Consider the following 72,089-nt stretch of genomic DNA (forward strand, 5'->3'; position numbering starts at 1 on the left):
TTTATGTAGCAGATGGGAATAAAGGATGTCGAATTTTTCCTTTTCCACTTTGTTATTCTGCCTGCACTCTGCTGAAATACAAAGCCAGAAGCATTACATTTTAGTTTAGTTTAGTCCGTCCTATTTTTATTAACATGATATCTCTGGAACACCTTCAGGGAATTTCTTCAAACTCAGCTCAAATGTCGACTGGATCTCAAGGATGAACTGAAAAGATTTATGGTGGTCAAATGTCAGTGTCACCGCACTTGAGCATCTCTGGTCAACAAACTGAGGGACTGTCTTCAAATATAATACAAACATCCACAGGGACTCAAGGATGACCTGAAAATTTTGTTGGTCAAAGGTCAAGGTCACAATGAAGTAAGCAATGAAGTATTTGTACTTCAAATTTGTTAGCAGAGTAGCTCCAAAACTTTTGATTACATTTGGTGGGACGAAAGATAATTTACAGGAAACAAGTGATGATCTTTTAGGTGTGTGATGTCTTAGGTGATCAGAAGACTGTTGAAGGCCTCTGGCGGGATGTTATTAGCTACATTTTTATCCGTGGTGAAGGTGCTGTCTGAATACTTTTTAGTTCTTATGATTATCACATCTATTTCGGCACATAATTGTGAGAGATCGAAGGAACAATTTGGCTTATAAAAATCAATTTATATAGATTGCAATCTTACAGGCATCAAACGGCTCGATCAAGTAAATGATCAGTACATCTACACACAGCTGACAGGTGACCCACAAACTAAAATCCTGCTTTCTAAAATGCATGTCCGCATTTAAACGTCCAGCTTATCGTGTCAGAGCAAAGATGGCAGCGATGCCTTCAAATGACGGGGATTGAAATGTCTAATAAGGCAACACTGATGTTCCTGTGAATGTGGGAGCCATAAAAGCTTTCATTTCCCTATCATCATGGGGATCTCATACCAATCTGTATTCTTTATTCGGGCTGTCTGTGTTGCTGCCAGACAAAGCCTTTGAAAAGCCAATTCCTGGGAATTAAAGAAAAGAGATTAAAATATCATTAGGTGCTACATAATTGAATGTCAATTTTGAATTAACTTGAATTCAATTCTTAGTCATTAAACTGAATGTGGCCTGCCTTTTTTTTCTCTCCAATCATAGTTCAGAGCCTGCAGATGAGAGAGAGGCACAAACTTTAAAATCATTCAATTGAGGAGAGTTTGTTTGGCCTTGGTGTGCCAGACTGCTTTGATTCTGGCATGGAGCAGACAGATGAGCAGCTGGAGGAGAGATCAAATTGAAACAAAGCTTTGGGAAAATTAAAGGAAACATGAGCATAACAATATTTAATAATCAAATTCTCACAAACAATGGCAACTGAGCGAAGTAATCTGCAAAAGTGTGCAACATCATTTGCATAATTGACACAGCCCCCCCCCCCCACCCCACCCTCACCCCTCCTCTGCTCTCCCTCCTGTAAATGAATGATGAAGACAATAAAAGATGTTGCTAAAATTGGGAACAATAACAGCAAAATCTCATCAAGGCCCCCATGCTCTGATTAATCTGCACTTGCGAATCAGTGCAGGGGAGGTGGAGGGGAAGAATGAGGGTGAGATTTGGGGGAAGGCAGGTGATTTACTACAGCAGGGATCGCTGCCATGGACAACCAACCCTATTTTGCTCAGCATGAGGGGCACCATGTGAGCCCCCTGTGTGTAGCTGCTGCTGCTGCTGCTGCTGCTGCTGCTTCAGGCCCTGGCTAGCTGGATCACCCCTCAAGCCTGAATTGGTGCAATAATTCGTATCGTCATTAACCCCTCCTGCACCGCCTCCATGTCTCAGCATAATTATTAAGCCCCTCAACTCCCAGCAAAAGTAATATATTGAGTGTGATAACAGCTTATTGCTAAATGTTTCTAATTTTTCTCAGCTAATTACTCGCTATCTGCCATTTTCGATGACTCACTATGAATGAAGCAAATTAAAGGAAAATATAATGCAATGAGAAACCTATTTGTTATTCAGGATTTCTAATTAACGGCTTCCCATCTCTCTGATCATTTAGATAACTTTCATCAGCAGCTTTTGATGTTTACAAAATACAAAAATATATCTAGATTTATGCCACATATTCTGCTCCTAATAGCATTTGCATTTACAAGACTATTAACACGATTAAATGCAAGTCGGATTGAACTTTCCAAATCAGTTATTGCTTGAATTAAATAATAGCGAAATGACGGAATAGAGAGAGGGAAGGGGGAACAGCACAGGACATGAGAGTGCGCGTCTCATGCAAGGTTTTGTTTCTAATGATGATTCACGTTCCTCTGTGATCATCTCTGCAATTAGCACAAACCCTGCATTAAACATATGATACAACAACAACCTCCCAAATATCTGCCCGGGCTCTGTATTCCCACGAGCAACTGCTATCTTGTAAATTCTATGCAATTAGTGGCTTTAACATACCCAAAGACATTCATTTGATTTTAACCTCCTCTGTCCAATTAACAAAATGTAGGTTGGAAAATAAATGGCAGACGCCTAAGCAAATTAATTATGTGTCCACCAAGCTGTTAGCCCATGTGCACAGAGCAGGGCCTGGCAGTAAGAGCCGGGCGTGCGGTGCCATATGGCCCGTGTGAGAGCGGACATCACTCGGAGGAGGTGGGGGGGTGGGGGTGGGGGTACAGTGATACGACCCTAAAATTCTCACAGATATTTATGTCCGGGGCCTATTCACAAGAGATGCGTGACATATGTCGCCGCACAAACCGTACACGTTTGTGTTGTTTACTGGAAGGAGCTTATCCATCTGATATGATCTCACATTAAATTTAATTCAAGATTATTGTTTGAGCTGATACTGACTTGAGAAGGTGATGCAAGGGGATCACGCTGTGTGTGGACATCAAAGTTTAGAGCAGAAGCAGGAAGAAGGGCTGGGAGAATGTGATCAACATGGCCACCTAGAGGAAATACAACAAAACGTACGCATCTGCTCTCCCTTTTAGAGGCAACAATAACCTAATTCCTCCTTCATATCAGGGTCGTGACATTAGATTATTGGCACAATAATCATAATTAACATAAATTATGGTGCCATTATGCAGACAGACAAGTAATCCACAGGGATCTAGTGACTGCACACTAAATATGTCTGATAACAGCAGCTTTCATTGTAATCCTAATCATATTTTTAATAGTCGCCGCGTTCCCAGCACCAGTTCTCACACTATATTACATCTATGTAGCATTATACAGAGTAATTTAGTAAATGCCAAAAAAGGAGCTAAAAACCTTAATAAACTGTGAAATGAAACATGCTCAGAGTACAGATGTATCTGACATCATTGGTCACATGGCACAATGTCCCAAAGTCAGCGTCCCTCTGAATACATTTTAATAAACATGATTTGTGCCATCTGTTGCAAAGATTTAAGCCGTTTAATGTTTTAGTTAATAAAGCAAAGTGACAATAAAGCACTTTAACAAGTGAAGTAACCTCCTAATTTCCAGATGGTTAATGTCGTTCAGAATAAGGGATCCAATTACTGTCACAACAAGGCTGTGGACATCGCAGAGGGAAAAAGACTCAACTGCAGTGAGAAATGTATATTCAAAAGGGATGAAACCTTCTGTTCAAGCAGACGGGTGTCATTTCTGTCTGTTATGCATAAGTCTTGTTTTCATGACATCATCAGCCTGCACAAAGCCAAAAGTTCACTGAGTGTGGAGATGTTTATCTAAGAGTAGAGGTGGAGAATTATAGTAAGACCTTCCTCCTATGTTTCCCAGCGGAACACAGCACCTTCATTTCTACCAACAGCACAATTTCATGCCAAGCAGCTCGGAACGTTAACTATTAACTCCGCGGCTACAATTAAAAGCATTTCATCAGATAATGCTTCTGTCACCAGATTAAGTGCTGGCGTACCACTGTTGACGATGGCGGCTGAAAATAGCTTTAATTTGAATCTCTGTTGCTCCAAATTTGCAGCGCACACTAAACAAAGCTGCAGACGTGCAATGCTACCATCCTGAGCTCTGAATGAGACGTATCAGGAGAAGTTAGAAAACCAAAAATCACCGAACATTTACAAAAAACAGAGGAATGGTTTTTCGGGGATAAGGATGCTACATACATTAAAAGATTTTCATGATCATTTTACCACATGTCATGTATGGAAACATTATTGCAGTTATGAGCCACTTTTAATTAACATCTGTGACAAATTAACAGTATTTGCCCTGACAAGGCAGCATTTTAATTTACTTTACACTTATGTTGTTCAGTGTGTATCTATCATGTTTATGTAAATTTCCTATATTCAGTGAGTAGAAAATAGCAGAATAAATGGTGAATGTTTCAGTAAAGTTTCACAGAATTTTCTAACATCTCATCAGCACCACTCAAAACATTTGCTTGATGCAAGTATTTTGGTTTAAGATGTACTTAATGAAGACAACTCATATGTGTTTGCCTTAATAAATCATTTGTTCTCATTCTTATACGGTAGTTATATTTCCTCTCTGGCAAAGCACCCATGACCTGAACAAGCCTGATGGATCCATCCTCCCCACCTTACTCAGGCAGTGGCGATTAATCAGTAAAAAGGACCAATTAGTGTTATGTATACAATTTCCACATGTACTCAAAGCAGTATAAACTAAGTCATGAACTGTCATGGTTTCTCTTTTAAAAGCAGAGAAGACATAAACACTGCAGCCAGTGTGCATTGAGACATTATGATGTACTTTGTCTCCCTCAAGTGGTCAGAAGGATCATGATGTAGATGATGGATAAACACCAGTACCCACAGTGCACGGTAGTATTTAACTAATATCAAACTTGTGAACAGAACAGAGGTTTTCACAAGTTGGAACAAGCAAAGTATAGATGTATCTCACATATCTAGGGATGGCTGCATTCCACTTTGTTATTGTCACTCACTCTGGCAATTAAATTACAGAGTTCACATGGTATTTTGCATTAAATATGATAGAGATCATCACGTGACAATAAAAGATGCTTCGGCAGGACATCCTCAGCGCCCTTCTGCATGTCTCAACCCTTCAAATATAAAATATAGACATAAACGTATGAAAGGAAAAATTCAAGTAGCACTTAAAGAGGTACTTCACCCAAAACTGTGTCATTGTTTAAGTACTCACAAATATGTCACTTGGGCTCACAAAGACAAGGTCAAGAAGCTGGTGGCGACTGGCAGCTAGTGAATTTAAATCAATCTACACACACACATACTGTATATATATATATATATATATATATATATATATATATATATATTTTTTTTTTTTAATATAGTCAAAAGTTGGGACACGCCTCCTCATTTAATGATTTGAGTTTCATGAGGTTGTCGCCTGCATTGGTTTTCCAACAGTCTTGGAGTTCCTGGAGATGGTGAGCACTTGTCGGCCCATCACCTTGCAGTCCACCTCATCACAAACATCTGGACTGGGTTTAGGTCAGGTGACTGTGGAGGCCAGGTCATTTGGTGCAGCCCTCCATCACTCTCCTTCTTGGTCAAATAGTCCTCACACAGCCTGGAGGTTTGTTTGAGGTCGTTGTCCTGAAAAATAAATGATAGTCCAACTAAACGCAAACAGGATGGGATGGCCTGTCGCTGCAGGACGCTGTGGTAGCCATGCTGGTTCAGTGTGCCTTCAATTTTGAATAAGACCCCCAACAGTGTCACCAGCAACCACCAGGTGTCTTGTCTTATTGTAAAAGACATTTTACAGCCTGTTGGTCTACTACCACCATGTGAAACACCTAATCAGAGGTTATAGCTTTTTCATCCATCCATCCATTTTCTACCACTTATCCTGTTAGGGGTCGCAGGGGGGCTGGAGCCTAACCCAGTAGCTTTAGGGCGAGAGGTGGGGTTCACCCTGGACAGGTCACCAGTCCATCACAGGGCCAACATATAGAGACAGACAACCATTCACACTCACAGTCACACCTACGGACAATCTAGAGGATCCAATTTGTCTAGTCCCCATTTGCATGTCTTTGGACGGTGGGAAGAAGCCGGAGTGCTACAGCTTTTTTTTTAATTTAAAATTTATTTCCATCAAAACACAGCACAGTATTTAAAACTTTTGAAGGAATTCACTGTCACTTGTCAGTTCATGATGCATTCCCACTTAAAGCTGTTGCAGGAAACATTACAACAAATAAATCCTTCAACATCATCTTATTGCTGGGCCATTAATTATTTCACAACATAAAAAGATGAGTTTTGCTCCTATTTTATTTAGTACAAACTGACTGGATGTATATTTTACATACATAATGTGTGCTATCTTTGACTATTGAAAAGGTGAGCAATCAAGTCTTTATAAGGCACTAGTCATAAGTGTGTGAGTCAAAAATTCATGTTTTGAGTCCATGACGAGTCCTCAGATTATGAAAATGAGTGATATGACAACAGGAATGAAGAAGAGGTTGTTCACATCCACTGTGGGATAACTCATCAAATAAAAGTACATCTCGCTTTATCAATCATTCAAAGGGAAAACAATTCAGTGCAGTCACTAACTCAGAGACCCTGTCCTTTTATACCCGTAAAGCCTGGGCACTCAGCTTCACTAGTGACTGTCCCGTTTGAATCCCCGTCTCACTCATGGTCGGGCGACATGCTGAAGCCTACTCCTGCTCCTTCAGTATGATGAGTTGTTCCTCTTCAGCGGTGAATCCCTTTACATTTTTTTCCAGTTTTTCAAGATGCGCTCTGCTGCGTCAATAGTACTATCTTTCTGTTAATCGACAGACAACACGGTTATAAAACAGTGCAAGAAAAACATTACGAAAAACTACATCTTTATTTGAGGCTTTTGGATCTGGCAATTCTGTAATTACCTTAATAAAGCAAAGACGGATATATCTCTCAAACTGCGTCTTGGACTCATCTCCGACAAATGCTGTGACTGGAATGGCCGCCAGTTTCTACGTTGAATATAAAATGAACAGGAATATTTACCAAAACTAAAAAATGACTGATTTCAAAGTGAGCACAATTACTATAGAATCAGGAAGAAGAGACATATTTGTTATGAGCTCAATCATGTACCTTTTCTTTAATCATCCACTTGACAAACTTGTAGTCGTACGCGTCATCATCAGCCATATGTGACAGGTCCTGATCTATGTGGAACAAAGATGTGAGCACTCATTCAGTACAACTGCTGATGTGGTCACACTACTTCTTTGGGTTCACAACTCAATCACAAAACTGTAAACACACACAGGCCTGATGTCCTCTCATAAGTCGTGAATGGACTCAATTCATTTTTTCACCGCGCAAGTTCTTAGACATCCAAAGAAGAGGCTCCAGTTCACGCAATGTGAAAATCGAGGCGCTCATCAGAGGAGTGGAAAAAGGAAATGTTTGCTGTGTTTGTCTTTTAAAGGGTCAAGGAATCATGAGCAGAATAAATATAACAGAATGGAGACAGTAACTACAGCTCAAATCTGTAAATTCAGAAACAAGTAAATGAGCAACACTTGGGATTACAAACAAGAGGAAAAATGCACAGAGTTGTCAGAACATGACAAGCAAGATGTGCATGGTTGATCCGGGTGTGCTGCTCCTAAATCAGAACCAGTTCTTAACCTAGCTCAGGGAAGCTGAAATCCACACGGGTCAGGATTCAGGATATAAATAAATACTAGTTCTCATCTTAAAGTCACATTGAAGGTCATCCATCTTCCTCCAAGCAGATATCATCATTTGCATCATTATATAGCATTATTTGCTGCAGCTATTTATGGCATCTTCAATGAACAAATAATAAGTAAGAAGCTGGGGGAAATGTTGGACACGTTTGGTTATCAACCCATCCAAGCAGGCACTAATTCAAATTTAGCGAGTGGACAATTCATATCAACTGCTTTACTATGATCAAGGGGAGATGAATACATGATGACCACCTCCACAAATACAAGTGGCTGTGAATTATCAAAGCATCAGAGTGATGTTGAATATTAATAATTAGAGATGTTAGGATTTGATAATCCATTTGTGTGGATTCCCTCTTTTTAAGTCTACAGAAACACTGACTTTGGAGATAATTTAGAAACAAATCTTCTTCAGGACTTTGTCTCATTAATCTTTTTTTCATGTGATGTGCAATGTTTTCTCAATTTTCCAAAGCAGCCAATTCTGTAGCCATGCTGGCAACATAGTTCAAGAAATGACAATATTTCATATCCTGTGAACTACTGGATTGGATGCAGTTACATTCTGGACATAAATACAACTGAGACATCAGCAGGTTCAAATTTGATGTTTTCACTGAAATAACTCAACTGGATGTTCTTGCGAGACATTTGGTGAAGCTGATACTACATCGACTGTACTGAAAAACAAAACCTTACAGAATTGCTAGCATGGCAAGGATGAAGTTAAGTGAGTGAGTAAGTTAAGAATGGAAGCAAGTGACTTTATGTTGCATTCAGGAACACCTCGTAAACTCTGAACTCTACATCCCTTTACACTGCAAAGTGTGTGAGAATTCATGCTGGCATTTAACCGCATCTCGTTAACTCAGGTATCTTTTCTAAAGGACAGGAAGGAAGTTTAAAATTGAAGTGTTTTTTCTTAAAGTCAATTTCAGAGCCTGATTTTTCCACATGCCTTCTGGAGCCAGTAGCTACATAAATTTCCCAGAGGCTGAAATAGCTCAACTCCAAACCAAGCCCGATGTCTGTGTCCACACTGCGAACCCTGAGAGTTTAAAAGTGCAGGAACTTACTGAGCTCCGTGACATCCACCAGCATGAAGTAGCCTCCCTCCGGGATGACTGGTGTCATACCAGCCTCTCGAACAATGGCAGCCATGCGGTCCCTCTTGGCCTCCAGCTCCTCTGCCAGAGAGGTGAAGTAGCACTCAGGCTGACCCATAAGCTCATAGTCTCGCAGCAGACCTTGTGCCACAGCCTCCTGGAGAGACGGAGCAGCTTCAACAGTGAAATCATTCATTTCTCTCTTATTTCAAGTGTGTAGAAGCTTGATAGACTTGCCTGTAGTGGTGTTGGGCAGGTGTACAGAGTGTTCTGCATGACCGTCTGAAGATGTTTTATCAGGTGCTCCGGTCCAACTGACCAACCAAGCTAGCAAATATCATTGGTATTACATGATGTTTAAGAACTGCCTGGTAAAAATGGCGTTGACAGGTTTGTTACCTTCCATCCAGTGACACTGAATGTTTTTCCTGCACTGCCTATTGTTATCGTTCGATCCCACATTCCTGGCAGGGTGGCTGCGGAGCGGAACACACACACAAACTCAAGAGTAACTAAAAACCAGATCCAAGTTGGAAAGAAATTTATATCCTTTTCACTAATCCTGGAGAGGCAATTATTTGAAAGCGTTCCATCAATACACACTTGAATTCTAGCTGAAACATCCATACAAAAAAAAAGAGCTTTGAACCCTATTCAGGACTCTTTTTGTTAAGAGAAAGGCCTTTATTATACATTACAAGCTGGCATCTCGTTGAGAAATAAGTTGAAAACGTACCAATTTTAATGTGCTGGTGGCCCCTGTAGATCAGCCACTCGTAAACCTCATCACTAAAGCACAGCGTGTCATGTTTGATACAGAGGTCGGCGATCATCTGCAGCTCATCTCTGGTAAAGACCTGCAGGAGGACAGGCAAAGCCCTTCATACAGCTTTTAACAACTGTTGTTTTCAGAGAAACGGGACTGTGTGGAGTGGTATTTACTATACATACCTTGCCAATAGGATTATTGGGGGTGTTGATGATGATGGCTTTTGTTTTAGCGTTGAACTTACTGGAGAGCTCATCTGGGTCAAGATACCAGTCGGCACTAGTGATGTTTTTCTTTCCAGATTTCTGCAACATTGAAAAATAAATAAATAAATAAAGCATCTTCAAGCCAGTGCAGGAGCATAATACTGCATGTTATAAGCAACACATGTCAGTGATTTTAGTTGCTTACAAGGCGCAGTGGTATCATCACAGGCTTGGCTCCTGCCATCCGTACCATTGGTACGTAGCAATCGAAGAAAGGTTCGACAATGATGACCTAAAGAGAGGAAGATTACACAGTAAGTACAGAGTAAAGGAACACACCAACCCATGCTTATTGTCTTAGCCACACAAGAATAAATGAAGTTCCTTTCATGATGTTAAAAGTATGCGAGAGAAACAAACACCCTTACCTCATCTCCCTCTTCCACCAGTCCCTGCATGGTGCTGAATAAGGAACCATAACCGCCAACTGTGACCAGGATGTCTCTGAAGGGGTCAATTGGATGTTCGTAGACTTTCCCGTAAACCTGAGCTAGGGCCTTGACCAAAGATGGATGACCCTGTTATGCCAACAGAAGACGCAGGGTTAAAATGTTTATCATGGTACAAATACAGCAAAAGCTAAATGAAGTAAACATCAAAAGTGCATCATGGAACTCCTGAACTTGTCCTGCTAAGTTGTTCTTAGTTTCTCCCTTCATGGATATTTATGGATTTAACAGTGCACTACTATAACATTTTTTTCCAGTCCAATTGCCAGACAGGAAAATACATACAGAGGTACGCTAACACTTCCCACCTGACACCGTTCACTGCAGTAAGCTAACTACCAGTCATGAGCTCATTTGCCCAAAAGTTGGCAAGTTCATTTGTTTTAAAATTTGAAAAATGCACAGAGCACCTCAACAGTGATAAACGTAACTATTAGCTGCTGTGTCATTCATCCCAACCCTGAGTGAGTGATGGAATTATTCTCACAAAGCCTCTTGTGTACTGGTTCATCTTGTCCACAGATGCAGCTTTTGCTAACGCCTCCTTGACGTAAGGAGGAGGAGGGATGTCTGGATAGCCTTGGCCCAGGTTAACGATGGAAGGGTCTGCTGCCACTGATGTGAACGCAACCCTGCATTTATAATCAAAAAGAAGAATTAACTTACTATATAGCTGACAGTTGTTCTTGTAAGCAATTGTTATTTTTAACTTAAGTATTCCTGCTTTTACACCCATATTTAGATGCCAATGTGATATTTAAACATCAGTCCACACCTTTCATGACCATCCTGTCCAACTGAATGGTGTTTTTGTTCTGTGTCTGTTGTTGACTTTGCTGAGTTGCAGCTTTCACTATGCAGATCACTAGCCAGTGTTTCCTAGCTTTAAAAGAGTCACATAACCAAACCGTACCTCTTGAACAACCACCGCAGTGCTTCAATACGTTAAGTGTGTAAAATGGGATACTGATCAGAGCTTTGTGATCATCTCCTGCCGTCACTGACAGAGATTCTTTTATTCTTACCACACGTTCTTCTCCAGACCCTCGATTCGTTTGGCGTTTGTGTGCCGCGACGACATTATGTGCTGCAACACAAAACCAATGACACTTACTTGAGCCTCTGATCACTTTTTGGAATACCAGCTGCATGGATGGCACTCGTGAAACGATCACATACCCCTACACATAAACACACCTGGACTTTGATCAGTTGTCTGTTAACTGGTTCTGGAGTCGCTTAAGTCACACATAGAACCAAAAATGTCTCAAAGACAACACTCACAAAATGATGCATCAATATTTTTTACCAGTTTATTTTCCACGACTTTTCCAACCTCTGAGAACATTTTCAGCACCATACATACATTCTCTGACATATTTACACACGAAAAAGAAAACTAGGTCAAAATGTATTTGTATTTACTAACATCTAACGTATATATTGACTGAAGAGCTAAATTTGAATGTAGACTTACCTGCGAGGTGCTTAAACGTCTGCTGTTTAACTTCGCTGAGTGACATGCAAGCCTGGAGCAACAGAGGACGTGTCTTACTATGCTCATGCTGCACAAAAAAGACAAAAAAATAAGTAATTCTTTACTGTGCTTTCCCATCTTACTGCAGCCATGTTTACTTGTACCACACTGGTTTTTAATGCATGCTATCTTGCTCTGAAGTTGTATTGGGGTTTAGTTATCAGCTGTCTTTAATGACATGAATTGCTAACCTATTAAAGTCATCGTAGGCATGATGAAGTACAGTTAGTCCATCGATCCATTTTCTATACACATTATCCATTAAGGGTCACGGGTGGGCGGAGCCTATCCCAGCTGACATTGGGCAAGAGGCAGGGTTCACCCTTGACAGGTTGCAGGGCCATCAGGAGCAATTAGGGGTTCAGTATCTGCTCAAGGACACTTTGACATGGTCACCGGGGGAAGTGAGGATCGAACCAGCAATCCACTTTACCTCCGAGCCATGCCGCCCCCCTCAGAGTTACTCCAATCAAATGCATTGAGAAAAATACTGAAACAAGATATTGGAGCGGTCTCAGCATGTAGAACCGATGTTGATGTGAACTGTAACAAAACAAATTTGTGAGTTTTCATGATCTCCATTTTGTACTCACTGAAAATGGAACAAATGTGTTTATTTTCAACACATCTGGAAAAGCCGTGAAATCATTCACTGTTTCCCAATCATGAAAAGAGACCTGAGCAAAACTGAGGCAAAATTAATACTGGCTAACTGATCCTTTTCCACTATATTTAAAAGAAGACCAATTTCTGACAAATCCAATGAGCTGACAATATTGCATATATATATATATATATATATATATATATATATACATACACACACTGTATGTTCCCACACACACATTCAGTGGGTCAAAAAAGTATTTAGTCAGCCACCAATTGTGCAAGCTCTCCCACTTACAAAGATGAGAAAGGCCTGTAATTTTCATCAGGTACACTTCAACTATGAGACAGAATGAGAAAAAAACAAAGTCACATTGTCAGATTTTTAAAGAATTTGCTAATTATGGTGGAAAATAAGTATTTGGTCAATTATAAGAGTTCATCTCAATACTTTGTTATATACCCTTTGTTGGAAATGAACAGAGGTCAAACATTTTCTGTAAGTCTTCACACTTCTCTTGGTATTTTGGCCCATTCCTCCATGCAGATCTCCTCTAGAGCAGTGACGTTCAGGGGCTGTCGCTGGGCAACACAGACTTTCAACTCCCTCCACATTTTTTCGATGGGGTTGACATCTGGAGACTGGCTAGGCCACTCCAGGACCTTGAAATGCGTCTTCCGAAGCCACTCCTTCGTTGCCCGGGCAGAGTGTTCGGGATTATTGTCTTGCTGAAAGACCAGCCACGTTTCATCTTCAATGCCCTTGCTGATGGCAGGAGGTTTCCACTCAAACTCTTGCGATACATGGCCCCATTCATTCTTTCCAAAGCATGCTGTTTCCACCCCCACGCTTCACGGTAGGTACGGTGTTCTTTGGATGCAACTCAGCATTCTTTCTCCTCCAAACACAACAAGTTGAGTTTTTACAAAAAACGTCTATTTGGTTTTATATGACATCTCCCAATCCTCTTCTGGATCATCCAAATGCTCTCCAGCAAACTTCAGACGGGCCTGGACCTGTACTGGCTTAAGCAGGGGGACACGTCTGGCGCTGCAGGGTTTGAACCCTGGCGAAGTAGTGTGTTACTGATAGTAGCCTTTGTTACTGTGGTTCCAGCTCTCTACAGGTCATTCACTAGGTCCCCCCGTGTGGTTCTGGGATTTTTGCTCAGCGTTCTTGTGATCATTTCGACCCCACGGGGTGAGACCTTGTGGAGCCCCAGATCGAGGGAGATTATCAGTGGTCTTGTATGTCTTTCATTTTCTAATAATTGCTCCCACAGCTGACTTCTTCAAACCAAGCTGCCTACCTATTGCAGATTCAGGCTTCCCAGCCTGGTGCAGGTCTACAATTTTGTTTCTGGTGTTCTTTGATAGCTCTTTGGTCTTGGCCATAGTGGGGTTTGGAGTGGGACTGTTTGAGGTTGTGGACAGGTGTCTTTTATACTGATAACGAGTTCAAACAGGTGCCACGCATACAGGTAAGGAGTGGAGGACAGAGGAGCCTCTCAAGAAGTTAGAGGTCAGTGAAAGCCAGAAACCTTGCTTGTTTGTAGGTGACCAAATACTTATTTTACAGAGGAATATACCAATTAATTCATTAAAAATCCTACAATGTGATTTCCTGGATTCTTTCAACCCATTCTGTCTCCCATAGTTGAAGTGGACCTATGATGAAAATTACAGGCCTCTCTCATCTTTTTAAGTGGGAGAACTTGCACAAGTGGTGGCTGACTAAATGTTTTTTGCCCCACTGTATATATATATATATATATATATATGTGTGTGTGTATAATATATACATACATACATGTGTGTGTATATATATATATATATATATATATATATATATACACACACACACACACATACATATATTTTTTTATTTTGATTCATTTACATTTAATGGTTTTAAGAACTTGAAAATGACTTGTGCATTTTTTAAGAAGGTTGACAATACAGAATTATGTGCTAAATTAAAAAAATGTGTGAAATAACTTTGCTTTTCCTTTCTAGTGGACCACATCATAAAGCTCACTGAGAGAAAGCTAAGGGTTTGCAGCGCTGTCAACAATGCAAAGGGTGGCTACTCTAAGGAATCTAAAATATAAACCATATTTACAGTTATTTAACATTTTTTTCTTTGCTACATAATTCCATATATCTACCTTCATATATTTGATGTCTTCAGTATGTATCTACAATAATAGAATAGTAGTAAAAATTAAGAAAAAACATTGAATGAGAATTTGTGTCCAAACTTTTGACTAGTAGTGTATATGTTAATTCATTAATTGTCCCAAAAGACCCAATATTGGACCCTTGTTTGGATGTAGTCACTTTACAATATATTCATGTGTTGTAGAAAACACGCAAATCGCAAGTACCGTATTAACATATTGGAAGAAAAGAGGACACGTATCTTAGTACTATGAATTCAAATGTTAAGACTACTCACAATTAAACTCCATCCAGTCGAAACACTTTCATGTATAGGAGCAAAAAAGTTGGAGTACAAAATAGGTGAGAGCAAGTAATTTCCGTACACAACTCGGGTCCTGCTGCGTCTTAAGTACTGTATTCGTCACGTGACTTGGAGCAAGGCTGGGTATGTTTGAAAAGTGGGACCAGTGAGCATTGGCGCTTATTTAGCCATCTCAACCAACTGGATTCATCCTGCAAAACTACAACGACGGTTCGTGTGTCCCAGTCCAACAGCCAAGGTCCTTGATCAGATGCAGCCCGGTGATATTGAGGAGCCTTTGGCCACGCTATGGTCCAAACACCCGACACAAACACACCCCTGCCTGTCCCTGGCATACTGCAACATGGGGACGAGGGTGAAGGAACCTTGTAAACATCACCTTCAACCGCTCCTGACAGCAAACGTGTACGGTTAGTCCGTTCAGCAGCCGGTGTGGTGACGACATGTCAGCTAGCCGGTTAGCTTTAGCAACATTACAAACATTAATTTAGGATATTACACCAGGTTGTTCTGGTAGCCTTTCTTGCTTTGAATCGCAGCGAAAACGTCTATTGCACCGTCTCTTTCTGGACCTATCACGCACCATATCATCAGTTTGGCCCCGATATTTACATGTACTCGCACTGACCTGCGCTCCTCTGGCGAAGTGCTTCAGCAACTGAGCGAAGTGGAGCCCAGCACGCTGACTGAAGGGAGGAAACAAGTGAGCGCGAGCACGCTCGGATCCACATACTAACATACTGACATTGGGTTTGAATGTTGTTAAGAAACAACCTCTTTGGTTTGTCAGAGAATCAAATAAGGGAAGTAAAGCGTCACATAAAAGTAAGTCATTAAATTTTACTTTTTTATTTTTAATTTTAAAAATTAAAATAAATATCGTTATTAGGTCAGAATAAAAGCGGAGGCTGCAGAGGTCAAATGATACAAAATGAGACATGCAGGTTTGATGATAAAATACTGTAAATGTAAATCACACATTCTCACGATTCACATATTACAGTCTCTGCTTGTTTGGTTCTTGACGTGTGTTAATAAACAGTGTGGCCACTAGATATCGCTGTTGACATGAGCGTGAATAACAGAGGTGTGACCGATTACGTCTCGTGTTTTCTTCATTCCTGTGGACAAATTTGACAATATATAGGATTGTATTGTGTTCCCTACCTACACCCCCGTTAGATTTTTGTTTTTTGTTTGTTTTGTGGTTTTATGTTTTGTTTTAGTTATTATATTCACCTATGTATCTATTTTAGTTGTTTTTTGTTTGTTTGGTAGATGTTCCCCTTTTCTGTAGAGAGTTTGACAAGGGTTTATTTTTATTTATTTTGTCCACTTTGTCATGTCTCAACTGTTTTGTTCTCTGTTAAATGAAAACACAATTCTTCATTTAAAATATGTTTTATTCACAATTGTGTCCCTGCATGTTACATAGTGACCCCCAGAAACTTCTTGAACTCCATCCATCCATTTTCTATACTGGGTATCTGTTAGGGATCGTTGGGTGGGGGGCGGCTGGATCTTGTCCCAGCGGACATTGGACAGGTTGCCAGTACATTGCAGGGCCATCAGCAGCAATTAGGGGTTCAGTGTCATACTGTCGATACCTCGTCATGGTCATCGAGGGAAGTGAGGATCGAACCTGCGACCCTTCAATTGCTGAAAGGCCATGCTACTTCTGAACAAGGCCCCCCCCCCCCCGAACTCTTGAGTGAGGCCAAAATGTCTAAATCTAAATCTTAATCTTCAGATGCAAAGCGTTCCTGGTTATTCTGTGACCACTGTTCCTAACTAATCAGTCAGAATCAGAATCTTTTTGTTGTCGCTGTACAGGGGGGTACAGTGAAATCGTTAAAAAGAGAGTGCTCTTCCAGAGCCACCGTGCACTACAAATTGCAGATACAACAGAAAAGATACAATAAATAACAATAAACAATGTAAGAACAGTAAAAATAGAAATGATAGAAATGTGCAAGATGTAAATATTTGTTAATAAGATATTAATATATTCAAATTGTCCATCCATTAATTTTTTCCACTTATTCCTATTAAGGGTCGCAGGGGGGCTGGAGCCTATCCCAGTATCTACGAGCGAGAGGTGGGGTTCACCCTGGACAGGTTGCCAGTCCATCTCAGGGCCAACATGTTTTTGAATGGTGGGAGGAAGCTGGAGTACCAGAGAGAACCCACGCAGGAACAGGGAGAACATGCAGACCCCACACAGAAAGATCCCGTGCCCAAGCCGGGACTCGAACCCGGAACCTTCTTGCTTTGAGGCCACAGTGCTGAACACTGCACCACCGTGCAGCCTCAAAATGTAAATGTATATTTACAAATGTTGAGACATCAACATATGGGAATCAGGCTTGGATGTGTAGGGGCTCTATTTTTGGGTTATCATCAGTGGATCATATGGTTGGTCAAGGTTCATTTACTGTAGAAATCCCCCCCATGTGCATATATGGACTGGTGACTTCTTTTATTGGTGGCGTTCCCCTGGTCAGTACTGGAAGATATCTGACTATTAAAAGGTCATCTACATCCCTTGGACTGCCAAACTATGAGGGCCAATTCCCCAAAACTTGGTGAAGGGACATTTGCCTAAGAAGGAACCAATCCATTTTTACGGTGATCTAGATTTGGGCCTGGTTCTAAAAAGATTTTTAAAGGACCAATTTGAAAAAAATGACATATTTTGAATAGGTTCGGAATATTTTCAGACACATATAATTTAGGTTTTTAATTTGCATATATTGACAATCTCCATGCGCATTTATGTTTTTAGTACCTTAATCCAATTCTAGCCTATAGTATGTGACTATATTGCTCATATGGATGGCACTTTGCACTGCTACTGCTCTGTCTCCTTGTGGTTTGTGAATACAATCGGCGTGGTTGCAAATCCAGTCTAATGTGAGCCAGCGGATTCCCTGCTTCAAGATACCAAGATTCACAATCTACAGTGGTCTGCTGACTGATGTCAGGAAGCCTCAAATGCACCAAGTTGGTGAAATACATTTTACAAAGCTATACATTTACCAGCATCCAAATATTAGCATAATACTGACAAAAAATATCTGTGTATGTACAGCTGGTCCTAAGAGAGGCAGACTTCTGTGATTGGAGACTGGCCATCCTGGGACTTGTAGGGGAATGGTTGCAGCCCAGCTAGCCTTCTTTACTCTGCTGCCTTCTTGGAGTCCATCGTCATCTTCCGCTTATGCCTACACATTAAGGGTCGCGGGGGGGCTGGAGCCTATCCCAGCATCAACGGGCGAGAGGCGGGGTTCACCCTGGACAGGTCACCAGTCCATCGCAGAGCCAACATAGAGAGACGAACAACCATTCACACTCACAGTCACACCTACGGTCAATTTAGAGTATCAATCAGCCTCGTCCCCAAATTGATGTCTTTGGATGGTGGGAGGAAGCTGGAGTACCAGAGAGAACCCACACAGGAACAGGGAGAACATGGAGACTCACACAGAGGGACTCGAACCCGGAACCTTCTTGCTGTGAGGCCACAGTGCTGACCACTGCACCACCGTGCAGCCTCCCTTCTTGGAGTGTTTAAACTATTTGTAGTCCTTTGCTGCTGTATCTCTTCCTCCCATGAAACAATATCTTTGGTGATAAGGGCCTTCTTGGCAGCCCTTGACCACATCAGGACATCTGGTCTTGTCTGTGTCAATTGCGTGACCTCTGCTTGCCCCAGTCAACCAGCTTTCCTCAGTTGACCAGAATGTCCCGTGTCCTCCCAGGAGTAAGCGAAGATGTCGGCCCTGCTGTTGACAGTTCTCTCTTGGCTGGACAAAAGGCATGATCTGTCGGTGGAGACTTGTTCCCTGCCAGCCTGCAGCTCTCCAGGTTGTGCTGCTACCTGAAGCACCCCTGCACCAGTGCAACCTTGAACCCTGACAGGAGGAGGCCTGTGCTGTGCTGCTTCTCTCACCACAGGTAAAATGAGCCGAAGCAGGTCTTTATCTGCTTCAAATGCCAATAGTCAGGAAAATCAGCAGAAGATATAATGTGTTGCATTATGGAACATTACTTGTGAAATTATAATAATATACAGTTTTACCTATTTATTGTTTCATTTTATTCTCATGTTTCCTTAGGAGCTATACCTACATGTGCCTACATGTGAAATTATCATTTTTTTCTGTTAAAGAGTCAACATAAATTAAGAGGACTGAGGTATTGTTCGTATTGTTAAAACTGTGAAACAAATAAAAAAAAATGTGACCTCATAAAAACCCCTATCCCTTAAACAGACATCCCTAACATCCAGGAATTCACACTCCTGTGACAAATATTTTTAAGACAGTCTGGGCAGATACTGTAGTGAGATTTACATCCATCCATTGTCTTCCACTTATACCTGTTAAGGGTCACGGGGGGGCTGGAGCCTCTCCCAACGGCAACGGGCAAGAGGCAGGGTTCACCCTGGACAGGTCGCCAGTCCATCGCAGGGCCAACACACAGAGAGACAACCATTCACACTCACAGTCACACAGTAGAGTATCAATCAGCCTCGTCCCCTCTTGATGTCTTTGGACTGTGGAGGAAGCTGGAGTACCAGAGAGAACCCAGCAGGAACAGGGAGAACATGGAGACTCACACAGAAAGATCCCGTGCCCAAGCTGGGACTCAAACCCAGAACCTTCTTGCTGTGAGGCGACAGCCAAACCACTGCACCACCGTGCGGCCCTGAGATTTACATAGAAAATGACAATTTTTGTTCTCTTGATTACAGGTTTCATTCAGACTTCCACTCCACAACAAATCACTGTAAAAACAAAAACAAAACAAAAAACTTTTTAAAGACTTTTTATTGACTGGAGGTATATTTTTCATTTTACTTGAGGAGAAAGCTTGTTATCAATTCCACATTCCAAATTCTATACAATTATTAATGCAGGAATTTTCAAATCATTTTTTTAAATTGAAGTTTTTATATTTTAGCCAGGTATAGTTCAATGCTATAGGTTAGCAATGCCCTCTTTCACAGAAAGAGGGCAAGAATATAATATAATATAATATAATATAATATAATATAATATAATATAATATAATATAATATAATATAATATAATATAATATAATATAATATAATCTCTGTTTGTATTCTTGTAAGTGTTTTGGATCCTCCACCTGTGTGTCACCCTAAACTTGAGAGTCGCTTCCTCTACTCACCAGTAAACACGCTGAAGTGAGCCTAACTATGATGTCAGTCCTGCCCGTGTGATTGGGCCTGCCCCTCATCTGACTCACAACATCATACAGTACTTGTCAGTCTGACAGTAAATCCTGAGCTCGGTCCAAGTCCACGCCCCGTTGACGGACAGTCTATGCTTGCATGGTCGGACGGACCGAGGAGGATCCAGGAAGGTTGGCGGACAGACAGACAGGGAGAAGCCCGCATCATGATCGGGGAGCTCATCGCATGAAAACCCCAAATCCACAACTGAAGCTCTCATCTCAAAGAAGGTAAATGAGTCTATTACGATCCGTGGCGGCTGCTAGTACATAGTGTTACCTGCAGTCGGCGAGCCGTCTCACCAACTATTTTCAGAGAACCGTTAGTTTACCTGCTATCATAGTAGAGGAGTGAAAACGCATTTATTTCCGCTGAAAAGTCGCATCTAAGCCGCTCTGTATCCTTAACATGTCCAGAGAAGGGGGGCTGTCAACCGCATGGTGATTTATCACGGGGCGAGTCATTTTAGTGTGTTAACAGTAAACCTGGAGCCTCAGTTTCAGAAGAAAGTCATGAAAAGTGCGCCTCGGTAGTAGCAGCCCAGATATGTGCTCTGCATTGCGGGTGGTGTTTTTCCACATATCCTTAAGGAGCCATGAGTGCCTGTACGCCTGGGATCTGGGTGTGTTCCAAACATGTCTGTTTTTGGATATCTGGGATTCAGACTAATTTCCTCTCAGGAAGGGACAAGGATATGGCCTGTCAGCTCCATTCAATGGCTGACTCATCCAGAGGGAACAGGGTTTTTCCATATCCCAAATGCAAACTCCAATATAGGTGGACGGTTCTGACACAAAACCTCCTTTATGTCCATTTTGAGAGATTTTAATCTTATATTAATACACCCCCTTATTGAAATAGAGGTTCTCAAAAGGGTATCAGTCAAACTTCAAAAAAACACATACAGTGTATTACACTACTTGATTATTATTTGTAATGGTTGAATTATGTCAGTTGGCAGATGTATTGGCTGTTATTGACCTATCACAAATATATTTAGCCTGCATAATCGTTTTCTGATATTCTCTGATGGAATTTTTTTTTTTTTACTTTTCAGTTTTGTTGTCAAAATGGAAAAAAAAAATAGTTCTTTGCACAAACATTTTTTCAGATGGATGACTCAAAACATTTATTCTAACATCTTGGCACCGAAAACTAACTAGTTAAGTGCGAAAAATGTGGTTTTGTACATTTATCTGAACTAACCCTTTTATGTCAACCATCAGTAAACAGCTGAGTGTAAACATCCCCTTGACGGCAGCTCTCCAGCCTTCCTGTTGCTCTGGCTCAGAGATGGAAGAATCAATAAAGACATTTTGTAATTGAATGATCAAAAAATAGAATCTTCCAAGAAACCCCAAGGCTTTTAGTAGCCTAGTCAACAATACCTTACAGCTAAATTCATTAACCATGAGTTTGAGTGTTGTTTCTATATTTAAGTATTGTTTTATTGTTCCCTCTTGCACATTGAATACATTGTTTTATTCAGGTTTTCTGGCGGTGAGATTATCCACGACATAAATCACCAGTTCTTACAATGCTCATGGCATAGCAGCCACTCTGCTTCCTGACTGACACTGGAGACTCAGTGGCAGTAAGCGCTTTAGCAAAGGTGACCACAGCGAGATGGCGCAGGAAGCAGCATCAGGGAGAAACCACTCTTTCCTGCCACCGTGAACAAAGACTAGCTTTCAGTCTCTCAGGAGATGAACAGCTGAAACAACAAGAAGACCTCTGGCTTGATTCAACTTTGTCAGTCATCAAGGATACAGGGTGAAGCTAGATAAAGACGACTACTTAGACTATAAAGTAAGCAAAGCAATGCTTAACCCGATAATTTTGTTTTCCCCTTCAGTTTCTCACACATGTAAACAAAGGTGTTTTGAGCTTATGGAGACATTTCCTCTACTTCTGTGCGACTCCAGAATGCAGGAAAAGCCAGCAGAATATACTTAGCTGGAAGCTTATGGTATGACACAGCTAGCAACAACCACAGGGACAACATAACTGTCCAGAAACATCAGTTTAACATATTCCAAATGCATCATCATCCTGCATAATCCACATTTTCTTTGTCGAGCCGTATGCTCAGTAATCCACGAACACTCTGATGTGAGCTAAAAACGAAGTACAGCGCTTCCCGATCAGCCCTAATTGTGAAAGAACACGGACAAATGCAAGGGAATGCAACAGATGGTCACACTCGGCTGTACCATAGATCAGAGGGGTTATAGATAGTTGTTTTTTTGCTCAAATCCAAGTGTTTGTGGATTACTCAGCAAACAGCTGGATAAATAAAGACAGAATCTGTGACAATGCGCTTGAGTTTGCAAATTGATTTTTTTTGGCAGTTTCTCATTTGATTTGTTGATGGAGCTGCTGTTAGACGTAAATCACCATCAGCTTTAAATGAAATATTTGTGGCTCTTTCTGAATTCTGCCAGCAAATGTGGAGGGGGGCATCTGTGAGCTCGAGGTATCTGTTTGTGAGTACTTGAAAGGCAAATTACACGAGTTTGGGTGAAGTATCGCATTAATGTCCAAACAGTTCTCAGAGGCTCTACAAATTGAGTCATTTATTTAGTCTTTTGTGGGCATTGACTTATAAATAATTACATTTGAACTTGTATTTGTATAACAGAGCCCCAGAAAGGGACATTGCAGTTTGTGATGAGACACGGTGTTTAAAACTGAGTTCATGTCAGAGAGGACAAAGTTAACAGGTTTTTAACAACAGAGAATGCTAGAGGCTCTAGGCTGTATTTTACAGGATTCTCAGACGCTTTCTATTAAATTATGATGATAGAAAGTTAAATGAATTTATTACATCTTGGAGCTTGGCCAGTTCAATTGTTTCAAGGTACAAATAAAATAATTTGCTGGTCATTTCTGCTCTGAAGCTTTGATGCTACTGAATTAAATCTGACTAGAAAAAGAAACATATTTCCACACAACATCATCTTGAAGTGAGCAGTACACATGTCAGTATTTGCCGAAGCAGCATACCATCATGGAATGGCACTAATTTGCCCCCTGTAGTAAGTGCTCAGTAACCATACCTTTTTTTAAACCTAGCAATGTAGCCTGAGTAAGCTAAGACACACAGCAGCAGGCAAAAAAGTTTACTTCATGTTACAATCTCCAGCTGCCAAGCTATTACATTTTGTTTTATAATCATAGACAGTACAATTGTAGGGTATGAAAATTGTAAGGTATGAAAAAAAATATGAACAAATGGTTGCGAGTTGGGGCTGCATGGTGGTGCAGTGGTCAGCACTGTCACCTCACAGCAAGAAGGTTCCGGGTTCAAGCCCCGGCTCCAGCACAGGATCTTTCTGTGTGAGTCTCCATGTTCTCCCTGTTCCTGTGTGGGTTCTCTCTGGTACTCCAGCTTCCTCCCACAGTCCAAAGGAAGGTTTTCATCACCACTGTTGCAGGATGTGCTGCTGATGGAGAATTGTTGGGTGTAAATTCATTGAAGGAGTGTGGTACTGGACCTGTTCTACCTGTAAAGTGTCATGAGATAACTTTTGTTGTGATTTGGCACTATATAAATAAAACTGACTTGACTTGACTTGACAGTCCAAAGACATCAAGAAGGGACGAGGCTGATTGATGCTCTAAATTGACTGTAGGCGAGGCTGTGAGTGTGAATGGTTGTCTGTCTCTGTATGTTGGCCCTGTGATGGACTGGCGACCTGTCCAGGGTGAACCCTGCCTCTCGCCCGTAGATGCTGGGATAGGCTCCACCCCCCTGTGACCCTTAACAGGATAGGCGGTAGAAAATGGATGGATGGATGGATGGATGGATGGATGGATGGATGGATGGATGGATGGATGGATGGATGGTAGCAAGTTGAAACGCTAATCTGGTGTGCTAACATGCACACGATGGTAAGGCTAACATGCAGATGTTTAGAAGCAATTTTAACATGTTAGCAGGCTAACTCATACAAATTTGCATTGAAAAAAATAGTACAAAAGTAGCTGGCTTTACTGAAGCAGTTACTGGCTGATCAGCCAAAGAATTGGACAAATTAAAAAGTCAGACTTGAAGGAGGGGCTATATGTGAAGCTATTGGATTCCCCAAATTACAGCGGTTCCTCATGAAAAAGGGGACTCAAGGAAAAATAACGTTGTGTAGAGTCATTACTGCTGATGCCTCTGTCCTCCTGATGATATTAAGAGTGAACTGACTGACAACATTTAGTGACTGTACTGTAAGTTGCTAGAAATATCTAAATCACGAAAATGTTGAACCACATCATTTACCCTGATCATTTGAAGCAATGTTTCAGGCTAGTATTCACTGTCTTGTTCTATTCTGGTCTCTTCTAACTTCTGAAATATCTGTCGCTTTAGCTGATGAGTGCCTCAGTGCTTAGCAACTAAGCCTGTCCTCTGTTTGGTGCTGGCCGTGTAATGCATGGCGTGTCGTGTTAGACCTATTTTGCTGCCTGTTGTCAGAGAGTGGTGAGTGGTTCCTTGACACGAAGGGAAGCTACTACTTATTAATAATTATTAGGGCTAATATTCTTATGTTGACCCAACGATTTGACTTTACTTTCCATTCTGTTGTAACAGGCATCATGATTCCTGTGATGGAATTCCGGCAGTTCTCTGAGCAGCAGCCAGCGTTCAGAGTGCTGAAGCCGTGGTGGGATGTGTTCACTGACTATCTGTCTGTAATCATGCTCATGATTGGAGTCTTTGGATGCACCCTTCAGGTCAGTAGCACTGCTGTGTCCATGAGTTGAATGATATGCCTGGATGTAATGTTCTACCGGTGATGTGTTTTTAGGAAGTGATGGAAAAATGTACCAAATTCATGGTAATGCAGCACATGTTTAAAGTGATCCTACACCCTGCAATTGTATTTATCTTTCAAGTACTCACAAATAAGTGTTCTGAGCTCAGAACGATGTTTCCTCCTCCTTTATTACTTATTTGTGACTCCAGAATGCAGAAAGACTCAGTCATGTGCATTTTTCGGGAAGCTGATGGTGATTGATGGCAAACAACAGCAAACAAACGCATCTACTGTATATAATGCAGGTCTTTTTAATTCAGTTGTGTGCTCGGTAATGCACGAACACTTTAGAGTGGGTGATTTTCTCAAGTGAATGCTCTAGCTGGTCATCTATATCTTACTGACCATATGGATGGATAAAGAAGACGTGGATTATACTTGGCGATGCACTTGACAGTTGGCAGATGTTTTTGGACAGGTTTTGCTGTCATTAGCTGCCAGTCACCATAAGAGTCAAGCTAGATAAACATGGCTTGCTACAATTCTACAATTCTACAACTTCATTTAGCAGACGCTTTTGTCCAAAGCGACGTACAACACAAGCAAGAATTTAGACCTAATTAAGGAAAAGTCCATAGGAAGCGCAAAAGTGCTTCAGTTGTGATTTGGTCACAGGTACTGCCATCTAGTGGCAGAAGAAGTGTCGTTGAAGAGTCTTCAACTGTCTCTTAAAAGTAGAAAGGGACTCAGCAGAACGCACGCATGCTCTTTATGCATTCTTGATTCACAAAAACGTAGTGTAGGTGGGGGGGGGGGGGGGGGGGTTCATGAACTCCAGACACATCTTTCTGAGGACTTGGAAGACACTTTTTGAGAGATGAATCCTTATAAAATAAAAGCAGTTGCTCTGCTAGTTTTCCATCAAGCCAGGAATGATTGAATTCAGTGGTGCAAGCCTATAGGCTGACGGGTGGAACATTAGTGCCTCCTGACTTGGCAAACATCCAGGCCAGCTACTTCACTACTTTTACAACCTGGGCCGAGTGCAGCAAAGGAAGCATTCAGCCCATGAAGAGTTTACCAGTGGAAACATTCACCCACCCAGGCCCTTTTAGTAAACAGAGGAGTCCAAACACCAGCAGCTTCTCTCTGTGTTCAACACCGGGGTTTTGGCTGTTGGACGGCTTGGGTGTACTTCTAGATATTATAAACATCATGAGAAAATCTGTTCATATTTGTTTAGATGGGACCAAAGTCATAGTCTACTCCTGTCATAATAAAAGTGTTAGACCATCAAATTAGTTAAACCAAAGTTTAAGTTTGTAGCAGAGAATGATGAACATTGAAATTGTGTTATTGGAGAGTATGAAGGAGGATTACAGAAAGATTCGCAAAATTCCCTTTCTCTTGTAAAAATAACCCATCATAAAACAGTGTCATAGTTGTAGTGTAGTTGTATTATGCTGTAATATCTTCATTTGTGTGTCAGGCAGCTAAACAGAGAGCCCAAAATGCCCCTTCAGCTTGTCACCATTGAATTAAAGTGCTCATTTCCTGTAATTACCAAGGCATGGGAAGAGCATTTTTCTTTGTTTATAGTACAGTAGCTATGTAAAGCCTGTGTTGTATATTGATGTCACATGGCACATGTCCATTACTTTTACATGAATTCAAGAGACTTGCTTACTCCGAGAAATCAGGTTATCCAGGTCATTATGAAATACCGCCCCGAGCACTGTGCAGTAATATGCTGGGTGCTGCAGTAGGTTGCAGTGAGTCAATAATCAAATATGTCTCCTATACCCTTGATCTTATGTAGTATTTGTATTGTATAATGCTGTACAAAGGTTATACAGTATAATTGTATGTATATAAAAATAAATATATATATACTGCATATGTGTCATAGACCTGCAGTCAGAGGATTATTAGAATTAGTGCAAATGTGTCTGAAATGAACAATAATCAGATGTTCAGCAAGGAACTAGAACAGTTGTTGTCAATCTAGGGAAAACTTCTTTTTTAATATTCTGCTGCCTCTAAAGCCTGAAACACGTTGCCCACACCGCGTGATGTGAGCGCAGCCTGTGTGACTGTTACAAAGCACACATCTCCAATATGTTTAGGGGGAACAGCCACGACGTGATGTTTCTTAGCATGGATTTAATTGAGTGTATGACAGTGTGCTTGCACTTAAAACTGTGAAAAATAGTGTAAAATATAAACTTTATAAACAAAATAAACAGTTCTTAATCGGAGGACAGTCAGACCACAGTTATAGTGTACTTTGTTTGGCCCAGTTCATGTCGGTGATTTTCAATGAGAGTGGATGCAACTTTCAACATTCTAAAATGTCTTCAAACATTTCATGAAAGTTGCTCATTGAGATTTGTCTGTCTTACTCTTTAGCGCGACATTCTAAAACTGTTGTGTTTTGTGTGTAACACTGGTCTGAGCTGGGCTTTTGTGCATAGCTAAAGCTTTTATTTTCACTCACAGTAATGTAGTAAGAGTAAGGTGGAATATTTAGAAATGGAAACATCACATAATTTGTCCAGTAGAGTGTGCTGCAAATGCATTCTTTACATCACTGTGGCAGCAGCTGAAGTCAAGAAATATGAATAATGCTTCAAACTGTGAAGCAGCACAGATATGACCAATGTAAGATATAAGCCATGGTGTTGTGAACAGTTGTACCAACGGTAGAAAACTGCCGACCATCAGCCATCTTAGCTCTTATGTTAAGAATATGATACATTATATCTTTTTTTAACTTCCTTGTATCCATATTGGCTTTGGCCCCCAAATTCCACTATCAGTCAGTTGTCTGGTTCCACTTTGAGTCAGATTTAATGGACTTGTTTTAATATGATTGGTGCATGTGTTTTTAACCATCCCACCATTTGACAGGGATACTTCCCTGTCTGCTGTTCACTGGCACCAAAGGGCCTATGAGAAACCTGGCTAAATGTATATACAAATATTAACTACATCAATATATAAATATTTGATCTTTTCGCTTGAAAAAAATGTCGCTTATCATTCTTGTTTATTATGTTTTCTTCTAGGTAATGCAAGACAAAATCATATGCCTCCCCAACAGAATATCACTGTCTTCAGAGAACACAAGCGAAGTGGAAGTGAAGTCACCATCACTTCTGCAGTTTAATATCTCAGAGAGAGAAATGACAGGCTTGAAAACAGATCTGGACCTTCAGCAGTACAGTTTCATCAATCAGATGTGTTACGAGAAGGCTCTGCATTGGTACGCCAAGTACTTCCCTTATTTGGTTCTCATACACACTCTAACCTTTATGGTGTGTAGCAACTTCTGGTTCAAATTCCCTGGCTCCAGCTCTAAAATAGAGCATTTCATTTCCATGCTTGGCAAGTGCTTTGACTCTCCGTGGACCACTCGAGCCTTGTCTGAGGTGTCTGGAGAAAATCCTGAAGAAAAGGATCACAAAAAGAGCGGGACTTTTCGGTCCAACATCGCCATGTCTCCTGGGGAGGGCAGTTTGGAGAAGACGCAGTCACTCCGCTCTATCCCAGAAAAGATTGTAATTGACAAACCATCTGCAAGCGTTCTTGATAAGAAAGAGGGGGAGCAAGCGAAAGCTCTTTTTGAGAAAGTGAAGAAATTCCGCTTGCATGTCGAGGAGGGGGATATCCTCTACATCATGTATGTTCGGCAGACAGTGTTTAAGGTGTTTAAATTCCTCCTGATCATCGCGTATAATAGCTCTCTGGTGAATAAAGTGCAGAATAGAGTTCGCTGTGAAGTTGAGATACAGGACATGACAGGCTATAAAGACTTTGAATGTAATCACACAATGGCTCATCTGTTCTCCAAGCTTTCTTACTGTTATCTGTGCTTAGTTGCTGTCTATGGATTAACAAGTCTTTACACTTCCTACTGGCTGTTCTACCGCTCACTGAAAGAATACTCTTTTGAGTACGTGCGTCAGGAAACGGGCATCAATGACATCCCAGACGTCAAGAATGACTTTGCTTTCATGCTTCACATGATTGATCAGTATGACCCGCTGTATTCTAAAAGATTTGCGGTTTTTCTATCCGAAGTCAGCGAGAACAAACTGAAACAGCTCAATCTAAACCATGAGTGGACTGCTGACAAATTACGACAGAGACTACAGGTTAATGGCAACAACAGACTTGAGCTCCAGCTGTTCATGCTCCCTGGATTACCCGACACTGTCTTTGAGTTGACGGAGCTCCAGTCACTCAAACTTGAGATCATCAACAATGTCACCATCCCTGCATCAATCTCTCAGCTGGAAGACCTTCAGGAGCTGTCTCTTTACCAATGCTCTTTAAAGTTGCACACCACAGCTACCTCCTTCCTCAAAGAGAACCTTAAAGTGCTACGTGTGAAGTTTGATGAGAGCAGGGAATTTCCAAACTGGTTGTATGGCCTGCGGAATTTAGAGGAGCTCTATCTTACTGGATCGCTATGCCCTGATGCCTCCAAGAATATAGTTCTTGAGTCACTGCGGGAGATGAAATGTTTAAAAACACTCTCGCTCAAGAGTAATTTGACCAAGATACCCCAGTCTATTGTGGATGTTTCCAGCCATCTGCAGCGGCTGTACCTGCACAATGACAGCACAAAGCTGGTAATGCTCAACAACCTGAAAAAGATGACTAACCTGACAGAGCTGGAGATCGTGCGCTGTGATCTGGAACGAATTCCACATGCAATTTTCAGCCTAACAAGCCTGCAAGAGCTTGACCTGAAAGAAAATAACCTTCGCTCAATAGAGGAGATCATCAGTTTCCAGCATCTTCGTAAGCTCACTTGCCTTAAACTCTGGTACAATGGCATTATGTATATCCCAGAGCACATCAAAAAGCTTGGAAGCCTAGAACGCCTTTACTTCAGCCACAACAAGATTGAGATATTACCTTCGCACCTGTTCTTGTGCAACAAACTGCGCTACCTGGACCTGTCCAACAATGACATCCGATTCATCCCTCCAGAAATTGGAGTCCTTCAGAGTCTACAGTACTTCTCTGTCACCTGTAACAAAATTGAAAATCTACCAGATGAGCTCTTCTTCTGTAAAAAGCTCAAAACATTAAAGCTGGGCAAGAACTCGCTGTCCATACTCTCGCCAAAGATTTCCTATCTAGTTCAGCTAACACACTTGGAGCTCAAAGGCAACCACTTTGAGGTCCTTCCACAGGAGCTTGGTTTCTGTCGTGCACTGAAGCGCAGTGGCCTTACAGTAGAGGACACACTGTTTGAAACTCTGCCTTCAGATGTCAGGGACCAAATGAAGGCTGAGTGAGATGCCTTATTGTCGCCAGAGTGCCTGCTGTTTGTTTTGTCTTCCAATTCAGAACTTTTGTTTTGCATCAACTCATTTTTACACTCAGGATTTAAACTGCTAAAAAAGTTTTGTTTAAAGAAGTATTATTCCTTAGTATTCTTTAAGGAGGGAGGGAATATTTATTCATACACTGGCAAAGCTATTATTTTTTATATTAATTTCTGCCATATTATCTCGCCTCCGTACTTTCTTGGATGAGGTGTTCAACAAATGCACTTGCTTGTTTTATTGTTGAGAGTTAGTTGAGAAGTTAAAAACATATCTGCAATGTGAGTTTGAGAATAGAGCCAAAATGAATTTATCCTCATTTAGCAAAAATATTGGAAGCAGGGAGAAAGAGCTAACCTGGTTCTGTCTGAAGGGAAACAAACACAACTCACTGTACAAAGTTCAGCAGTTTAGTAACCACTTAGTTTTAACATGACATTGATTGGTGCCTCTTTCATGCCTCCTCAGTGCTCTGTACTCCAGCAGGCATGGTACAAAGCTCCCATTAGCACATAGTACTGCTCGTAGGTAGGAAGGGCTATGCTAGAACAGAAATCATTAAGGAAGTTAAGTTTTCATCAACTTACTTTCATGTATATTTTTAAATAAAGCGTTATCGAAAAAGTTGACAGAAAGAGCGAAATAAAAATGAACTCCCTCATTTTTGCTAAAATTGTACACTCCTTTGATGATTTTTTTTTGCCTTTAAAAAAAAAAAAGAGTAAATGTGCAAAATAAGAAATGGAAACCCTTAACTTAGTCAACTCTGATGTAGTGAATCTTTAGCTCATGTGACTGGCCAGTTATTCTCCATCACTATTTATTAATGGATTGTCCTAAGTCTTGCCAACATGTCCAGTACTACTTGGCAAGTTACATAAAACGTCAGCCAGTAAAGTACAGTAATTCCTCAAGACCTTTTATGCTGATCTTCTTCCTGTCATACTGTGTTTGTTACAGCCACGGATAACGCCGCCTTTGCTGCTCTCTTCTGGTGACATCAGGAAGCCTAGTTTATTGACTCTAAACCTGTGGATATAAACTGTAATTCCCTTGAAGCACAGGCAAACTCAAGGGGCTTTCTTACACACACACACACACACACACACACACACACATACAGGATAAAGACGAAGTTAAAGACAAAAAACATGCACAGCTTGTAGCAAATGGCTCATCAAAAAAAGAAATAAAAAACATAGACAAAGTGTAAATTACCTCATTGGCTGAATGCAACAAACAAGGGAATTATCTTTGGGTTCTACTCATTTCTGCCCTCTCCCGTGCACCATGACATCCCAACCTGGAATTTCAAAATAAAAACAGTTGTTTCACAATGTTATGATAGCCCACTTAAAATAATACAAAAACAACCAAGATAACAGATATAAATTATATATATATAGATGGGGCGGCATGGCTCAGGTGTAGAGTGGCCGTCTAGCAACCGAAGAGTTGCTGGTTCGATGACCATGTCGATGGTTCGGTGACCATGTCAAAGTGTCCTTGAGCAAGATACTGGACCCATAATTGCTCCTGATGAGTAGGTTGGTGCCTTGCATGGCAGCCTTCACCATCAGTGTGAGAGTGTGTGTGTGTGAACGGGTGAATGAGATGACGCTGTAAAGCGCTTTGAGTGCCGCTAAGGTAGAAAAGCGCGATATAAAATTGAGTCCATTTACCATTTGAGTCCATATTCCAAATGACTCAGTTATATACTACAAAACAATAATGCATATCCAATATCCAGCATATCTGAAGTACACCCAGTAGAAACCTGGTTAGATGGGAAAAGTTGGACGAGGGTATTTTGAGAGGAGAATAAGAGACTCTTAATACTGCTGATCACTCAGTCAGTGTACTGCCAGTCATTAGCAACTGCACTTGTGTACACAAGTCCACAAGTTGAATTTTCTTACGATACTGTAGGTCAAAACACTATCACTGACCTGTTTAAATCAGCACATAAAACATATTGTAAATCATCAAGGAGGTGTTTTATCGAGAACTTGAGTCGTGAGCTTCATAGGTTATAAATGGATTTTTTTGTCTACCTTTGGAAAGAATCAGGTTTGCTGTTTCCCATTGCTTCATATTTACTACACTAACATGGCAGCAGCATCAATCTTCTCATTTAATTCTCTGTATGGAAATGAATATTTCCCCAGAAGGTCAATGGAATGAACAAAGAATTATATGATTACTGAATGTAAAAATAAAGGACCCTCTTGACCTCATTCAGGTCTAAGCTAATAACCAAATGCTGTATTTTATGTTGCCCTTTTTAACACTAGTTTTGTACAAGAGACAGTTGGTTTTAATGAGCCATAGTGGGTTGAAGGCTTATATCTTACATAAGAACATTTTAAGTGTGGAATAAACTGTGTAGACCATTATAGAAAGGCTCATTTGCAAGTGCATTAAACTTATTATTTTGTTTTACCAGTATTGTCTTTCAGCTGTAGACCTGCAGACATTGTCAACAGCATATTGTATATTCATATTTTTTGACCAATAAAATGTATGCATTTGTAAATGACATTTCTGCTTGACTTTCACTGCTAGGGAGAGACGGGCTGGCATGCTGATGAATCGTGACATTTGTGGGAGACCAATGATGCGTTTAGTGAAAGAACTAATTTTGCAGAAGGAGCAGCATAAAGAAATTTTGTCTATTACTTCAATGTATTACACATGCAGTCTAATTCTCAGCTGAGTTGTGGGATGAGACATATCTTGCTGGCTGCTAATTAATGAGATGAGATTAAAAGGATTAGTCCTGTATTCTACGTACATAAGGCTCAAGTGAGATTAAGGCTCGAAAGGTTTCCTAAACTGTTGAGTAAAAAGAAATAAGGAAATAGATGAAATTTAGTATTTATTTATTTTTTATCGAACAGCACCTACTTCTGAGGATTTATTATATTTGCAGGTTTACCACAATGAAATAAAAACAAAATTAAACAAGGGGGGAAAAAATCACTTTTAGATATGGGCTTCAACACACATGAACAAACAATATATTGATATTGTAATTTTTTTTTTTTTAAATGACAGAAGTCAGGAGGTGGAACTCATAGTAATTATTATAGATTGTCATCCCTAAAATTAAGACTGTCACCATAACCAGTTTTTACTACAAGATTGTCCTGACCACAAGAAGTAACAAGAATACAAAACAATTTAAAAAAATTATTATTATCATAATGTCTGGATAAACACTAGTAAATAAATGTTGGTTTATTAAAAGCAAACAGGACGGAGTGGAAAAATGCAGTTACCAATAAACATTGCGATAACAATGAGAAGAATGAAAAAAAAGTCTTCGAACAGCTTGTGACAAATTAATTGTAAATGCCTATTTCAAAAGTTGGACAAAATCGAGAGGAGTCACTTGAATTCACATATTTAATAAAACATCTGCTATTAAATTACATCATTGTTTTTCACTTTTACGACGGTCCCTAACTTCAATGGGTCATCTTCCCATCCGTTATCACTCCACGCAAGGTTTTCATTTCTCTGTATGCCCTAAGGTGGGTTTCTGTGTATCATTGCAGCTCTTGGTGTGCCTAACAGCCTCGGTGCTTCACCCAGAGAGATTTGAAATCGCTTAGTATAGACTTGCATTGCTTACTGAAATATATTGAGAATGAAACTCGGTGAATGTGTGTATAGCCTAGCATAAAACCTAGAACACTCAGCAGCTGGCACTGAGAGGACCGGACCATCTGAAGCGGAGTGGGGGTAGACGGCTAAGCTGCTTACAGCCCGGCCAGCCAGCCAGCCAGCAGCAGCAGGGCCGCGGATGAACTGATGCGGAGAATGAACGGCTTCATCACGGCAGAGAAACATGGCGTGTGAGAGGCAGTGTTGTTCAGTACTGGCATCGACATAGCTGGACCAGACCTCCAGAAGGTGCGTATCTGCGCGGCCGAGTGCTGCTTCCATCACAGGGTATACAGGTCTTCTCTTTGTATCACAACGCTGCGGTCCGGTAATGTTAGCTTCATATAGCGGGGCGAATACATATTTGATAGCCTTTTAGAATTGTTAAATTGTGAATGTACAGCATAAATTGCCCCGAGCAGGTCATTTCTTACATGGTCCACTGACATGAGTGAGGCGTTTATGGACTTCACGAACATCGGGCTCACCTCGTGTTTTCTGTCCATGGAAGGGTCTAGCCGGTCTGAGCTATCCGTGCAGCCTCACGTTGACCTTCATGCTATCGCCACAGCACAGAGATCACGTTTTCTCATTTTGTCTGTCTTTGATATTGATACCTTCCGGGAAAACAGATAGGTAGGGCTGACTTTGACATTTTCACAAAGTGTTTACAGTCAACATGTCCAGGCCTCACTCAGCTAGTGAGTTTGCGTGCGTGTGTGTGTGTGTGTGTGGTTTAGGGCATAATTGTATTTTTTGAGGAGGGACACGGGTTCGAGGAAAGCGAGAGGGGGTTGTTTAGTCAACTTGGGCAGTAGCTGTGTGACTCATGACATGTGTCTCCTCAGACAACTTGCGTGCTGTGCCCCAGTTCAAGGGCAGCATTCTTTATAAATCCCTAACTATGTGACAAGGTTCGACCTCAGGCCTCCCCAAATGTTCCTGGTTAATGGGGCCTTGTCCAAAATTAGACAGCATGACCAGCACATCCTCACAGTCTTCATTATCCAAAATTCAATGGTCCACTTGTCTGGAAGCAGTCATTACTAACACCATATAATTGGATGCGATACAGCAACTCATGCAAATCAGATCAGTGCAGGATGTAAATAATGGACCAAGGCCAGAGCCATGCAGAATTATCATAACATTAACTGACATAATACTTAACACTAATACTTGTTATGATGGGGATATTCAAGTTCTACAAATTTATACCCTGGTCTGACTGGCAGCTGGGTTTCTGTTGATTCCTCATTTACAGACTCCTACTGAGTAGTTCCAATCAAACTGTTCTTGATATCTTAACATGCATAGTTCTCTATTCTTTCATCCTAAAGGGTCTGTCCTATTTACGCTGCAAAAAATCAAATTTTGCAAAGACACTTACAGGTACCTCCTTAGTAAGAGCAAGTTGTCTTTTTTTTTTTTTTTAATTATTTTGATGAAAACATTTTGCTTGTTCCAATGGCTGTATATATAACTTATCCCAAGCCAAAATATTTCATCAAGTATGTTTTGCTTCTCATCAGTAATGTCTGGAAAATCCCTCACTCTCGATAGAAATGGCTCCGTATGTGTTGTGGAGTGGCTTGAACCATAGACAGACGTCTTGGTCAGGACAAACAGAACCAGTGTAGCTGGTTAAAAACCCTGCTCCTGATATTTTTTAACATAAGTCTCTAGTGTGTTTCAGGCTCAAGGGCAAGTATTGACTTCTTCAGGTAGATATCAAACCCTTTGGTGTTACCATGGAGATGGAGTTATCGCTTGCGGGATAACGTTCTTCTGTGTGACTGTTGCAAGGAATGAATGGACTTCACAGGTGTCGACCCCCATCATCCATTTATTCCAGGTACTGGACACCTCATTGGGCTTTATTCCTTTCATTTTTAACATGAGTCTTGTGTACTTTTTGATCAAAAGAACTTCTGGGAGGGAAACATTACATGGTAGCATTTGGGGAGCACAGACCCGATGGAATAATGTCTTATCTAGACATATTTCTAATATTAAAATTTGATTTATTTTCTTCATAAAGGCCTATGCAATATTTCCTCCGATTAATAGCCATGTTTAACAAAATTGCAACTTGACAACGATGTGACCCAAGGTTTAATGGCTTCTTCCTTGCTCCTTGCTTCACCTCTCTACCAAGTCTAATAAAACTGCCTTCTTAGTTTTGCATAATCCTGCTTAACTACTGACAAAGACATTCATGAATCATCAGTGTGCATAATCCAAGTGTGCCAGTCACAGGTGGGGGAGACAGGACCCAACTCTCTCCAAAACAGATAAGCACATGGTTTCCATTCTTGCATTGGTGAGGTCTTCCAATGACAGTAAAGCTGCCATCATTGCTGTCGTAGGGCTCCGACTATTTATATCACTCGCAATCGCTATAAATTCATGGCACACTTCATTCCACAGTGACATGGGTATTGTGCGCATTAGCTTTAAATATAGTGTAGCTCAGGCAAAACTAGCTGCAGTGTGTCTAGTCTAAGTCTAAATATCCTGCAGACTTTCATGAAGAAATAGTTTGGCTTGTTTAAATGGGGTTGTGTGAGGTAGTCATCCAGAGTAAGGGTCTTACCTTCAATAGCGTGGGTCAGCATGTTTTCCGTACAGAAGAGCTGAGAGCAGCAGTCCTCTGACACTCAACATTTACTAATGTGGATGGTATACTGCTGAGAAAATGTATTTTATGCAATAAAAAGAATGCCCACCATAAAGAAGTCATTAACTGTTACATGATACATGGTGATCTGCTGTGCTGCAGAGTATCAACGCAGGCCGCTTGTTGGTATATCAATTCTACTGTTGAAAAATAGAGCCAAAACAAAGGGTTGATGGGAAGAGGTCTAAAAATGCTACAAATATAACATGCAAACACAGTAAACAGATGCTCATTTGTTATAAGGTGATGGCTTATTTGCTTATTTAGTGGCTTTTTTTGTTGTTGTTGACTGCATTACACTGCCTATAACAGTAAAATGTTAGCTTCTCTGGAAACAAGAAAAAAATCTACCTCAATATTCGGGATGCACCAAATGTGATATTCTGGTCTGACATTGATGTCTTTATGTATGCCAATAAAAATGTGGGTTTGCTAATACTGATAGGTTTTTGTTTTTGTTGTTGTTTTTTTGGTCAATGTTGCTTTTTGTTGATCTTGATTCCCTCTTCTGTGCTGGTCTAGAAAAATAAGCTATTTCAAAATCAATTAAGTCTATTTATGTCCAAAAAATATTACATAAACATTGGCCCTGACCATCGGGGAATACATCTTCCCGATTAGCAGTCGCCAGCAGGACAAACTCCAGTACGAGGCCAGTATATTGGTGAATACCACTCATTATGGATCATTGTGGAAAAATTTGGATTTTTTTGAAGTGGGGTTCTGCGTCAAAGGTAACGGCATGCAAGCCTGCCTTTACAGGTTCCATAATGGACCCAATGGAGATTATGACATAGCAATTAAAAAAATCTCAAATAAAATTCTGTGGTAGGGCTGCACGGTGGTGCAGTGGTCAGCACTGTGGACTCAAGGCAGGAAAGTTTGGGTTCGAGTCCCGGCTCAGGCACGGGATCTTTCTGGGTGAGTTTCCATGTTCTCCCTGTTCCTGTGTGGGTTCTCTCTGGTACTCCAGCTTCCTCCACAGTCCAAAGACATCAAGAGGGGACCAGGTTAATCCAGACTCTAAATTGACAGTAGGTGTGACTGTGAGAGTGAATGGTTGTCTGTCTCTATGTGTTGGCCCTGTGATGGACTGGTGACCCGTCCAGGGTGAACCCCGCCTCTCACCCGAAGGCTGCTGGGATAGGCTCCACCCCCCGCGATCCTTAACAGGATAAGTTGTAGAAAATGGATGTATTGGTGGAAAATTCTGTGGTTCCAAGTAAGTCAAACATTATATTAATTTGCATTCTCTGTTGCAGGAATGTTCACCCTCACAGAAGTAGCCTCTCTGAACGACATCCAGCCAACATACCGAATCCTGAAACCATGGTGGGATGTCTTCATGGATTATTTGGGTATCGTCATGCTGATGTTGGCGATATTTGCTGGAACTATGCAGTTAACCAAGGACCAAGTGGTTTGCCTACCTGTTCTGGAGCCATCTCCAGATGAGACTGGAGGCTTCTTGAGACCCCAACCACCAGAGGCAGCTGAGGGTTTTTGGAACAAAGAAAGTGCCATCGGGGAGCAAGCTGCTCCTCTAATGGCTAAAAGGCCTCCAGATAGCATTGCCCCAACAATTCACTTCACACAGTCAGGTTCATTTGGACAACCTCCCCCAACAGGCATCAGAACCAAGTTGGACTTTCAGCAGTATGTGTTTGTCAACCAGATGTGCTACCATGTTGCCCTTCCTTGGTACTCCAAATATTTCCCTTACCTCGCTTTAATCCACACTATTGTATTAATGGTCAGCAGCAACTTCTGGTTCAAATACCCAAAGACAAGTTCAAAAATAGAACATTTTGTTTCAATACTTGGTAAATGTTTTGAATCACCTTGGACTACTAAAGCGCTTTCAGAGACTGCATGTGAGGACTCAGAGGAGAACAAGCAGCGGCTGGCCGGGGCCTCATCACTCCTGAAACATCTATCCACAAGCAGCGAGGAGGGCAGCCCGAATCAGTCTGCCCCTATTCTGACTAAATCTGGGGTCACCTTTTCTGCTGAGAAGCTGGTGAGTGAAATTCCATCCATGACCATATTGGATAAGAAAGATGGCGAGCAGGCAAAGGCTCTGTTTGAAAAGGTGAGGAAATTCCGTGCACACGTTGAAGACAGCGACTTGATTTACAGGCTCTATGCGATTCAGACAGTCATCAAAACAGTCAAATTCATTTTGATCCTGTGCTACACCATGACTTTTGTTGCTTCCATAGATTTTGACCATGTTTGTGAGCCTAAAATAAAGCACCTGACTGGATATGCAAAGTTCCATTGCACACATAACATGGCATTCATGTTAAAGAAACTTCTAGTGAGTTACATTGCAATCATATGCGTTTACGGCATCATCTGTATATACACACTGTTCTGGCTTTTTCGACGGCCACTTAAAGAGTATTCATTTGAAAAAGTCAGAGAGGAGAGCAGCTTCAGTGACATTCCTGATGTGAAGAATGATTTCGCCTTCCTCCTTCACATGGTGGATCAGTATGACCAGCTGTACTCGAAGCGCTTCGGTGTTTTTCTCTCAGAGGTGAGTGAAAACAAGCTTCGAGAGATTAGCCTGAATCACGAGTGGACCTTTGAGAAGCTGCGTCAACATGTGACGCGCAACTCTCAGGAAAAGTTGGAACTCCACCTTTTCATGCTATCCGGAGTGCCGGATGCAGTGTTTGATTTGACAGACTTGGAAATCCTTAAACTAGAATTGATTCCAGAGGCGAGGATTACAGCTAAGATTTCACAAATGGTTAATCTCCAGGAGCTTCACTTCTATCACTGTCCAGCCAAAGTCGAACAGACTGCTTTCATTTTCCTTCGGGATCACCTCCGGTGCCTTCATGTCAAATTTACAGATGTTGCTGAGATTCCCAGCTGGGTATACTTGTTGAAAAACTTAAGGGAGCTGTACTTGGTTGGGAATCTAAACTCTGAAAATAACAAAATGATCGGATTGGAGTCCCTCCGAGACCTTCGGCACTTAAAGATTCTGCATCTCAAAAGCAACCTCACAAAGATCCCCACCAACATCACAGACCTGTCCCCTCATCTCCTCAAGCTGGTTATTCATAATGATGGCACAAAACTCTTGGTACTGAACAGTTTGAAGAAAATGATGAACCTAGCAGAGCTGGAGCTCCTTAATTGTGAGCTGGAGCGGATCCCCCATGCTATCTTCAGTTTAAACAACCTTCAGGAACTCGATCTAAAATCCAACAACATTCGGACCATTGAGGAGGTCATGAGCTTCCAGCATCTCAAAAGACTGACGTGCCTCAAACTTTGGCACAATAAGATCATCTCCATTCCTCTGTCAATAAGTCATGTCAAAAACCTTGAATCGCTCTATCTTTCACACAACAAGCTTGAATCTCTTCCCACATCGTTATTTAACCTGCTCAAGTTGAGGTACCTTGATGTTAGCCATAACTCTGTAGCGGTAATACCTCTGGAAGTGGGCTTTTTGCAGAACCTCCAACATTTTGCCATTATAGGCAACAAAGTGGAGGTAGTTCCTAAGCAGCTGTTCAAATGCAGCAAACTGAGGACATTATGTCTCAGCCACAACTGTATTTCCTCCATTCCTGAGAAGATTGGCCAGCTAGCACAGCTGACACATCTGGAGCTGAAAGGAAACTGTCTGGATCGTCTCCCGCCTCAGCTGGGTCAGTGTGGCCTCCTCCGCAGGAGCTGCTTGATCGTAGAAGACCACCTCTTTGACTCACTTCCCATGGAGGTCAAGGAGAGCATCAATCAGGAATCCAGTGTTTCTTTTGCAAACGGCTGCAAGTGTCTGAGTGATGGACGGTAGATGTGCCATTTCACTTTTAGTTCAGTAGTTCAGGGTATTGATTTTCTTTATGATGTTTCATTAAGTTATGAGGAAAACATACCACAGCGCACAGTCAGAACCACTGGAGGAATTTTTGGTGAACCCTGGAAAAAAATGGTGTGTGTCATGTCTGCATCTCTTATTTTTTTGTCAGTTTCTGTAGTAGTGAAATCACTTCCTCTCTCGTATGCAAAAATATCTGTATTACCACTTTGAAACTTCCTTTCTTTAATCTCTGCTATTATGTGGTCTTCGGACTAACTGGATACAGGTGATTGTCTGCAGTGAACCCTCAGCTTCAAAGAATAGTGTGAAACTTTGGAAACATTCATTTGCTCTCAAGATAGGTCAAAGTTCATTAACACAGCTTAGCTTTAAAGAAATATGCCAGTTTGGGGGGAGAATACAATTATTGCCCACTCTCCTTAGAGTCTGACAAGTAGATAGAGACCTTTCTCTCCTCTGTTTGTTCAGTGAATGGTAGTTGATGGGCAGGTTAGCATACATCCCTATTGCCCACTCAGGTTCCAAAACATGTTGTTCCTCCTCTGTTTATTCTGACTCAAACAGATGGGGTTCATCGGCTGGTCAAGAAGTAATCCTCCTCATCTTGTCTGAAGTTTCAAAGTTGGCCATAATTAGTGGTAGCAGTTGCCCTCAGATGTCAATTAATGTTTCGTTGGCTTAAATATTGAGATGCTGCCTCAAATCATTGCACCCAGACAGGAAAGTCGTTCCGGGAACATATCTGATAACCCTTGTCATATTAATACAGGCCACGACTGTTTGGGAGAAAAGTGTAATTGCTGACTTTTGATAGAAATACACTACATGGCCCATCCACTACCATTCATTGTGCTAAGCTAACTTGAGATCGGCAGGTCCGTGTGTCCCCTAAAGACCAGTTATGTAGAAAGGACTTGTTTGGGTCTGTCCAACGTGCTATCAGAGATCTGTCCGCTCAGATTAACACCGTCATTGTGCTGCTTTAGGAATGTACGATGATTTTTAGAAACAAAAGTGAAACTACATTTCTGCCGCGGTGGAGAACGAGACAGACAGCTCCAAACCTGGATTAGGACGTGATATGCAACTCCACCAAGTCCTCCGTGTAACGTGGCTAAAAGCACTGGACAAACCCGGTGAGTGGACTTAATAGAGGAAGGGTTTAATTTGATCAAACAAGTCCGAATTTCTTTGAAAACCTATGGTCAGTTCACTGTCACTACACTATAGACTCAAATAGACTAAAGAACTCATACCTGGTGTTCATATAACCTGATGCATTCCAATTTGAATATACTTGTAATACACTTTCTTGTAATGTACCAATTTGAAAAAGGGACCCATCTGATCCTTGTCTTTACTTCTTTCAAAAGTCTTTAGTCATGCCATGATCTTTCATTTGATTGTATTCTTTCTTTTTTTGCAGAGTCAGTAGACAGTAGATTGTCTTTTTGTACAGACAACCCACAATTACCCTTGGAATTAGTTTAACTTTTGCTGTTTTATTCTTGTAAACGATGCATTTCTCATGTATTTTGTGTGTTATTTGTATTTATAATGTCAAATGCCTGATCTCCTCTCTGCACAGCACTTTGTAAACTTGGTTTTAACGTGTGCTATTTAAATAAATTAATTACTCTACAGCTATAAAAAAGGAAGTGGAGATTTAATTATTATTTATATAATGCTTTATATATCTGCAGTCCATATCAGTGGGCATCAGCATTTATATCTAATTTTACTGAGCTAAATATGAAATAGGTTTCGGGTTGTTTTTTTGTTTTTTTTGCCAATTTACACTGTGCACTGTGTTCATATAACTAGTCTGTGGAGCATGATTTCAGAAGAGATTATTAGGGCCAGCAATAAGAATACCATTTTGACAATTGAGTGACAATATCAGGAAAAATTGGATTGTTTAAGCACGAAGAAATAAGCTTTAGCTATCTCACCGAGATGAGACCGTTATCAGTAGGCGACACACTCCTGCAGGGCCCCACTGGTGGTCAGCCGTGACAATGGACCCTTCGTAATGGTATTTCAACTTAGTTCTTGACTTTTCAAGTTTATACTCAATTCCCAAAATATGAACTTCCTCCTCTCATTGTTTTTTTTGTTTTTTTTTTCTCATGTCAACCCCTGATCATTTTCTGGAATATTGTACCAGTATGCTTCTCAAAAATGTTACTGAAGGCTCTTGAAAACTGTCATCAAAATGACTTCAAAATTCAGATCCTTATTGATGATCTAATTAGTTGCTGAGAACGCTGAAGATCAAATACGTCCTTTCTCTAGATAAATGTACTTGTTAGAATTGTTTTTTTTTCATTATTTCAATCACGTATAATGCCGCTGAAGTAGGAGTACGCATTTTTGTGACTCCAGAAGTCCGATGGATGTCTCAACACTTGACTCTCTGATACACATCTGAAAATACCGGAAGCAGAATGACACAGTTATTTTTCTGTACACATGACAAAAATGAGGATTTCTAGCCCTCTTTTCAAGCTGAGGTTTTCAAAGTGTGAGGCAGGTCTCACCAGGGGGTCCCAGACAGTATCACGGGAGGAGGTGAAAGACTGTCAAACAGGCCACATGTATGTGATGTGGTTCAAGATCCGTACGATTGGGTGAGTTTTTTGTTTGTTTTATTCAAGTTTTTTATTGAAGTTTTCATAGGCTTGGTACATGACATTTTACTCCATACAAGGAAGGGCAGTACATACATATATATATATATAGAAGAAAATAGTTCTAACTACAGACTGACTTAGCACATCAAATAAAATAAATAAATAGACAAGGAAATAAGAGAAAACAGGCAGCAAAAAGCTAAGAAGATGAGTACGGGCACCTGAGTGGGCATTCACACATTCCCCTATGCACGCTCACATACACACATACCCAACATGCTTCCACATATTCCATATGTTATTGTGGCATACAGTATCGTTAGATCTTAAAAAGAAAAAACAAAACAAAACAGAAGACAAAAACTGAAACCTTGTGGGCGTTACTTATCTTTATATAGTCCCAAAACTTGCCCCACGGGGTCGCCCCCTCCCTCGCTTCATCACTCAATCTGCTGAGCATACATTCATAGGATGCAGTCTCAGTCATTGCACAGACCCATTCTTTCACCTGTGGAATATTTGATGTCTTCCAATGTCTTAAAATGATTCGACATGCTCTTGTTGTGCCAACTGAGATTACAGAAAAGTTACATTTGGATATCTTGGGTAACTGAGATCTATCTCGCAGTAAGCAGGGCTCTGGACATGAGGGGACATCAGCTCCGAGCCAGTTACTTAAAATAATTAAAATCTGAGTCCAGAGAGGTTCAATCAAGACACATTCCCACATACAGTGGAGGAGGGTCCCAGTTTCCCCTTTGCATTTCCAACATAAGTCATCACCTTATAATTTCATCCTATACACTCTGGATGGTGTGTAATAACACCGATGTAATAGGTTATGTAGTGTAAGTTTACCCCTTGCCTCTCTCACAAATTTACCACAGTCAGCCACAATTGTTGCCATCGATCATTTTTGATCTCTCCACCAAGGTCCCCCTGCCAGATCAGCTTTAGGTGGTTAGAGTCATTGTTGAGAGAAGAATTAGTAATTTTGTACAATTGTGAGGCTTTCCTTTGTACGAGTGGGAGTTTCATATAATCTATTGCCGCATTATCAGTGATATTGTATGATTTTGAAGTAATACAACTCCTTATTTGCAAAAAATTTCCAAAAGTTATCTTTACCCGCCAGATTGAATTTCTGTAACAATTTATGGTATGATAAAAACACCCCATCTTCAAATCGATCATTAATAGTACTTAAACCAGTAGAGTGCCACTGTTTCCAATATATTTAATACATAGGTTTCTTCCCAACACAGACATCAGAATTATACCACAATGGTGAATAACTTTGTAGAGTGTGTGTAAGTTTAAACATTTTATGTACTCTGGTCCAAACATCCCTTGAATGTGTTGGATTTGTGATGTTCAATCTTTTTTGTGAGAACACTTGAATGGGTTGGAAAGGCCAACATATCTCCTTCTCTATATCCATCCACGCTGCTTCATTTTCTGCAGTTTGCCAGTATCTTGCTATTTTGGCCATCTCAAAAGCCAAATAGTACAACCTGAGATCTGGGAGGCCCAGCCTGAATAAAGAGCTCAACTGGTGCATGGTCTGTAAGGTTTTTTGTGTTTTTCCAATTGTCAGAAACTAATAAATGAATCACAACACATGGTTTTCATGTAGTTGTTGACTCGGAGGTTATAAAAACTGCCATATTGAGCTAGTTTGGCAAAATATTTAACCATCTATGAAATTCACATTATGTTGGAGCGACTTCTCAGCAATAACACATTCCAATGTGTGTGTCATTTGGTAGGTGAGCTTGATTCTGAGAAGGTATGCATGCAACATTTTCTTTTTTTTAATCAGCATAAAGGACTCAAGTTGAAACATGTTAAACAATTGTTTTTTTTGTCACAACAGTCTGCATTTATTTTGCAATAAAAGACACGGCCGCCATAAGGCAGACGTAACACCAGCTGTCATGAAAGTATTTATTTAGAAGCTATAGTATGTGGTCCAAATAGTATTTGGTACCAACCAGCTCATCAAGAGAAGCTGTGAATGTGGCAGTACAGCGGCTCAATGTGGAAATGAATACATTTCCTTGATGGTGATGCCCTCAGGTGGAAGGCACATGTTATTACATTCTGCAGAACAGTGAGTATCTGTTTTCTGTTCTTGTGAGGTATCTGTTTGATGTGGGGGCTGAATCATAGGGTTTTTGCTTATTGAACAATATTCTAATTCATAAGATAACGAGTTACCCATTCATTTTTGAAATGTTTATCATTTGATGCATTGTTTGATTCTGTATTACTAATCTGACCAGTAGTTTACACATTCATGAGGTAACATGAAACTTCTTTTATACATATATTATTTGTTAATAACCGAATAATATAATGTTTTAAGATAGTGTTGGATTATTGTTGGTTTGACTACTGACAAGAAGTCTGCCAAATAAATGACTAGTAGAAGTAAAGTCTCACCTGAGTCATCACAAGTTAACGGACTTTCTGTAGGTCAACTCTCCAAAATGGGTCAATAAAAGTTTTTTATAAAGCCTGCTGTGCAACACAGAGTTGGAGACCATCGGTATCTCTTAAAATCCCGCAAACGGTTCTATCATGATTCCTCCCACTACTGTGGACATAACCAACCTCCTCTAGCCTCTGGAAAGCTGTGGATGTTTGCTGTCATCCAGTTCATGATTTTATGAAAAAAGAAAGTCAGAAAAAAAGAAACAAAAACAGTACTATACAGAAACTATCCTTTACGCACACACGCACACACACACACACACACACGTGTGGGTGCTACTTTAACACAAATCCCACTATAATATTAAGGATAAATAAATGGCTGTAACTGCATTATTAATTGCATTAGAAACATCTCATAAACCATTACTTAACTGTTGTAAGTGACTTACAACCTAATTTCCTCATTTAAACAGGTGATCAGATCTTGCTATTTCAGCACTTCTAAATCCAGTAGTATAGAATACCTTCATCTTACCAAAAGTGAACCCTGACGCAGGGGGCATCAGGTTTTGTCATTTATAACTATTGATTAACGCTTAATTAAGTGTTTACAACGCAATTAATAACGCACTCATGACCATCTGTTAATACTTCATAAAGGAGACTTGCTGTAAAAAGGTTCAGTTACGTGTACACATATACACTGATGTCATACATACCTGCTGTACATACACACTTATCTATGGTTCAGTACTAATGTATTTGTTGATTGTTACAACAAGTAATGTTTTCTCTGCACACTTTCAAATATGACATCTGAGAACTGTTGGGATCGAAACGTCCATTAACTCCAGTTTAACATTTAACTATTTAATCTCAACTTGTTTTTCCCCTTTAGTGTGTGTTAAAAGACACACTCCTCCTCCTCCACATTCACTGACTGACTGGGATCCTGTGCTACAGGTAAAGCATGGTGGCTTGGCTGATATTTCAATTAGTGAATCATTAACAAAGTTACAATAATGTTCCTAGTACTGAAATATTTATTCGTCATGGTAGTTATAAAAATGACAACAATATATATACATATATATATACATATATATATATATATATATATGTACTGTGTGTGTATATATATATATATATATATATATATATATATACTGTGTGTATATATATATATATACTGTGTGTATATATATATATATACTGTGTGTATATATATATATATACTGTGTGTATATATATATACTGTGTGTATATATATATATACTGTGTGTATATATATATATATATACTGTGTGTATATATATATATACTGTGTGTATATATATATATACCGTGTGTATATATATATATATATACCGTGTGTATATATATATATACACTGTGTGTGTATATATATATATACCGTGTGTATATATATATATATACACTGTGTGTGTATATATATATATATATATATATACACACTGTATGTATATATATATATATATATACATATATATATACACTGTATGTATATATGTATATACACTGTATGTATATATGTATATATATATACTGTATGTATATATATACTGTATGTATATATGTATATACTGTATGTATATATGTATATACTGTATGTATATATATGTATATACTGTATGTATATATATATGTATACTGTATGTATATATATACTGTATGTATATATATATATACTGTATGAATATATATATACTGTATGAATATATATACTGTATGTATATATATATACTGTATGTATATATATATATATATATATACTGTATGTATATACTGTATGTATATACTGTATATATATATACATACAGTATGTATATATATATACTGTATGTATATACTGTATATATATATTGTATGTATATACTGTATATATGTATATACTGTATATATATATACTGTATGTATATACTGTATATATATATATGCTGTATGTATATACTGTATATATATATATATATATATATATATGCTGTATGTATATACTGTAAATATATATATATATATTAGCTGAATGAAATTATATTTTAAGAAGATAAACTTAACTTCCAAGAGTTTTGCCCTCTATTTATCAACAAGCATATTAACTAGCAAGTATCATTAATTCCATAGTATAACATGTATCTACAGTAAATATAACTTCTTTAATCAAAAACAGGTTATAACCTGCTTTCATCACACTGTAACATTTTCTCATGTGTGTTAGCAACAGAAATGATTAGCTTGAATGGAAGTTGCAATTGTTGACAAACCTACTGATTACAAATATTTGTACTGAGCTTAAAAATGTATTATATTTGTTTACAACTCCTTTCAATGTGTCCACCAGCTTGTGTAGAGTCCCTGTTCACACCAGGGTGGCCACATAATCATGAGAAAAGGTTAATTGTAAAAAGATATTTACAGCAGATCCATCTCCTTTGTTACCAAGCTTCTGCTAAATGTAAATCCAATCTAATGGTGTTTTTCCTATGGAAACAGTGCCCTAGAGCAGGACAATTCACCTGTGCTCCAACACGAGATGCCTATACAGAACTGTAACCATGTTGCACCGTCACTCTCGCTCATGATTTTAGCCTCCACTCTGCTTATGTAAGCACCGGATTTGTTTAGTGAATTACACACATCATCAAAGCAGACTGGATTGTGACGATTGTGTGAGTTGGGCTGTGGTAAACACATGTCGTGACGGCTCTGGAGTAGCCATGGCGAGAGGAGCTCTGACTTTAAGTTGGCCTGACACTGGGATTGTTAGAAGGCCGCCATCAGGTGGATGAAGACAACACATCGCCTACAGTCCAGCCTTCATTACTTCCTTGGGATCAAGCTATGGCCTTAGCACTCATCACAAACACTAAGCGTGCACTTTCTTCCCTCGCAGCACTACACTGACAGCCATATTTGTATGAAGTGGTCATCACAAAAATAGTGGCCATCTAACCATATTTTAACCTGAGGGACTGAGCTAACATGACGTCAGGTTCAAAGGTTGATTTACGGCACAATCAGTGTGTCTCAGTTTTACAGAGCTTACAATATGACACATCAGCCAGGGAGACAAGTTATTGCTTTAATGACCTGCTGTGTCTCTCTGTTTTGATGAGTGCCGCCTGCTTTGTCCTTGGCAGACAACATATTTTTAACAAATTCAGGTGTTTATCAAGGATAAGAAGCTGCGGTGGAGTATCCAAAAAGTAATCCATTCTTCAGAAAGAAACAATCCAAAGTTTGTAAGGTGCTAGTCAATTTCTTTTCTGGAAAGAAAACATTTATTTGGTGTAAGTGTGACTGTGATTGTCGGATCTGTACGGTGCCCAGAGGACAGTGGCGGATCTTCAGCGGCAGCACTTTGTGAGCACTTGCGCAGCTGATGAGCTGTAATTATGTTTTAATTATTTCTGTAGGGCATCATTCTCTCCTGATGTGAAAGCTCTCCTCCCCCTCCTCATTGCAAAAGAAGACAGTCGGTATTTTGAAAACATTTGGCGAGAAACTATTCAGTGAAGTCCGCTAATTACCGCACAGCCTTGTGTCAGCCCCCGTAGAAGGCCGCTTTGATGTCTGCTGCCCAGGATGTTAATCAAGGGCACAGATCGCATGTGATTGGCTGTAATTGGGACAAGTTGTTTTAAAAAAAGGGCACTGCATGACTTTGACGGCTGCTTTGCACAGCCACAGCTCTGAGACACTAACCCCCCTCTCCCTCGCACTGCCCCCCAATCGTGTGCCCACGGGTGAGGAAGCCTTGTCACTTATTAAGCAGGCTGTTGCCAGGAAGTGACAGATGTCCTGATTTGATCTGTCTGCATCTTTGGCCTCCATCTGTCTTGTTAGCACACATAGTTAAGGATGGTGTGAGAAGAGCTGTTGTTCTTTCATATATGTTAAATGCATTGGAAGCTCTGGTTTCTGAGAGCTGAAGCTAGCTCCCCTGGCAATCCCTTCGTCTGCTTTTCTACCTCTTGTTTTTGCCAGGCTTCCTTCTCTGCCTCCTCCACCAGCTCTGCAGGCCCTGATGTTCAGGGTTCAGTGCCACTGAACCTGCTCTAAATCTCCATTTTTGCTCTGCTTTGCTCCCTGCTTGGCAGAGACAGATTAGGGGCTCAGGGTCCGGGGTGCGTATCCCACCCTCTCTAGTCCTCACATCCTCCCTCTCTTTGTCCATCCTCTGAGAATCAAATCCTTTTAGCTTCTTCCTCAGGTAAAATTGCCAAGGACCTTGTGAGCCCTAGGTTCCCCTGGAGGTAAAATCTATAATGGAGTTTTGATTTGAGCAAGAGCAGCCTTGAAAATGGACTTCTTTAACTAGGTAGCTGCCTCACAGAAGGTCAACAGTACTCCGGGTGGACACAACATGCCACGACTGTGTTGGAAAAAGGCAGAACAAAGGAGCAGTTTTACTCCAGAAAGAAAGTGACCTGTAGACACTGTTGTAAACACACACAAAAATCAAAGTGTTGCATTGGTTTTAAAAAACTTTCCAAAGAAAAACATTCTGTGTTACTTACAATCTCAGCGTACATGTTGCAAAATGGTGTACGTTCATCAGATCCGTGGTTTTGTGTCATAAAAATTAAAATTAGGCTGAATTCTCTCAATGCAAACCACTGCAAATATAGAGAAATGCCAAGTTACCTTTTTGTAGTGCACTGACTAAAAGATAGAGGGCACCAAAGCCTCACTTTTGAAATGCGGGCTGGCATGTGTATTTAGTGTATTTTTGTCATTTCAGACAAGCCAAAGGGTCAAAGTCAGGGTTAAAGATGAACATGGTTAAAAAAAAAAAATCGCATTTTTTTTTTCAATTTTGAAAATTGTAGTATTGCAGTTCATTCAATGAAATGGAATTCACTGTACAGTTACAGTAGAAGCTTTACCGTTATTTTCAGGTTTTACTGTCCTTGTTTTGAATTATGAGTCCTTATTTGAAAAGAACTGACAACAGATGTTTGAGCCCGCTGGGAGTGGCTGAGAGTTTCAGAATTAGAAAATTCCACACAAATATGCTTCATTACCACTTTATTGATGTACCCTCTGCTGACTCTCAATTATTCATCAGCCACTCAAAAAAAGCTGTTTGCTCTGCCTCGATTTATGCTCCCTATCAAAACAGAAACCCCATCCCCGCCGTAGCTATAATCTTAGTTAATCAGCATCATTTAATGCACTTAGCAGTAGTGTTTCAAATTCAAATGAAACACTTGTGTAAAGGCAATAGCTGTCTGCCCTAGTTCTCATCGATGGTGGGTTTGTCAAAATGATGCAATTGGTCATTACCTCACATCAGATGCCTCAGAGACATAATTCTGCCTGACAGTTGGATTCTAGCTTTGACAGCCTCGAACTTGTTGAGTTTTCTCTAAATACTTGCCATTGCAATGAGTTAAACATCCCCCGGAGGCAGCGCAGAGTTTTCCTTTTGAACAAACACCCGAGGGACACCAAGCTGGGACTGCACAAGGAACTGGAGGTCTTACGGAGAGGGCTGTTTGGGTTTATCTAATGGTACAATGGGTAATTTCTTCTGCCACTGCAGAGGGAAGGAAAAAAAAGGATGAAAAGGGAGAAGAGAGTATGTTTAAGAGAGAATCTTTATCTGGGCTTAATTTCCCATGCTCAAGCAGAGTGGAGGATTTTTTTGCTGTACAGATCTTTTTTTATCAGATCCTACCTACCCATGGAAGACCCAGGGGCACTCCAAGAACATACGCATCACCTAGATTTGCCTTCCAGCCCACTGCTCTCCAGCGATTCCACCCTCTCCCTGCAGGCGTCTTTGTGTAGAAAAGACGAGTGAGCATTTTGGAAATCAAATCTCAGTTTGTCGGCGTAAAACAGCAGCAGACTTCAATTTAAATAAATGTATTTCTACATAATTGTTCTGAGCACACACACGTGTGAAACTCTTCTTCTATACTTTGTGCAGTTGTGATGCAAAGTAGAACTGAACGGGAGCCGTGGTGAAAGCTGCTGCTTGTACCTCAACACCCCCCTTGGGTCTTCCACCATCGGCTTTCGGACCAAAGGTCCTGGTGACTTTTTAGTTCTGGGAACCACATTTTGAGGAACATTTGAGGTCAGGATAAATGCTTTCTCAGCGTATAAAAAGCACAAGTGAGGTGATTGTTAATTGGTCACAGACAAACCAACACAGCACCGGTGGCCGCCATTCTTAAAAAGTTATGTTAACAGTAGCTCACTAGTAAAAAGCAGCATTGTACACCTGCATAAGAATAATGATTAATTTATATATTACATTTCAAGAGACTCAAAGATGCTTAACATTGTAGAGTAAGCGGTTACCTTCTGCCATCTCACACCACTTGACCCCTCCCACTGGCGGGGTGATTAAACAGAAAAAAGTAAATGGAAGCTCCTCTGTGGCTAGTTCCTATAACTAAGACCCTATAACTACGTGCTCTGAAATCACTGTAGGACAGGTAATCCTCGCCAAGGTACAAACTTCTGTAACTACCATAAGTGCAAGCAATCTTCTACCATTATGGTATCTGTCAGTCAAATAGTTTATTAGTTTTTAAACCATAATCAAGTCTCACTACACAGCGAGAGGCAGGAGCCCTGGAACAGAGTACGGCTGGTCTCTGAAGGCCGAGCCACTTTGCAAGGGAGAATTCAGGCAGGTACAGTAGTCATCATTGTCAAAAAGGAGTGCACAACACTGCTGGGACAAAGGAAGGTGCTGGTGAAAACACGAGGTGAGTGGAGCAGGCTGAGGTGGAGATGAGGGGGATGGGAGGGGAGGTGAGGAGAGTCCCAAAGCTCCCCGCCAGTGATGACCAGAGTGTCCATCAGCAAGGTCTCACGGGTGCCCACGGAAACAGCAGCGCTGGCAGAGCTAAAAAACACCCACCCTGGGAAAGTGCTTTTTCTCCCGCCAGACGCCGAGTGATGGATTGGGCCAGCCAGTGCACACCATGCATTTGTGAAGAGAGGAGGGGTGGGGGTTGAATTTAAAAAAAAAAAAAAAAAACAAGGTCTGTCAGAAAAACACTTCCACTTTACCCCTAGAATGCACTAAAATATTTAAGAGTTTGATATTTATTTCATTATTCCACACATTGGATGTGAGAATGGACATACACACAAATGGAAGCCTGCAACAAAAGGTTTAAAGTCATACTGTACACTGAAGTATAGACAAAGAAATGCCCACATTAATATTTCAAAAGGCCTGCCATTTTCCATCATGGCAAAACAAGAAATCAACTATCATTAAACACTCTGAATTACAACTAAGGGCCTTGGAAAGTTGGGAGTAGATTTTCAAGAGTGGCCACGCTGAGGTTTTTCCTCCTGAATGATGGAAATGCTTCTACTGAGAGGTATGCACCACACCTGCCAACCTCAAGAGTCAACAGTATTGATTAAACCGCCGCATCCTCTAAAATCCATCACCATTTCCTTTGAAGGAGAAAATCATCCCTGATATCTGCCAACAGCTTACTTACTTGGGGATTTCTTCCTTTCCATCTAGGTTGCATTAATTAATGCATGCTTTTCTTAAATTAGCCCTCTGAGGAGCTATAACTCAAATTCCTGTATTTATGGAAGTAATAGGTTGGGAAAAAATGCTAAACTGAAATAATTATGCAGTCCAACACTTTGCTTTGAGAATAAACTGCATGAAACCCGATGAAATATGAATGTGCATTGGGTGCAAAGATAGTTAAATATTTACAATCCTGTGTTAGTCCACAACCCCAGTAAAGATGCTAGTCAACTGCAATAATTGCTTTACTGCAAAACTTTGCACTTGATTCATGGATTCATCAAGTGTTGTACAAGTTCACAACGTGTTTCTTGAAGAAAAAATGTACGCCCATTAAAAATAGATATTTTCGGAAATGCTGATACCCCCTGTACAATCCTGTATATATTCCATTTTTCTGCTTAATATCATCAGGCAGGTACTTGCATCTTAAGCAGTAAGCCATAGTGCTGTTAAGAAAGGGCACGCTGCAGTGAGATGGTGAGGGAGCCCCCTGAGGGACTGATCTTATATCAGGAGACTGTATATTTCTACGCTAAAGAGGCTATTCAAACCCAGCAAGGCTTGAATTATTAAAGACACTGTATGTTTTTCAAAGCCTTGATTTAGCTTTTTTTTAAGGGGCGGGATGTGTGCGATGCTGGTAGTGATGTGGCCAGGGGTTGGGAATAGTCGGGAGGGGAGGAGGAGTTGGGGGGAGGGGGGTTTGGGGGGTGCACAATGGGGGGGCTATCAGAGGCCGGATTGTTTTCTGTTTTCACCCCTCTCACCGTTGGCCTTGTCTGCTAAAATGGCCCTTTACTTTCTAAGCATGCTTTTACTGCCTTTGAAGAGTTATTTTTGCTGATGAAAAGGATAAACCGCCTCGGTTTAAGCGAGCCCCAGCTATTCACAAGGTTGTTTAATACTTTCCCCTCAGTTTGGCTTATAAATTTATGATCAGTAAAGTACACCAGTGGTCTCATGCCTTGGTACAGGCTTCAAGCTAAGTGGCTTGGTTGAGAGAGTGAATGCACAGATAGATATCTATGGAGTGAGCACTCAGAGATAGATAGAAAACACAAAGAAACAGTTGCTGATCCACTTCTGGAGTGGAGCGTGTGTACTAAAGGTTTTAAGACATTAAAAGTCTTAAATTGTCTTTATCGATGACTCTCTTGATTCCTAGATACAGTACAGAGGTCTCACTTGTTAACAGCTTGTATGTTAATGACTTGTATTAGATCTGATCAATCTACTTTGGATGCAAGCGTTTCCCATCGCTTTGAAGTGGACGAATTGATTGGAGAGAATACACCCGAATTGAACAATGGGTCCTCCCAAGTGCTGAGGGGAGCTGTCTGTTAGAGTAAGCCTGCTTTCCTTTCTATTAATAGACGATAAAACAACATCACTGGCAGAACACAGATTAACATACCGGCATTGCAAGGAAATACATGCTGCTTTACAGGCCGGTCAATGGTGGATGGTATTGATTACAGTGATAACATTTCCAAATCTACAAGACTAATGCCTCGTTTGAACTTGCATGAATGGCAGCAATGGTATGGATGAAGGAAGAGAAAAATCATAGGAATGGAGTGCACAGCAAAGAAATATTGTTGTTAACCCAGAAGTTAGCATCGCCAAGAGTTCCCTTGCAGAAGAGAAAACAGGATTTTTCCAAAGGTACCTCAGCCGTACAGCTATATGTTATGTGTCCAAATGCTCAGACCAAACACCCTTTTAGGAAGGTGTGATTTAAGCATGCTCCTCCATCTATCCAACTGCTGCTCCCTCCACCTCAATATCCCCTTTTATTTTGGAGAAACATGAAGCATAAAAACTATTGCAAAGCAGAGGGTATGACTTACTGCCTTACCAAAGTGCCTCAGCATGACATATATAGGCTAATGTATAAACGTCCAATATAGTATGTTCCAAAAGTCAATGTTGGCCATGTTAAGCTTCTGGGGGCTCAAATTTCAAGGCTTCCAGTGTAGCTTCCATCTATCACTTCCATATAGTCTAAGCTCTACTTAATAGCTTGCAGAACAATAGCTATGCTTTTTTATGACTGAAAAAATGACTGCTGATTAACTTAAAAGCTAAATTATTATCAGATAATTACATATAAAAACCAATACTGTATTCCAGTCAATGCTCTCTTTTGCTCTCCTTGCAGGTTTCACCCGTATGGGACCAAAGCTGGTTTGATTTGTCAATAAGTAATTATTTGGACTACAAATGAAAAATCAGCATTGCTTGGGTGTCAGCTCCATGAACAACTTTAGCATCTTTTATCCCTTTAGTTTGTTCTAACCTTTTTCTTTCCCTGTCTGCTCATGTCAACCCTCTTTTCAGGTGTCGGAGGCAGCTGCGTCTTCAGTGAAAGAACCTGTGATAAACCTGCAGTATACAGTTAGCAGCTAGCAATAGCACTGCTTGGGCCTACAGCTGCTAAAGAGCCAGGTATTTACTCACTGTTGTAAGTTATAAGAAGTTGTAAGAAATAAAGCAATTATTATTATGGTGAGATGGCAGGAGAAAAAGTGGGCTCACCTGGACCATGATGGGAAAGTGACATATTAAACACATTTTTTTTCACGATAAAACTGGGAAAATGCAAGTGTTTTTAAACCTCAGACAACGGCTGTATAAAAAGGCAGCAGCACTCCAACATGTGCAAACTTTACTTCCTTTTAATTTATTTGCCAGAGACAGTGCACATGAATAAAAATTTCAGATTCCTCATTGATCCCTCACTGAATGGGCAGGTTATTATAAAGCAGCCTGTTATCATATAAATACACTTTCATCCAGAATCACAGTACATTAAAGGAAAATGGCGCTATATGACATTCAAAAAATTCCCCAAAATATTTCAAGCTGTACTTGAAGGAAAAAAAAATGTAATCAACAGAAAAAAAAAAAATCCTTGTTTAGCAGCTTGCCACATATGGCTGTCCATTCTATATCCATACTGTAAATAAATGATTGTTCACTCAGGATCCAGTATATTATTATTCTTTTGATGCTTCCAATTTATTCAGTCACAAGTTTCAGTAAATATTTTGAACAAATATTAAGCCATTCAGCTGTTTGGCTCAGATTATAATCAACATACAAAAATTATATACAAATATTACAAATATTATTCAAAAAATATAAATATTACAAAATGTTAAAATTGAAAGTACTGAACCTGTTTGTATTAACTGTTTAAAGGTTTTTGTTTGTATCCTCTTCATTCATATGCATCCATTGGGTCTGGTTTGTATTTTTCATAATGAAGCACTTGCTGCACCAGTTAGGGGCTGCTGTTTCCAACATTTTCCTTTTTAGTGAAAATCCAAACAGCGAACACATTCTGCAAAAAATATACTTTTATACAACAACCAATTAAAAAAAACTAGACCAATTAAAGGTATGAAAAAACATAGCTGTTGTTTTTACTGTAGTTGGGGAGTATCTCAGGATTTTTTATTTAGTGCTTTTCCACTTACACACAAAAGATTTCTTGCACTTCCTGAAATTAGTGGTGCCAAAACCATCAGATCCTGTACTTAAACACCTTTGCTTCATCTTTCCTGTGTTACGGCACTGGTGAAACAGAAGGGATGCTGTTTATGGATGCTACTCCAGGTGGAATATTGATGTTGTATTGCCCATCAAACAGATGCCTCTCCTGAATTAGTTACCTCAAGACCCTCCCTGAATACCAAATCAAGTTGAGCACAACTCTGATTTATTCATCCATCCTATGCCTCCTCCGGAGATAAGCATGAAAAAAATGACATTTATCAGTTTTGTGGCATATACAGTAGAGTAGAATAGAAGTAGGTATATAGTTATTTATTTTTCTCCTCAAGGACATTATAGAAAAATAAATGATACAGCTCTGATGGCCAAGAGGAAGCTTGAGAACCCAAAGATGGTTTGCTTTTGCATTGCAGTGGCTTTGACAAGGTGGTGTGGACTCACTCTCCCTTCAATCACAGTTACATCATTTCCTCTTTTAAAGTGGGAGGGTATGAAAACAAGTGGGACCCATGATATTATAATACCCTCTTCCCTCCTCCTCCTCCCCTTTAGCCGACCACATGGCCCCAGCTTTTCTTTATTGATAGTGGAGTGCTTGACAAAGCAGGCTAATTAAAGCAATAGTGCTAGCTGACTTTCATTGATAAAGATTGGAGCCGATGCACGTCTCGGTGGTGTGTCAGCAGCAGAGAGCTCCCATCCCCTGGATCCCTCATTCGCCTTTCATCTCCCCCACTCAGCCATGAAAAATTCATCCAAGACCTCCAGAAATATTTATTGTAAAATCTTAGGGAGAAGTGGTATTACTGAAAAATTCATGGCCTTATTCGCCTCCAACAGCTGTGGACCCCTTAATTAATTTGATTGCTCACATTACACAATAAATTCATTTATACAATATTGATCTGTCCTTTTCCTCAACTTGGTCAAACATCAAACATACATACTTACATGCATGCATCTTTTTTCGCAGTTCACAAAATTTAATTTCTCTTCTATTGAAAATTACTATTTCAGAGGTCTGGAGTGGCCATAGAAATGTAGGTATATATATATATATATATATATATATATATATATATATATATATATATATATATATATATATCTAGTAGGGTGGTTCTGTGTCATCCTCTAGCTCAGGTCCTCTACCAGAGGCCTGGGAGCTTGAGGATTCTATGCAGTATCTTACTGTAGCTGTTCCTAGGTCGCTTTCTACATGTTGATGACTTGGACCTTGTTCTTACCGTTCAGCTGACTTCTCAATACTTGTCTTACTCTTTGGAGGTATTTGGCAGTGGTTAACTTCCTTGCTTCCTCCTTGTGGTTTCCATTGGCCTGTGGGATCACAAGGTACTTGTAGCCGCTCTAAATGTCACCTGTATTTCCTTCTGGTAGGTGGCCCCCTTCTGTTCTGATCATTTTGCCTCTCCTTGATACCATCTGGCCACAATTCTCCAATCTGAATGACATGCCTATGTTGTTGTTGTAGATCCTGGTGGTGTGGATCAATGAGTCAGTTTCTCACTCATTCCTGGCATACAACTTGATGTCATCCATAAAGAGCAGGTGGCTGATTGTTGCCCCACTTCGGAATTGGTATCTGTAACCACTCTTGGTGATGATCTGACTGAGAGGGTTTAGGCCTATTCAGAACAGTGGCAGTGACAGTGTATCTCCTTGGTATATGCTACATTTGATGCTAGCTTAGATTATTGGCTTTGAGTTGGCCTCTAGGTTGGTCTTCCACATCTCCATTGAGTTTCTGATGAAGTCTCTCAGTTTACTGTTGATGTTTTACAGTTCTAGACATTCCAGTATCCATGTGTGACATTGAGTTGAAGGCTTTCTTGTAATCTTCTAATCTTGCAGTCTTGCTCTGTCAACCAGTAACTGGTGCTTGGCTCCTCGGGTGTTCGTGCAAATTCCTTTCTGAGCCCCGTTAATGTATTGACCAACGAGCTTACTTATCTGAGGTGCTATGATACCTGACAGGAGCTTCCATGTTGTGGAGAGACAGGTTATTGGTTGGAAGTTGGATGGGACGGGGCCCTTCTTGGGGTCCTTCATGATCAGGATTGTCCTGCCCTGGGTTTGCCACTCTGGATGCGTCCTGGGAGTGGATCATATCGGGGCCCACTGCTGTCCAGCTCCTCATCTTTGACACTCTGTCTTGGATGTTTGTCATTAAGGTGGTTTCTGGTTCTTGTTCTGGGAGGTTGACATTGGGAGACATTGTGCATTGGCATTGTGTGATGCTTCTCTTTCCTATATGCCCTTTCAGTACTTTCCCATCTCAGCTCTCTTCCCCTTGCACCGAGAATACACTGTGGCTGGGTCGAAGGAGAACATCTTGTTTATTCTCCTGGCCTCTACCTCCTTGGTGTGTCTTAAGTTGGGTGGCCGGAGCTACTTGCCTTTGTTTGGCAGTTTCAAGTGCCTCAGGTATGGATAGCTTGGTGTATTTCTGGGGCACACCATTATTCACCATATTTCCTCGCTGCAGCTCTGCTAACTGGCTAACTTCTCTGCTTGTTGCCTTTATTTTGGCCTCTATCCTGCTCTTCCATGGAGGGTATTCTTTCTTATATTCCATGTCCATGTCTAGCTTGTACCTTAGCACCTCCAGTATTGCTGGTGCCATACTGTGCTTCAGTTTGTTGGTATCTGTGATGGATGCTGTAGGTATTGTATTCACCGCAGCATTCACATCTACTCGTAGATCTTCTGAGGGTACTTGACAACTCAGCTTCAGTATTCGTCAGAGGTCCCAGGATTCTTGTTGATTCTTCCTTCTTAGGTCAGCAGCTCTTGTATTGAGGCTGTCTGTATCCATTGGGGCTTGGTACCCAATCTCAGTTAGTAGTGGAGGTAATGATGAGGTCCCCTTGCATTCCCTGTTGTCCTGGCTCCTCCTTGCCTGTATCAGGCCTGCCTGTAACAGTTTTTTCTTTGTTGGCCTGCTGTAGATTGCGGGTTTTGAAGAATCCATAGGTCTCACATTCTCCCAATGTTTTCCCTCTGTCTGAGATTGCTTGTATAGTAGCATTCTAACACTTATGTATTTTCTGCCCTCATCCAAGTGTGTCTTGTCATTAGATTGCTCAGGGTCCCTTGTTAACCCCGTATGACAGTATTATTGGTATCACTCATGCTCTGAGGTAAGCTCATGGAGCATTAGGGGTCTTGCCGGAGGACCCAGAGGACCCTTACAGAGTCCCCTTGTCATTGGCTAGGATTCAAACCCCCCACATCCATGTTCAAGTCAGTTGATTTAATCACTGTAGTATCCAGCTGTATATGGCTCAATAATGTTCCCACAATTTAATGAATTACTTATAACAACTTAAAAGTTGTTCCTGCAATTGAATAAATAAGCAGCCACAAAATTAAATTTTCTCCCATGATGTCAATTTTAAGTGATTATCCTGTGATCAAAAATGAATCAATCTGTAGGAACAACTTGTATTTTATACTTCATGGTTACAGCATATTTATATCATTCTTTAAGGCCACTCTGGGCCTCTGTAGGTCATCTTGTCAGAACTGTTTCCTTTTTATATTTTCGATCAAGGTCATACTGTATATGAGGAATGAATTAACATATCCATCCATTTTCTACCGCTTATACTGTTAAGGGGTAATGGGGGCTGGAGCCTATCCCAGCTGCCTTTGGGTGAGAGGGGGGGGGTCACCCTAAACAGGTCGCCAGTCCATTGCAGGGCCAACACAGCTAGACAGACAACCATTCACACTCACAGCCACACCTACAGTCAATTTAGAGTATCAATCAGCCTCGTCCCCTCTTGATATCTTTGGACTGTGGAAGGAAGCCGGAGTACCAGAGAGAGGTACGGGGACAACATCGAAAGTCCACACATAAAGACCCTGTCCTTGAACCTGGAACCTTCTTGCTGTGAGGTGACAGTGCTAACCACTGCACCACTTGAAAAAATAAATGAAAAGTTTTAAATTATTTTTTCATACAATAATTATGAGCTTGGGGGCAGCATGGCTCAGTGGTGGAGAGGCTGTCTGCAACTGAAGAGTCGCTGGTTTGATCCTCACTGCCCCGGTGACCATGTTGAAGTATCCTTGAGCAAGATACCGAGCTCCTAATTGCTCTGCTTCTGATGGGCCTGTGACGGAGAGGCGACCCATTCCACGTCAGCTGGGATAGGCTCCAGAACCCCCACCCCCCCTGCGACCCTTAACGGACAAGCAATATGGAATATGGATGAATGGATGGATGGATGATGAGGTTTTTTTGTTTCATTGTGGTTACTGTAATTCTTGTCTTCTAATGTTGGCTGCTATGAAAACCCTTTACTTCTTGAAATATAATGACACCTTTTCTGCCATTCTATTACATGAATAACGAGCATTCTACAGTACATGCTCCTACTGGGTTGTGTATTATTTTGCATTGTTTGATGTGTATTTTTCTTCTCTTACATGTAAAGCTTGACACACATCAGTGTGGCTGGTGACAGTCATGTTGGTCTGTTGGCGTTCAAGTGTGTTTCATCAAAACTAATGTCATGCTGATATATACCGAAGGAAAACACTTTCATTCAGCAATTCAAACTCGCCGTCTCTGATCCCCAGCAGTAATATTATAGCTTCAACACAAAACTTCTACTTAGAAGAAAAATTATTCACCATGTAGCTCCAACGTGATTCTACATCTCTTCCAAGTGTCTATAATTCTTTTGCCTGCGCAAGCTGTATCATTTTGTTTCTGAAATTGGGATTTGGGCAAACATAAAATGATACACTTCAAGATTAAATTTGTCATTTTTTTTCTGGAAGCATTCATATGAGAAGCAACCAATCTGTAGGAAGCCTTGACAGCTAGTAGCAGCTCCGTGTGACAGGTGTCTCCCTGCGGTGTGTAATCACAGTGTGAGGCACCATGCTGTGCAAAACAGACAACAGTTTTTTATAATGATGGAATATTTACAGTGTGAAGACTTAAAATGAGAACTCCTCACATACACTTTTGAATTGCATTTTAAGTCAATGGCAGAAGACACCTGGAAATATAATAGTTTCTCCTAAAGGTTAGACAATTGGTTTAGAGAAGAGCTAATAGGGCTTATTAGACAATTCATTAGCCCCAGGTATTCAGGCTTGTGGCCCACTGAGATTTGGTACCGGTCCGGTCCTACACCCCATATGAGCCTGAGGGGAGAGCTTGGTCAGGGTTAATGGCTATAGCATAATATAATGTTCTTTCATGTCCACCTTCTCACCCTGCCAAGAGGGCTGAGAGGTCAACTGGGAAACTCTTCTTCATTAGCCTCACTAATTACTGGGCCCCTCTGCAGGGATGACAACTCATGCCTGGGATGAGCCATGTGCTCCTCCTGTCTGTACCACCACGGGGCATTGCCATATGCTGCGATTTCTTTGCCTCCTACAACATTCAGTGCTTCTTCAGCCAGTTTAGACACATGTCATGTCAACATATACCCAACACTCAACATCACTTATTGGACGCCGCACTTTGACATGAAGCCCTAGAATTTTGCACGCTGACAGGCTCTATTAACTGCTTCGAGAAAGCTCTCTTACAGGTCCTTTGCGGAGTTATCGATGGAGGGGTTGCCTGTGACATCACCTTTGGCCTCTATCACCTGTTGTTGTTATGTGTAAGACAGCTCTTCCAGTGCTGGAGGTGCTCTGTGGAGCGATGCTGCCTGCTGGGAGAGGTGTCAGGATGATGATTGCTTTCTGACCTCAGCGAGCTCTCCATTACATCCATAATGAAACCTGCACCTCCTCTACAGCTGCCAGTAAATGTAAAAGGTACCTCGCTGCATGTCTTCGCCTTTGATCTGTTGCGGTTGCTGGCATTTGATCTTTAACGCGTTTCCTCTGGTCCCACGGGACCTGCCATCATGGCACACAGTCCTTGGGTGCACTGGTGCCTCTGTAGTCATTCATCTGCGGTCCTGTCTGCACCTCTTTGATTAGACTGTGAACAGGTAGTGGAGGGACCTTTAAGACTGGCCAATCACTGTGACCCCAATGTTTGAAAACTAACCTCACTATGATTCAAATCATCTCTCTCTGTCACCTGCTGCAGGTAAAATTGGAAAAATGAAAAGGAAAAGGAAAATGACAGCAGTTTTTTATTCTAATTTTGTAAAATAGATTTAATTCCAGGCCTGTGATATATATGGTCGGAAACAAAACACACGGGCATCAAATCTATACCTACAAAGTGAAATGTTACAGTAGCTTCCATTTTGGGTTTTTTTTTGTCTTTTAACCAACCTGACTCGCAAAGGTTGCAGATGTTCTATATACAATAAAAGGGGGGGGGGGGGCATTTTTTTCCTGTGATGTAAGGATAATTTACTAAATCCAGCCAAAATGCTATCTTAAAACTGTTCTCAATTAGATGTTACATAGCTACCCTGAATAAATATAGCTTTTGAGTATTTGATATTGTCCACTTTTAGTGTTAATAAACTGTGTACAATCTTGAAGGCTTTTAATTTTTGCTTCCTGTCGATGTCAATTCCAAGGGTTAGGGTTAGAGGGTCTCAAGGCTTATAGGAAATGGATTTATATGAACTTTTCTGTGAGCTAGCCTTCTCATCTATCAAGGAAACTAACTGCTCATTGTACTAATCTGAACTGATGTGATGTGATAAGCATGAAAGGCTTTTCAAGAAAGTCTACTTGAAAGTCCACGCTCTACATTTCTCTGTACATTATACCTGCAAAAGTCACCTGCCTGTTATGCAGGGGCATTGGTTTCTTGACCAAACCAGGAATAGGCACGCATGCACACTCATAGACACAGACACACACACACACACACACACACACACACACACACACACACACACACACACACACACAGTTATGCAGCGCTCAATCCTGAGGGAGATGTTGACTACAGTTTGTGCTGTTCACTGAGATATTTGAGTGTCAATGAAATACAACACATTTGATTAGATTTGGAAAAAAACAAAACAGGAAGTTTCTTTTTGTATGCCAGTAGCATTCCTCAATCTGGTTGTTTTAACACTGAATTCCATTCAATGGCCTCAGGTCTGTTTTGGAGGGTTCTCAGTGTGGAGGTTGAGTCTGAATCAGCACCGGACATGAGCCAGTTCTCACAGGCTTACAGTGATTTTGTCTTGCATGCTGGCCTTGTTTCTACTATAAACCGAATTACTGGGAGAGTCTGATCATGACATCTGCTCACTGATGACAACAGCTCAAACTCATGCCTCTATACTCATTGGCTTCCTCTGATTGCAGACACACATCGGCTCATTGCTGCATCTCACCTGCAGTAAGTGCATGCTGAACCAGTAATAAAAGAGCTTCCTTGATCTTAGAACCCCAAAATAAGCTACATCATTCCACTTTATTATTGTTAGCTTAGTAATTAGCAACATGCTAACAAGAAGTTCCTGGGTGCTAGCAGTGGCACTAAAATTAGCTTGCTTGCTTAATAGACTAAACTACTTGATTTTCCACTTAAAGCACTCAATTATCCTAGGTTTCCATACATGCAAATTTGATTAAAAGATTTATTCATTCTTGTATACGAACCACTTCAGACCACTGAATAGATGGTGATGATTAGGAGCTGAAAATAATGCTAATATGATGCTTTCTTGTGTCTGTGTAGTTTAGTTCCGAGGTTTTGTACTCTTAATATTCATGTTTATTTTTCTATCCGGGTTTTACTGTCTTTAGTGTATTTGTTGTTGATATGTATTTAAAAGGCCCCTCTAGGGATGGGCACTGCAAGGTAGCTTTGGCTATAAATGCTGGAGTGTGTTGTATTAGTTTATGCTTCATACTTTTTCATATAAACAAAATAAATAAATAAATTAATTATGCTTTCCTGAGGCTTTTTATGTGCGTTTTTGCCTCTTAAATGTCAGGGAGATTTAGCTATTTTCAAGGAAAACTGCAGCAGTGTTGAAGCTCATCATTTTCAGTAACCTTACTTGCAAAAGCAACTGACATGAAAGTCTCTAATTGGTTTTAAGGTTAAAGGTTTAAAAATAATTTTCACCAATGTCTCTGAATATATATATCAAGTTGAAGACTACTGTAATCCCTCTCTATGTGTCTATAACTTGTCAGAGTGATTTTTTTCCCCAAAACCACACATGTGCACACACAAGCACAAATTTGAATGATTAACCATTTGATCTTACTTTACATCCTCTAGCAAAGCTGCAGATGGGTGTAATTACTCCGTTTTTGAACATCGGGTCAGTCTACACTGCACTATATGCATGTTGTCATCTTTTGCTTTCCGAGACTGGAGGAGAAGAAAAGAATGGCTGTTAACAAGAAAGTGGAAAGGTTATCTTTTGAGCAGCGCAGAGGCGTCATCCCATAACTCTGCACACAGGCCTGTCTGAGAGGTCCCATTGATCAGCCGCGAGTCTCTTGTTCAGCACAAACCGCTATCCCTCATCCCAAACTGTCACAAAGCCATCAAGATCAAATCTTGCTTCTACATGGCAGGCCTGAGAGAGCGCTTCCCCGTGGTACCATACAGCCCCAGCAGACAGGGGAGCAATAGAGTGAGCCCAGTAGAAAACTCCAACGGCTGCCACATCTTTGGCAACCATTACTGCCTTTTTTTCGTGACACGGTTTTTGATATGTCACCTTCTGATCTGATACCAGTTTCTGCTGGTCTCGCCTCAAGGGGTCGGGGGGGTAGGCTGCGCTTGCAGAAAAGTCTGCGAGAAAACGAGCACTTTGCATTCAATTGCTCCCCGTTTGGTACTTCTTTCCCTGCCACATCTGAGGCAGAGAGCAGACAAACAGATATCCAGAGGAGCTTTCTCTCCTTTTTCATCCCCATTGTCAAGTTAATTTACAGCAGAGTCTTCCTGGATGCAGGATGCCATGTGAGTTATTGATTATTTTCCTCCCGCTCTCCAAGCCATCACTCCGAGCCTTGATGGAACAATGAGGGAGGGTGGAACCCCAGAGGAGCGGTACGTACAACTCTGTACACGCCACTTTACACTTGTAGTCACTGTCGGGAACATACAGCAGAATTCAATTTACACTGCTTTTAGACAAATGTAAACACAGTGTCCACAAGGCCTAAGTGCAAATCTCAGTAGTGTGAGGTCATCAGATGCAAGCGGGCAGAAATGTGACTTAACTTCCATTAAAGGGTGTGTAAATTAAAAAATAAGAAAAGTAAATTCTTGAAACAATAGCTGTGAAAACACTTCTTACTTTTTCAACCATTTTTATTGAAAGAAAAAAAATATAACAGCACTGGAATAAAATGGCTTTTGTGATATTCAAACACACTAAGGAAGCAGTGCAGATCTTCCATTGAATTTAAATACTAGTGCCTAAAAGAATGCCTCCCCCCGAGCACCTTGTTAAGAACTTTTTTGGAAGAAAGTGAGTGACCTGGTGGAACGAAGTCTGAATGCCAAAAAGCCACACTGATTCAACTAATCCCCTCGCCTGCGATGTGCTTGCTCCTATGATTAACTTCTTAATGAACATGCACGGAGACAGTGATGGAAAAGGCCAGAATAATGATTCCAAGAGACTTTGATGTTGTGAAGATTAAAAATTTGCGGATGATTTACCAGAGCTAAACATTTAACCAAAAGATTAGGCAAACTAAAACACTTGGCCTCCAATTCTTTGCAATTTCAGCCTGCTGCTCATCTGTTAATTAAGTTGAATGTAAGCTTTTGTAATGATGTTTCAGCATACACTGAATAATGGCTCATTCCACCAAATCAGTCTATTTACATGTAACTTCTCAAAATTCTAGGTTCAATCTGTTTTCAGCACATGATCTAATAATCTTGCTGTAATAACTGATCGTGTTAATCTATTCTTGACGGGTAATAGTTCATCTCAAGTTATTCGATGTTCATTTTGAGTAACAGCATGATTGATACAACATTAGCAAATCATATCATATCCATCCATTTTCTTCCTCTTATCCTGTTAAGGTTCGTGGGGGGTGCAGCTGCTTTCAGCCGAGAGGCGGGGTTCACCCTGGACAGGTCGCCAGTCCATCGCAGGGCCAACACATAGAGACAGACAACCATTCACGCTCACAGTCACACCTACGGTCAATTTAGAGTATCCAATTATCCTAGTCCCCATTTGCATGTCTTTGGACTGTGTGCTAACCACTGCACCACCGTACCACCGCGGCATCAACGATAAACTACGAAATAATTAAATATATATTTTGTGTTTACATTGGAAACATGAACCACATGATTACACAAAATTCTTTTTAAAGCATTCTGATCATGATCTAGCATGGCAAGTGTAGTATCAAGGCTTCATAACTATAACTTGTGAATTCTCTTCTGAATCAGTTGGTCATCGTGGGGTGTGCTGTCCATGGTATATTTTATTATCACGGTACACTACATTAGGTGATGGTGATGCAGCTATGAGTTGTTTTGGTAACTGCCACTAAACTCAAAAGAAGAAAAGAATGCTTTCTGTGTTTATTATCCAAGTGTCTGGGTCGGAGCAAGAGAGTACACTTACAGGAGCCCTTTAGGGACAAACTTGCAGAGTACACTGATAGTTCGGTTACAATTTCAAGGTAAATGACCTGCACCACAGTTCATTTGAAGGCATATAGAGATCACCTCTTAGTCAAAGTCTCAGTCCACTTGTTTGGTCAACTTTTAGTGAGCACAATTGCTGTATTCTTACGTGCCAAAATGAATCACACCAATGGGGACAAGGATTCAACCAAAGTAAGAAAGGCTGGTGTGAAATTAGGCTGAACAATTAATTAATTTTAAATCAAAATGGCTATTTAAGAAAACATGATGAGCAAATTCACAAAAGGCTGCGATTAATCTTGGTAAGTTATTATACAGCACATCTGCCCAAGAGGGTTTAGTTGTTTTGGTATTCTAACCACTCAGATGTACTGTGTGTGCTCCTCATGTGTCAGTCATTGTTATCGAGAAGGAGAAGAAGAAGAAGAAGAAGAAGAAGAAGAAGAAGAAGAAGAAGAAGATGCTACATCATGGACCACCAAACTGCGTCTCATTATTTCCTTGTTTTATTAAACCATCACTTTAATAAATTAAGGAATCTGTTTCTCTGAGCGATTTTTCATAATCCAGCTCTGAATGATCCATTCTGCATTATGCAGCCACTGGTAGTGGTGGTGGTGGTGTGTGTGTGTGTGTGTGTGTGTGTGTGGGGGGGGGGGGGGGGGGGGCGGTGTTGGAGCTTCAGGGCTCCACTACTTGGCTGTATCATACAGGGAGAGAACAGAGATGACGTGAACACTAGTCTGAGGATAGGGCCCAAAATGAGACATACCCGGTGAGAAAACAGCACACTTAAAAGATCAGCCGGAGGGGCGACCAAGGAAGTGTTCTGGAACACTTTTGAGGGCAGATCACCCACATTTAGAAAGCAACCAGGGCCCAACCTACATGTAGATGCGTGCGGTAATGAAGTAAAGAAGTGTTTGTGTCATATGCACAAAGACCATAGCCTATGATGCTCAAAGCTGAAAGGAAGACTAAGTGCCTTTTATGACTGATTCATGCCACCTACATGTGAAGCTGAAACTAAACCCTGTCATTTATGAAAGGAATAAAGCTGTGACATCAAGAGTGAGGACAAACTCATAAATCTGACTCATTTTATTAATTATTTTCTATGTGTTATCGGTTTATGTTTTTAACTCGAAGCTATTATTTTTACTTTCTTTATCAAATAAGGGATTCATTCTTGCATTAGAATAATCAGCAGATAGTGATTGGATGGTATCATGTGGTAATGCTCCATTACATTGGCGAATGAATGGAAATTTGGAGAGGAAAAAAAATTGCAATCTTTGTCAGAATAAATCGCAATTCCATTTTTACCCCAAATCGTTCAGCCATTGTGTGAAAGCACACTTTGTAAAGAGTGGGAGATGCAGCTACAGATCATGTGAGAACCCATCATTTCAGTCTTCAAGTTTGTCTGACTAATATGGGTCCTTTCAGGAGAAAGGAATTAAGTGTAATGACAGTGCTGACTGTTCGGTTAAACACAGTGGCAGCCTCTGCAGGAGGTTAGCATGGATGCTACAGCAGCAATGACATCAGAGCTGAGAGAACTGCTTTTCTTCTCTAGCTACTGCTTTTATATCCACATCAGTTTGGTGATCTGATTGGTTGAAGCTAGAATGTGATAGACAGATGGTTCATCCAACCGCCTGCCAAGTGTTGAAAGTCTTTTCCAAGCCCGTTTGTTGGCCAACATCTGGTCAAGTGTGATTTTTTTTTTTTTCCAGGGTTATGCTGTAGGTAGTTTAATACGATATCTTCAATTATGGACAAAGTGCAAGACACTTTGCTTTATAATATTACGTATAATTCTGATTTTTTTCATGCATATTTGTGCATGTAAAGACGTGGGGACTGACAAGCCACCAACTCAGGTGGACGTCCTCGGTATTCGTTTTCATTTCAACCACATACAGAGATACAGAGTTAGTTTCATGCCTTGACTTCACAGTACTGTACAACCCTCCTCAGTCTGTGGTTTACATTGGTGTTTCTAAACAGTTGGCTCGATCGGTTTTATACTGTGTCATCAAAAGAAAATCAAACAGAGGGATTGTTGCGTTTGATGTGAACAGATTAAACCATCAAAGATTTTAATTGTTTCTAAAACGCTTTCAGATCTTTAGTATTCCCTTTGCTGAGACTGTCTTCCATCTGTCTCCCAAACGGTGTGCCATGGAGGGGGGAAGTAACACACACACACACACACACACACACACACACACACACACACACACACACACACACACACACACACACACACATCCTTGTACTTATATCTTTGTGAGGACTTTCACTGATGTAATACATTCCCTAGCCCCTCACCCTAACCCTAACCATCTCAACTGACTTAGTGACCCTAACCTTGACCCCAGCCCTAACCAGAACCTAATTCTAACCTCAACCCTAAGACCAAGTCTTGACCTCCAAACGGCCCTTTGAAGATATAAGGACTGGCTAAAATGTCCTCACTTTCCAAAAATGTCTTCACTCTGTTGGTTAAATACATATTCTAGTCCTCAATATGTAGCAAGTACAAGAACACACACACACACACACACACACACACACACACACACACACACACACACACACACACACACCAGTGTGAGGTTGAGATAACCATGAACAAGAGAGATTCTGGGTATTTTTATACACATCGGATCAAGTCACTAACACTGTAAAGTAGAGATCAAAGGTGTCCCCTTGTATTAATTCTTATCCCGTAATCATAGTCGTCGATGAAACGTCAATGAAAATGACTACATGTCAAACATTCCTGCACAATTTCATCAGCCGATCTCATACCTGAATTCTTTTTTTCTGTCATATCATGTTTGTTGCATGTCAGTCTGACAGTTTTTGACCTTTATATTTTGGGAAATATGCTTATTAGTAGTATTTCCTACAGCGACATTAGAAATCTAGAGAAGACTTGAAGTAGGGTTGAAGTAGGCCAACTCCAGTATATAACTAAAAACATATCGAGAGTGTGGCTAGCCTGACTTTGGCAGCGTTGAGTGTGGACAAACTTTGTCTTTCCACATCATTATCTCAAACTGCAAGGAGGTTTTTCTTTTTCTTCAGGACTGACAACTTATAATTGTTGATGAAATCCAACAAGAGTGGTGTGTACAGTGTCAACACGCTGTTGGAATGTGGAAGATTGTAGCGCCTCATTTGCCACTGTGTTATCACCTCCACTGACAAAAACCCGATTTAGACCAGCTAAGGACAGTTTCCAATTTGGTGGAAAACAATCAAAACATCTCATGTTTCCACAAATGAAATCAATATTTTTTTCATGCCATACAATTTTATTGTTGTACTGGTAGTCGTAGCCACTTTAACATTATTCAGGCTGTATTGATGCACAAATGTAAGATTTAGTGAAATAGCCTTACTACTGCTGTTCCTTTTTTTTTGCTTCAGAGTCTTTCATTGGTTGCCATGCCACAGCCTAACGTTACCGGTTAGCTTGCCAAAGCTGGTGTCTCCAATTGATGACATTGTTTAAAGATGGATTTTACGGAATTAATAATATACCCTTTTAAGATTTTTCTTTATATGTTACATGGTGTGACCCCAGTGGTTTAGAAACGCCGTGCTGTAAAGCAGTATGAGGAACTGCTGATCTCACGATAGCTTCATCAAAAATGTCTGAAACAAAGTTTTGTAGAAATGTAATTAAACAGCACCATAGTGCTCAACAACACTGGAAAACAGTCATCCTTAAAATTAAAGTTCCTCATGTGTCCGCCTGCGCCCTAAGTTCTCAGATGGGTTCGATACCACACGTTCTTGTGAATCCGGTTGTTCCCGTTCAAGGTTTTTTTTTTTGTTTTTTTTTAATCACTTTGGGTAATACCTGAGTAGAACTGGAATGCATGGAAAAGTTTAGGTCTTGGAAAAGTGCAGGTGCAGGTCTATAATTATAAAGGATTTGAGTAGTACATTCTGAATACCAAATTTATAAAAGTTTTGATCGAAATAGAGCTTCTTAATGGCAGAAAACAGGGACATTTCTTGGAATGTGTTTATCACTTTGTGTGCCACCCTGCCCCACCTTCCTTAAATAAGAGACAAATTGGGGCAATTAGGATGCAAAAGTTGCTGGAGTGGTGTAAGTGCCAAAACTTTGTGCTGGCAGTAATCTGGGCTTCACAGCGGGTCTTGGCCCCAGATTCAACCTCTGTCTTTTATCTTCTCTTTGTTGGTGTGGCTGCATTGAGGCTGAGGTTCAGCACCTCTCCGCTCCTCTGGTATGGCTCCACAAAGATGATTGCCTTCTAGTAAGAAGCCTCTGCCCTGCATCACGGCTACCATCACCACCACCTCGCTTCGGCCCACCTCTCCCCCTTCCCCCCTTCTCTGTCTCCCTGGTTCCCGAGCTCTATGCTTAGCAAACATCAAAGGGACCTATCATACCCCAATGGTTTAAATCTTTTAACAGGGAATAACAGCCGGAGTACATCCAGACCCCTCGCGTCCCACACTCATGTCACCATGTGTTCCTGCAATCATCGCCAGGGGAGATACTATGGCTGGGTGGACATCTTTTCTGGTGGTGCCTGTTCTCTCTGCAGGACCGTGAGGGGGCCCAAGCACTGTGATCAGGGGCCAGGCCAAATTCTGTTTGAAATGTGAATGGGCTAATTTTCATCAGCCTCCCTCACGCTAGGGGAGGTCCCAGGTGCCACAGCATGCCAAGGGTCATCATTAGAAGACGGCTGCCTTCAAAAAAACGAAGGGGAAGAAAAAAAAAAAACAAAGCAGGCACACCATTGCATCTTGTGGCAATGTTTCTTTTTTATTCTTTTATTATTTCTCTGTTAAAGTCATAAACATTAATGAATAAAATGTATACACGCTTCTTCTCTGAGGCTTTCTGTCTTTCTTTCCCTCCTTTTTCCTGGGCTGGTGTATAAACAAAC

The 72,089-nt window shown here is 40.7% G+C and overlaps 3 protein-coding genes and 1 long non-coding RNA gene across 5 annotated transcripts; 2 read left to right on the plus strand and 2 right to left on the minus strand.

Moving 5' to 3' along the window:
- Positions 1-6,071: 6,071 nt before the first annotated feature.
- On the minus strand, positions 6,072-11,833 carry LOC147250372 (kynurenine--oxoglutarate transaminase 3-like). Its single transcript, XM_086223608.1, has 13 exons — positions 11,746-11,833; positions 11,294-11,355; positions 10,756-10,900; positions 10,188-10,337; positions 9,965-10,051; positions 9,736-9,858; positions 9,521-9,641; positions 9,184-9,260; positions 9,022-9,111; positions 8,755-8,941; positions 7,071-7,144; positions 6,860-6,946; positions 6,072-6,756 (listed from the first exon to the last, which is right to left on the minus strand). The coding sequence occupies exons 1-13, from the start codon at positions 11,830-11,832 to the stop codon at positions 6,700-6,702; spliced, it is 1,347 nt and encodes a 448-aa protein (XP_086079734.1). The 5' UTR covers position 11,833; the 3' UTR covers positions 6,072-6,699.
- An 8,352-nt stretch (positions 11,834-20,185) lies between these two features.
- On the plus strand, positions 20,186-32,756 carry lrrc8c (leucine rich repeat containing 8 VRAC subunit C). Its single transcript, XM_086225184.1, has 3 exons — positions 20,186-20,386; positions 24,742-24,884; positions 27,976-32,756. Exons 2-3 carry the CDS (start codon positions 24,747-24,749, stop codon positions 30,217-30,219), a joined length of 2,382 nt encoding a protein of 793 aa, XP_086081310.1. The 5' UTR covers positions 20,186-20,386; positions 24,742-24,746; the 3' UTR covers positions 30,220-32,756.
- LOC147250374 (uncharacterized) lies at positions 22,585-34,553 on the minus strand. The gene is made up of 3 exons (XR_015119332.1): positions 34,407-34,553; positions 31,468-31,552; positions 22,585-23,602 (listed from the first exon to the last, which is right to left on the minus strand). It is a non-coding gene; the product is annotated as an uncharacterized LOC147250374 (long non-coding RNA).
- On the plus strand, positions 33,753-42,654 carry lrrc8db (leucine rich repeat containing 8 VRAC subunit Db). 2 transcript variants are annotated; one of them, XM_086225183.1, is made up of 2 exons: positions 33,753-34,167; positions 37,861-42,653. In XM_086225183.1, exon 2 carries the CDS (start codon positions 37,863-37,865, stop codon positions 40,416-40,418), a length of 2,556 nt encoding a protein of 851 aa, XP_086081309.1. In that variant the 5' UTR covers positions 33,753-34,167; positions 37,861-37,862; the 3' UTR covers positions 40,419-42,653. The 2 variants fall into 2 exon arrangements, with proteins under 2 accessions (XP_086081309.1, XP_086081308.1); XM_086225182.1 differs by lacking the exon at positions 33,753-34,167 and adding an exon at positions 34,714-35,773 and having other exon boundaries at positions 37,861-42,654.
- Positions 42,655-72,089: the final 29,435 nt, after the last annotated feature.

Source organism: Aulostomus chinensis, chromosome 14, assembly GCF_037954235.1.
Source record: "Aulostomus chinensis isolate RoL2024-O1b breed Wild chromosome 14, RoL_Achi_v1.0, whole genome shotgun sequence".
NCBI lineage: Eukaryota > Metazoa > Chordata > Actinopteri > Syngnathiformes > Aulostomidae > Aulostomus > Aulostomus chinensis.

Coding starts and splice junctions, on each gene's coding strand:
- LOC147250372 (XM_086223608.1), bottom strand. CDS start 11,832: ATGAGCATAGTAAGACACGTCCTCTGTTGCTCCAGGCTTGCATGTCAC. Junction 11,356..11,745: donor GACGTTTAAGCACCTCGCAG/GTAAGTCTACAT, acceptor TTTGTGTTGCAG/CACATAATGTCGTCGCGGCA. Junction 9,859..9,964: donor TGATGATACCACTGCGCCTT/GTAAGCAACTAA, acceptor TCAATGTTGCAG/AAATCTGGAAAGAAAAACAT.
- lrrc8c (XM_086225184.1), top strand. CDS start 24,747: ATGATTCCTGTGATGGAATTCCGGCAGTTCTCTGAGCAGCAGCCAGCG. Junction 24,885..27,975: donor TCTTTGGATGCACCCTTCAG/GTCAGTAGCACT, acceptor GTTTTCTTCTAG/GTAATGCAAGACAAAATCAT.
- lrrc8db (XM_086225182.1), top strand. CDS start 35,731: ATGGACTTCACAGGTGTCGACCCCCATCATCCATTTATTCCAG. Junction 35,774..37,860: donor CCATCATCCATTTATTCCAG/GTACTGGACACC, acceptor TCTCTGTTGCAG/GAATGTTCACCCTCACAGAA.